Raw genomic sequence first — 72,089 nt, 5'->3', positions numbered from 1 at the left:
TTTAGTGATATTGTGCTATGATATTAAGGGCTACAAAATCCAGCTTCCAAAATGTTCATAAACTCAATTATATTTTAAAAACTCAGATCATAGCCCATGTACGTTATTTTAAGATTTTCATTGGCCCTATATTTTCATGAAGCAGGAAAACGAATTTTTAGAAAAAAGCTTTTTGTTAAGTGTTCATATCAATGTCTACTGTTAATATTACGATTACAGTGAGGATTGTTTACAAAATTCCAAGCCTCGTTTTCTAAAAAATAAACAAAGAAAAACGTAATTGAACGGTGATTATCCTTGATAAAAATTTAATTTTTTGGTGGAGCGCATTGGTAAGGTTTGTCTGTCTCTGTATGTGTTTGTGTGTGTGTGTTTTTGTGCGTGCCGTATGTGCAAAGATTTTAAATTGTACTATAGGTATCTTTGTAGAGTGTGTAAAAAAGTTATCTTTTTCGTCTGCAGAAAAAAGATTTTGTGTGATTTTCGTGAAAGCAATTTTTTGGAAAGTAATTTTATGAAATTTATCAAAGCTTACAAGTAATCTTCTGCATTTCATTCAAGCTACATTCGGATACCCACCCGCGTTTTTGTTGACGTGTTAATGTAAATTTTTCACCCATGAGAGGCATGTTGTAACATTGTGTAACTTTGTGAGGTATGCGTAGAGACTCGCACGAGCCGTCATGTTCACATTTGTGAAAAGTGACTGTCAAAATATATCACTCTAAAAAATGTAAACCTAAAACTTGCAGCTATTAGATTAAAATCATACAAGACTTTTTGGCATAAACAATCTGAAATGATTTTGGCAGTTTTTGATGAAGACCATCCGAATTGCAATAACATTTGCTGATGTTTGAAAATTGTTGCCTTCATTGATTTCAGGACTGCTCTGAATTTTCTGCAGGCCAAAAAATTAAATCCGTAATGGATAAACAATGATTGGCAATCACAAATTTTAATTTAATCTCGGTGTTTCCTTAAAATATTCTAATTTCTTAAACCTTCAATTAAAGAATTTCGACTGAAGAATTTCTATAATTTCACAGTACTTCGAAACTATTGATTGAACCAAGTGAAAAGATTTATTAACCCCACATGTCAAGAATTTTATACTCATAAAATGTTAAACCTATGTGAAAAAATGGATTCGGAAAATTCTCAACTGAAAAAATGCAAAGTTTACAAACTGCTGATAACTGTTGCAAATTTAATCATCGAAAAGCTCTGAAAAAGTGAAAAAATTATCTTCCATTTTACTTAAACATGTATTATTTTTAAGTGAAATTTAGCTATGGGCCAAAATTGACAGGAAAGTAATAAACCTACCGCTAGGGTGAGAAAATATTCAAACGGATAAAAATTGTAGAACTTATTTTAATGTTTTGTTGCTCGACATAGCTTGCTTAGTTTAAAAGCAGAAAATTTTCTTTAATGTTAAATCCTAAATTTCCTTTACCGAACCTCTAACCTTGATTTGCAGCAGTATCAGAAAATGACATAAACAAATGTCTTTGATCAAAAATAAAATATTGAGCCTTCTGTACAACTTTTCTATTCTCTCCGCGAAAATAAGACTTTGAATGTTTTTTTTTCAAATTGCAGAAAAATGAGACGACCGAAAGGATAAAAGAAGACATAGTTCATATATATAAATAAGCAAATGACAGTAAAAGTAAAGTAGGACACTGTTTCAGTTAAAGCAACACTTTGATAAAGATTGAATGATTAATTAATAGCACTTCACAGAAGTTGTAACACAAATTAAGATCAGGTATAAAATTACAAAACCACTATTATAAAACAGAAAAATTATTTGTACAAACTTTCTAATCTAATCTGATATTAAATAGCTTTTGCACTCAAATACGCTCAAATTTTTAACGTTCAAAACTCTCTGCATTATTTTGACCAAAATGGAACTGAGATGAGCTCAAGTTGGCCTATCGCGTGACTAGAATGTGAACAAAAATATTGCACGATTTTTTATGAAACTGATGCTATTTATTTACATATCTTGAGAAGTTGCCAACATTTCTAACTGTCTGTGTTGGCTTCTTTCAAGTTGAGCTAACTTCAAACTAAGTTCCAATGAGTTCAATTGAGGGTTCAGTAGTCCATGGTTAATAAGATTCCGACTTGCTTCTTGGCTTCTAAGCGGTGATGGTGTCGTATTAAGCTCAGCCGTCGGCACTGGTTCAATTCTGGCCCGCGGACTTTTTTGTAAGAGATTTAACAACTGTTGTTCTTCTTGTTGTAGAGCTCCTAAGAGTTGTTGGGCAGTATTCGGGGAGTTAGCCAGAAGCGATAAATGCTTGTTGAGCATTAACTGGGATTCGGGACTGGAATTCAGGGCTGGGTTTGCGTTTAATGAGGTACTCTCATATTCACTAGGGGTTCCCGTGTTTCGCGATAGTATTCCGGACGACGTTTCGCTTCCTGAGAAAGCAGAGTCGGGTGTTTCCGTTGAGTCCACTCGGGATTCGTCTTTCACTCGGCTTTGTCTTTTGAGCATCTGTTCACGCTGCACCTCTTCTGCCGGTCGTGTGGGAAACTCGGTGGCATTGGTCACCTCTAGTTCCGGATGTACGTTGCGACAATGTAACACGAGAGTGTATTTTCGAGTGAAGGTCCTGAAAAGAAATACATGTTCATTAAGTATTTGCCATCCAAGGTTTTTTTAAGAGAGGCATTTGGTTAGTTACAACGAAGCGTTGTTAATGGATGATAAAAACGTTTATATGTCTTGCACCGTTATCATTGCTAAATTCAGATTGAAAATTTCAGAGAGATGAAAAATCACATTGTTTTTCAGAAAAATGTACCAATTCTTCGGGGGTTGGCCGCATCGCAAAATCGTGTTTAAAAAAACAGTAAAAGTCAGACATATTGAATCTATATAGAAAAGTAACAGTTTGCGGACGCTGATTTGTTTATAACAACTTTGATATATTAAAATCTAAATTCTTCTGTTTTGATTATTCCTACCTGTAGCAAACTGGACATTGTACGTTTTCCCTATTAGCTCCATGCACTTCTTTAATATGTCTGTAGCTGCATTTCTTCTTCATTACTTTACTACACTTCGGACAAGACCAAAGAGAGTCACTGTCAGAGATAACAGAAGACGAGGAACCGGGTGTCGAGGACATCAATGTCCCCGCAACTGCCGACTGCTTCATGGAGGATTCCCCGAGAGTGGACGATGATGGGGATAACGAGGTGTCGCCCGGTTCTCCTCCTTGACTGTCGAGCTCATCTTTGACAAGAGACGAGGTTGTGAAAGATGCTCGTCTGTAACAGTCGCTCTCGGAACTCAAAGAGGCACTTCGTTTCTTGATAGGACCATCTGAAAAATCACAATTCTTACTATTTTCAATTAGAGTTTGTTGAATGAAACAGAGACGAAAAATAGTTGAATAGATACAAAAATGCATTCAAGTATTTCGCAATTTTTCAACAAAAATGTCTGCTACTCTTTATCAAAAGGTTCATTGAAGAAACTCTTTATCGAAGGAACTTCAAAACCCTTCAAACATTAGAATATGCAATAAAAATCGACTATATTTTACTCACGAGTTCTTATGAAATTCTTGAGCTCGTCTCTAGTCCTAGTCGTATTCTGACCATCTACTCCACTGCGTCCAGCAGCACTTATTAGCTCGTCCACGCCTGATTTTGGTAACCGAATTGTATCCAGATCTGGCTTGGACTCCTCGGATTCAACAACTGGGTCTCTAAGACGTTTGAGCTTGTCCGGTGATATCATGTTCTCTTCCTCTTTAATTGAGGCTAATAGACCAAACGCGTCCGAGGGGTTGTCGAATTCTGGCGGTGGTGTCGTGGGGGTGTTGGTAGTCGACAAATCCAAAACTTGTCCGTCACTCAAATCTGGCTGAAGACTGTTTTCGAAAACATTTACATTCGATGATGATAAATCCAGATGTCTGGAACTCGAACTCGGCACTGGATCATTGAAATTTCCGCCCGACGATGACGTAACATGATGTTCACTTGATGACGTCATTGTCGATGCCGTTTCGGATGACTTGGCAGTTTCTGATTGGCTGATAGATGCTCGTCGTCTCTTGGTTGTGGCAGTCATGAGAGAGTTGACGAGGAAGTTTTTGGGTCGTTTTCTGACCGAATGTGAAGAGAGGATCATGTTCTCGTTGGAATCGAGGGACTCTCCGCTTTCGACTGAGGAAGTCGGCGAGACACTCATAGGTCTGACTGGAACTGGTAGAATCAAGCTCACTGATTGGCTCTCATCTTCTGAAGGAAAAAAAACCAATTTAAGACAGCTAGTTGTAATCGGATAGAAGTTATCAAATATTTATCACGAAACTTGAGAGTGCAGCGTACTTGTAGACTAAATGTCTGCTGGCATGGATTCAAAAATCTATTTTATAAGTCACCCAATCAGCAGGGGCCACAAATTTTAACGCCAATTATTAGAGCTCTGACGTTTTGTCACCCAATGAGTGGGGGCATCAAACTAAAATCAAATTGACGATGGTGCTAGCAACTTCAAATGGGCTCAAATTGAAAAGGTCATCAACCCGAAAAACTACATTATGTATCCAGAAGAAAGCCCTCTAGCTAAGTTAATGCCTAAGATCACAAGTTTTCGTTCTTACCTGACCTAAGTGGGGAGAACAAAAGCATGTTGTAGGAGGCCTATTTCTTGTGAAGAAAAGAAACGGACTGCTGATATTAGATTAAATAAATTGGTAATCTGTTGTGTTGATGACAATATCGTGTTAACCAAGTTAATTGTCAATTGATTTTTACGTATTTAAGACAGCTATAATCAATAAAGGCTCCAAACTTATTACAATGACCTGCTCAGATCATTTCCTGAGTCTCGAGAGGGATGAAACGAAATTCATGGAAAAGCCGCAAGATATGAAAGAATCACGATTTATAAAGAATGGTGATATTTGAACAGAAGACTAATGCAACTGAAATTATTCACGCTTTGATCATCTGATTCTACTACTAAACTATTCGCTCATAATTGAAGAAGGTGTCTCAATTTTTCACCCCTAATTGTTATCATTTCCTCTTTTATTTTACCACTTTATCATGAAGAATTAATTTAAACTACACATTAGATAATTGCTTCTTTTTGGAACATTAGGTACTCTATTAAAGGTTCAGAAGCTGTAGTACTTTGGAGTTCTTGTTGTGGAAGAAAAGGTTTAATCCCGACAACTTTCAGCGCTTTAAGTTTGTGATTTCAAAATTGCAACCATGTCTTTCCAAGGCCACTTACATGCCAAATTTATGAATTCATAGATGGGAATTTTTTGGGCTTCTATGTTACCATAAATGGTTCCTAGATATAATTGCAAAAGAGGTCATGAGGCGTTCTTAGAGCCGGCTCTCTTCTGCGGTTTGACATAAAAAGAACTCTTTTAGCCCAATTTGCGACCAAGTGAAAACTTCTCATAGACCATTGTCCCAATTAACTTAGAAATTATTCCTTACCTAAAATGTCTGCTGTCAACCTGGATTTAGTGTCAAACTGTGGTCTATGTAAGAATATAGAATTTGATTACTAAATTATTTAGTTATAATTTAAATCAACGCTGTACATCGTTTGTTGTAGTTTCTATTTTGTATTTCTATCAGTACCAACCAACACCCCCCTCCGCCAGCACTTCTAGAATTTGTGTTCAATATATTTTCCCTATTTTGTTAGATTCCTTCGCTTCACATCCAAAACAAAAGACAAACAACAAGGAATTTATTTAATTGGAGATGACCCCCCTCGCTCCCAATTAATTAAACCCAACACGATGATCTAATTAACTTTGTTTAGACAGCTAATTAGTGGGCGCATTAAAAATGTTATCATAACATAGGCAGACATGTCAACAATGTAGAAAATTTGCACAATTTAAATAAGAGTGGTTATGATGGTGGCGTCCGCTATTTCATTCCCCCCACCAACTAACTATCTAATACCATATTTACACTCACTCACGTTATGAGTCAGTTTTGTGTTATAAAGCCGCATTACTCATACGATGAGTACCAACATTTGTCATAAATATTGTATATACCACGTAAACAATTGAAACATTGCGTTAGAAATCTGTGTTGTTTTTACAAAAAGGAAATAACTTGCATTTTAAATTATGGTCGCATTGCAATAAGCGCGCTTTAATATATTTGAAGATGTTGGCAATAAACATTGCAGACCAAAGCTGTCGCAAAATGACATTGCATCATTAATGAGAGACATTTTGATTGAGAGAGAGGTACAAAAATGAGGTTTTCAAGTAATAATTTCAGTTAAAGCATTATGAACTTCAAATGTAAGAACTAAAAATATAGCTTAAATTGTTTAAAAGAAATTTGCATAAAAGCAAAGATTCCAAGCCCACTGCAAAAAATCTCAAAATGTTTCGACATTGATTGGAAGCAATCAACATAATCCATAATTGTTTTATTTTGCTACAAACAATATACAAAACTCTATGTCGGATGGGAATATGCTACCGTCGGCTACTAGATCAATCAAACCCCCCCCCCCCCCCCCCCCCCCTTAGATACAAATTTCAATTTTTTCGGGGAAAAGTTAGCACAACTTTGCAATAACATGATCAAAAATATTCAATATGTCATTCTTGGCATCATTTTAGTTATTAAGAGACCATAAAAAGTGAATTGAAAAGATCGCTTGAATCATCAAAGAGTAGGCCCGAAAAAGGGGTGGAATATATTCACACTGAGTGGGTATGTGTCATGTTCTACCCACGTGACGGTGGTGATACATACCCAACCATAAAATTAAAAAGAGGAAAGAATTGATCCTCGACCAACTTTGACTCATAAAACCACACAAAATAAATATACCCTCTATTTTATTTCCCTATACCGAGTGATGCCTGGAAAGAGATTTACTATATCTTTTCAACTATATACTACAAGACGGCTGAATAACAATTTTCCATCTTTTATTCTACTACCTTTCCCGCAGTGCAAATGTAGTACTAACTATGATAAGGGCAAACTAATTCCCACACCATAAAATGAGAGGATTAATACGCAATCGTAGGGATGATGCAACAACAAACAAAATAAACAATTCACTGCCGCCGCCAGCCCCCCCCCCCCCTCACTCGTTCTTTCGCTACTAACGCAACTACACTACTAGAATAGTATTCCGGTAGCCTGGTCTTTTTGTTCGCTTTTCCAGACCAGCATATACATAATTGAGAAGCGGCGAACGAGCACACGAGGAATAGGAAAAGAGGGAGAGGGAAGAGGTATGAATAAATTGGGTGTGTAGGTAAGCATCACTATACGTCACTACTACAACTGCCACCTAACACGTGACTAAATTGTACTCTCTGACTCATATCGCAGTTCATTCCCAACTGCTGCTGCTGCTGTTGTTGTTGCTTCCTCATTAGTCTGTTATCCCTTCTTCCAACCGTGTCGATACAAAGCAGCCTGTTTACGTACGAGAATCAATAGATAGACCATGTACAACGAAATACTCGAGCGACAACTGCAGCCTGACAAAATCCGTCTTGAGGGGATAAAAAGTGATAAAGCGGTAACGGCAGGAAATGAGGTGCAGCTCAAAGTGCGGAAGAAAAAAGGGGGAAGAAACCAGGGAAGTAAAGGGGAAAAACCAGGCACCACTCCTAGTAACAAACAGCTCATAAGTGGAAGATGGAAAAACAGATTGCGGAAGTGCTTAGTGTACGATAGAACATATACAACAAACATAAACAATTTGGGTGATGTTTTGCAACCCCACAAAGTGAAATCACAAAGTAATGACAAATACAGCAGACAAAAGGAAATTTGATTAAATGTTTGAACTTGTCCGCCAGGGTATACATTAACCAGATTAGCTCGTTCCTTCGGTTTGAATTAAAAAGGGAGGCAATTATTTTTTGAGAAAATCAACTTTGTCTACAAGAAAAATTCTGAATAATTAATCAATTTGGTAACTCGAGACAGTTAGGTCAATAGGTCGAGACAGTTTATGTCGATTAAGCCAAATTATTGTCAATGTTCCGTTTCTACGAAAAAAGAACTCGATTCATTCTCTCTGTAGATTCGCTCTCTCTGAATTTGAAAGATGATATTGTATCAGTTTTCAACCACCTCACTCATTGGGTGATATAAAAGTGTGTTTTTGTCCGAATCTTAGGTTGCATCTCCCCTCTCATTGGGTGCCAAAAAATTGTATTTTAGCTTTAATTTGGTTTACAAAAAAACCGAAAGTGCATGGGACTCTGCCAAAAGTATCGTGGCTGAACCCCGAATCGCAACAATGGAAACAAAATGAAAGAAACAGTTGAAAGCAAGATGAAGACTTTTTTAAAAAAACGTTTTCAAAATATCACAAAAACAATTACAATGTCCAACGATTTCTCTGGAAGTGACACAAACGCTTACACAAACGGAAGCAGGTTTCAGAATTATGTGTCAATGGCTAACGGACAGAGAAACCTAACTTTCATTCAAACTATTCGTTTCTGTGATTAAAACATTTTAATGAACTTTGTCAAAAATGATAAAATCAGATGAACAAAAACCATGACAAAAAATAAAAGCGTCTGAAAAAAAAATTACAGAATTCTTGATCAGAGGTATATGTTTATTTGAGACGCAGCATCGGGATTTTGAATTAATGGATTTTGGATTTATTCATCTGAAGCCTTCTTGCTTTTCAATTTTATTCAAAGTATTTTATCCACAGAAAAAAAATTATGAATTTGACTCATGAATTATTCTTGACTTCAAGAGTTCATAACTTCAACAATCGTTCACAATCATATTTAGAATACGGAACTAAAATAATGAAATTTTTAACTGGTCATTTTACCTATAGCCGTAGAATGAATGGATCTTTGCTGTGAAACCAAGAAAAACAAGTGAGAAATTTAAGCACACTGAGGCTCCAATTGGCAGTTCTGTTCAAACAACAACTGGACCAAGTTTAATCTTAAACCAGCCAACAAACTAATTGGCTTCATCTTTCGTAAAACCTGAGGTTGAAATTAAGATGAAAACACTAAAACTCAGAACAGTTTTGAACAAACTCACCATAGAATAAATTACTGTAAACATTTTGAGCAAGCATTCTTCAACCACGCATTTTGCATTAAAAATTTTAGAGTATAACATAATATTCAGAGTATAACATAATATGTCAAATTTAGTCCGGGTACAATTTCGTTAGTTTTGATTAAGCGTTGAAGGCTGTTCGTAACAAGCTTGTTTTCAGATCTGATTAGAACGTTTGAAAGTTAGTTTCCTTACGCAAATTGTGAGGAAGCTGATTCCATAACTTTTCACAACAAACAGAAAACGACTTTGAACCATAAGAGCAAATGGTTTGCAAAATTCGAGTTTAAACTTGAGTGACCCTCTTTTAAAATCATTTCGCCAGTTGAAAGTTTCTTTATTTTAATTCCGTATTATAAACATGATTGTGAACTTTGTAGAAGAAGGGAAGCCTTGAAGTCAAAGAAAAAATAGTATAGTTCAACCATAATTCCTTGTTGTGAAAAATTGTATTCTAGGGCTAGAGGACAAAAATAAACCAAAATCTGTCTCCCTCGATATAGCAAAAGCGTTCGACACAATTAGTTTCAAAATAATTATCCACAAAAACCTCAATATGGTTTTGATTTAATGTTCCTCCTATGCTTCAAATGGAATCTTTTAGCCAGGCAACAACAAGTAGATGTTTCAAAGTTTGCGTCGAATTATCTGATCGTAACCATTGTTTGACCACAATGGTCTATTTTTGTCGTCTTTCTGTTCTCGGTTTATATAAATGATAAACACCTGAAGTCCAATTAGTTTCAAAATAATTATCCACAAAAAACCTCAATATGGTTTTGATTTAATGTTCCTCCTATGCTTCAAATGGAATCTTTTAGCCAGGCAACAACAAGTAGATGTTTCAAAGTTTGCGTCGAATTATCTGATCGTAACCATTGTTTGACCACAATGGTCTATTTTTGTCGTCTTTCTGTTCTCGGTTTATATAAATGATAAACACCTGAAGTACTCTTGAATTAAAGTTTATGTATGCGGAAGACCAAAACGTGTTGGCTCTGAAACGTTTCAATCAAATCTACAAACTGATACTGATAGTGCTATCGCCTGGAAAACAAAATGAATTTTAATTTCACGACGATCAAGCTTATGACATTTTCTTTTAGAAATCGCGCTGACCACGAACTGACATTTCAAGCAAAACAACATCAGATTGAACATCAGAAGCGATGTGGGGAATCTTTCTCTTCGTGTCGCGAAGCATAACAATGCACTTTTATTCTACTACAAGCTTTCCTGGTAAACGCCTCTGATGAATCCCAAAACATTCTCAAGAGAAATGACAAAATTCTTTTAGCCAGAAGCAATGTCAAAATTCGGATACTCCTACAATCCTTCAGGATGGGATCCATCTTGAAAACCTAAATCAAAATCGAACCCAATCTAAGTGGGGAAAAACCAAGATGGTGGAAACCATGGTTTTTTTAAATTAATTATTATTTTAAATATATATATATATATATATATATATATATATATATATATATATATATTTATATATATATATATCGATACACATATTATATATATATATATATATATATATATATATATATATGCTCTCCACGCTAATTAATTTGTATAAATACGGATATTACAAATCACATAACATATTGCAAGTAATCTTCTGAGTCTAAATAGATTAAATCAAAAAAATTACTGCAAATGCTGGGTACAATTTTTGAATAGATGAATTGAAACTCAAGACCTGCTAGACGGTTAAGAGAGAACAACTAAATGCAAATTAAGCAGAATATAAGTTTAACAAGAAGCTCCACTTGTTCAGCGTATAGTTTGCTGAAGAGATTTAGCTTTGGGCAATAAGAAACAGCAAGATAGTCGGTTATAGGATATGCCACAGTTTGAAATCTAGTTGGTGTAAGTCCAGTTGGCGCCAACAGAGAAAAAATGCTATAAGAATAGCCTTCGCTCCATTTTTTTTGACGATCTTAAACTGACCACCAAACAGCTCTTTCCTTTGGAATGTTTATTTAAATGAGTAATTGTTGACAAACATCAAAAACGGCATTTCAATCAGTTGGTTTAAAATTATTTATGGGTTACGATGAAAACTGGAGGAAATATGGAACAAGTTTTATCCAATCCCTTTGTTTTTACTGAAAATTATATCGCTATCTATTGATTGCAATTGCTGGTCCAACCTCTTAGAATACTACGTAAATAATTGACAACGCAAAGCGTTCATTAGCATTTCACACCTAATGAAAAGTCAAGTCCTTAAATGGGTCTGGGAGGGGGCGGGTTAAGAGATCCTGATTTGCAGTAGCAATGGAAGTTTGAAAAATCTCAACTAGATTCACCTCTTAGCGATACTCCGGATGACTTGATTGGAAAGTTGGCATTTCCCTGGCAGAACTGGTGCCAACATGAGATGACGTGCTTGCCAGCTGGTGTGTGGAGGAAGTCTGCAGCCACCCCATTAGAGGAGTAGTAGCCAGCTATGGGACTGGCCTCGTTCACGTGCTGAGGGGGAGGAGGGGCGGAGTGGTGGGGGTTGTGTCTGTTGATTATGGAAGAGGGTGTGAACGAAGAGAGGATCACCAAATCCAGCTCGTACTCCGATTTGACAAAATCAATCTGGAAGAACAAAACTACACTTTATAAAAACTAAACAATGTCATGTGTCATATAGTACAAAAAATGATAGATTTTCTTTATTAAATAACGTTTTAAAAATTTCAAATTATTAAACTTTTTGATTTTTAAGTCTCCTCTCTTTGTGTTTTCTTACAAAATTTCAATCTCAATTCACATTTTGAGAGGGCTAATCATGACACAATAATGTACAGAATTGAATCCTTTCAAATGGTCATTACATTCTATTTGAAAAAATACATGGCTATAACACTAATTGACAGTGTTTCTATAACGAAACCCTATTTCACATATAAATGCCAGCAGTACAATTCCCAATGCATCTTTTTAAGCTTCAAAACAGATGTTTCACAACTCTGCAAAATTAAGATTCGAGTTAGAAATCAATTCATCTCATTGAAGCCTCGCTTTATGTAATGATCATGCTCGACCAAAAGTGATATATGAAAACACCATCCTGGCTCGGTCCATGAAAAGACTTTAGGCTTGAGCTCCACAAAAACGCTATGCCTTGTATTTATAGCCAATATTGACCACCCCCTTCCCACAAGATTTTTCAAGTCCTTTTAAAAAGCCGAGGTCTGTAGACGAACGAACCGTTTTGCGGATGAGGCTCATGGCAGTGTCAAGTTTCTGGTCTGTGATTGGCTCAAAATTGTTATTAGTTGATGAAACAGTTCCAGCAATTTCCACCCCATCAGGCATGCCACGCCTATTGCCAGTGACGTCATTAACACCCGATTTCTCACATCCTCCTCGTGCAGGATGCCCGTTTTCTTCATGGAGATAATGACGATATCGCTCGTGTCCATGTCTTTGACTGGATACCACGTACTGGTTACGCTCTGGCTCGGGGTTGCTAATATGAAGGTGGGTTCTCACAAGGCTTTGATGGTGGTCGATTGATGATAAAACAGCGGAATAGTGATTATTGGAACCCGAATTGTAATCTCTATTTTGCTGCTGCTGTTGTTGGGCTAATTCTACTAATCGTTGCTGAAGACTGGCTAACATATTCTTCAAATAATGGACAGCTTTGATTACCTTTGGCAGATTTCAAGGTAGAAATTTGACTAATTTGCATTGAACAAAAAGGAAACAAAAGGAAATAACGGAGGCAAATAAAAGAACAAAAATTGTCCAAGGAAATGAATCTTTAAAGTGAAAGATTTTTAATTTGGTAAAAGTTAGGTCAAATTAGTACACACGTGAGCCTAAAAGCTCTAAATACAAATGTAAAACTATTTGATCTTTGCATAAGGACCTTAGCGCTTATTAAGCTTAAATCCAAATTGTTTAAATAAAGTTGCCTCGAAATGGTGGCAACAATAACAACAAACTATTACTCAAAACAAAGTTTGGAAAGTTGATAGCGTTTTCTTGTGAGTAGGTAAACAGTTTCCTAACTTCAGATTAAAGACGCGAAAATGAACCACACGAAGGGGTCGAAAAGGGTGCGACTGTAATGCGTGTGAACAGATAACTAAACTGAACAAATGAGGGAAAGAATAAACAAAATCCAGGGTAGTCAACACCATATAGATGTATAATGATTGTAAAGCAGAAAAAACGGGGAAGGAATTCGATGTCCCGTTGAACAAATCGCCTACCTGTGAAAACCACACAATAGCTTACTGCTTAAATGAAGGAATAGTTGAAATAAGATTTTTAGGGAGTGAAAGCAAAAAAATTTCAGTTACTTTGTTTTCTGAAAAAAATTGGAAGTCGGTGAGTAATCCACAAAGTACACAAATATACCAGTGGAATAAATAAGGCAATTGTCAACTCTCTCCTATATGAGCGGTATACGCATAAAATGAGTCGCCGCCACAAATTTAAAAAATGGGGAAAGAATTGTTTTGTGAAAAATAATGAAAAGAAAAGTGAGCAAAATATGTTGAAATTTTACTCCCGGTATTAAAGACCGGAGGCGCGTTGTTTACGAATAAATCCGAGAGGGATAAAAGATTTTAGTATACACGGTCTTTCAGGTAGTGTAACTACTACACTCGTATTTTAACATCTTTGAGCGCTGAAATATATTTACAAGTATTTTTTCACTTTGTAGTTATTCTGTTAATTCTGCAGTTATTTTTTGTCGTTCGGTCCCTTTGCTTGGTTGCAGTAAACGCGTTACAAAACGAGTATACGTAGGTAATAAATGAAAAGTATTCCCTCAAAAAATGAGTAACTTGTTAAATAACAAAGGATAAATAATACAATAGCTGCGGGAACAAAATTTATAAGGATGAGTCAAAATTATAGCGTGAGTGTATAGTGTTATTTTGGCATTACATTTCAATGCAGCCTTTTATTGCGCTGAGCATGAGTCAATTTTGCAAATCTAAATGTTACAAAACAGATATGGAAAAAATAATGGCGTAATATTCTCCAAACAGAAAAATATATGGCTCGTGAGAAAAAAAAAATAACACGAATAAATATATGGAGATATACAAAAAATAAAGCTTTAAAATATCGACCAAATTAAATAATTAATGCACAAAATATAATAAGAATCAAAAAGTTAGTTACAGTAACTTATGATCAACATTTCATATAGTAAACGGCAGTAAATAATTCTGTGGACCCGAATTAAAGCAAAACTGAATTAATGCGAGCAACCGAAGAAATTATTTGGGTATATTGGTGTCGGGTTGAATTAAAATGTAGCGACAACACTAACTTGGAATAGACTAGGCAGCCAAAAGAAATTCTTTTCATTTGGTATCATTTTGCAGTGTGTGTGTGCGGCGGGTCATGATTCATATTACTATGTGCCTATTTGTGCTGTTTGTACCTCGAAATCAATAAATAAAGTTGTTTGAACGCCAACTAAAATATTTGAATTTTAATTATTCGCGCGCGCAGCTTTGCTTAGCATATTTTTGCATAAAGGTACAGTGTTATCGTGCACAAGTTGTATATATAAAGGGTGATGAGAGGGGGGGGGGGGGGTAAAGGGTAATAATAATTCGTTCGCTACTCTTTCAGTAGCCTACACTGTCTTTTGTTTACACTGATGGCGCAAAATGTTATTATTTATTACTAATGAGAAAAGAATTTGACTTTGTGAACAAAAGTAAACATTTCTGTTACACTAATAGTACGAGATCGTTATTGTAGCACTAACTGGTCCGATCTAACTTTAAATTAGCAATCATCATTCAATAAACAAAGTGCCACCACGCTTATTGGTTAGTTATGGTTAGACGAGCAGGGAAGGTTATAACTTATAACCGCAATTAGTTATTACAACTGCTAACCAGCCAACTTAACACTAACAGACTACTCGTACACTCACACATGTTTGTTTTTAATCTATCAGCTTGCCTAGATATCTTTCAGCCACCTACAGGTCTTTATTACTATAACCTTTATTCTGATAACATATGTTCTACAATAGAAGTTTGAACGTAATATTCTGTTCGAAGTATGAGCGAGTATTTCGTTAGAAATTTGCAAAAAGTGGAAATGAGCTGAAGTTTGATTTTAGGGATATTTTCTGCTAGCGCCCCCCCCCCCCCCCCAGCCCTCTACAGATCACAAAACGATATTTTTGTATACCAGTCTAATCAGATTTAAAAAAGGAATAGGAGGACACGATAGATGCCTAAGACCTGTTGTATGTCTAGCAAAACTGTGCGTACGTCTGGAAGTTCTAACAGTGATAGTTCCCAATGAATATAGGAGATTTTGAAGATTGAGCATAACAACCAGTAATACATGAAACATATTATGATATTCGAAAAAAGTCAAAAGTCATCCGAAAAAATTGCTGCAATTTATAAAAAAAAATCATTCTAATGGTTTCTTCTGTGATAATTTTTCAGCGGAAAAGTTCACCAATTTTTGAGGTTGAAAATTTCAAAACGCGCATAAGTATTGAAAAAGATGTCTGTCATGCGTACATTGAAACATACGACACGATCCATTGCTTTTCGAAAATCATAACATTCCTCAGAACAATTTCTTCATGCCGCATGTACAGGTGCAGTGCTACAGTATATGAAAATTCACAAAATGTTGGAAAATGTTATCAACGGCCTTCTAGCTATAAGTACGCGGTAGCTCCCGGAAAAAAACAACAAAAAAAATTCAGATATAACCTGAATTCAAAAGTTGAAAACATAGAAGTTCAAATAGGAAAAAAATAAACCATTGTGTTGAAAATGATCAAGTAAATCATGCAAATTGTTTCCTCAGATCCTACTTTTCCAACAAAAAACCTAAAAAATCCTCAATTTTGTTCTATTTTGCACAAGAAGCTTTTATTTCAGACGAATTTGAACTTTATTTGACACCAAAAGCCACAATTTGAGGATGAAATTTTCAGCTCAAACATTTTCTGGTAATAGGTTGCATGTTATAAAACAAAGGTTTCTACAGGTTCAAAATCATCATAATTTGTTGCATTGGCAGTCTTAGGATTACTAATCTTTTTTGTTTAAATGAATTAACAAGGATCCAGACCTTAAAAATTGAGAACTCAGTTTTCAATGTTTATATTTTCAGCTGTTCAAAATCAGTGTGCTTTGATTCTTTTCGATTATAAACTTCCTTTGTTTAGAAAAGAAACAGGAAAACAAAGAAAAAAATTTTTGTTTAAGCATGAAAAGTGACTTTTTATGATGCTGGATTTAAGTAGGAATGAGCCCTGCGGACAAAAATTTGAAAACTGTACCATCTCTGCAAATCTGCCTAACCATTAACTCTGCAAAAACCTAGTGAAACCTTTACCTTAGCCCGAAAGCCTACCCTGTCCCTACAGAAACACCTGTAAAAAAACTATACCATATCAACACCCTGCCCCTACTACTACCAAGAACGTTTCGCTACTTTATACCAAAGCTCAGAATTGCAAAAATCCAAAAAAACAGGAAGTCTTTAATTCGAAAAGCGCAAATTCATTATCATCTTCAAATGAAATTGAACACAAAGAAAAACTCAGACACAATTTAAACACTGTGAAGCTGAGTTCATGAAGTGTCATACACTTTGCTGCTTTTTATAATGTTTACCGCGTTTTTAACGTCTTCTGTTGAGACATCCTCTAGCCGTCCTCTAGTTAGAAATTACGCTCAACGAAGTGTAACATTTGAGGAAAGTTGTACGGATTCAGGTGTGCTAAACGACGAAGAACGTAAAATGTTATGCTTCGGGAATATGTAGCACTGGAAGTTTGGAAATTAAACGTGTGACCTCGCTATCTTCATTTTCCATATGATCAAAGAAAATCCGATGAAAAGCGCGTCAATAGAGAGCAACATTAACTTGCATAAAGATCTGCACAAGGTCGGTTAGATTGCTATTTGTTGTTTTTGCAATCATAATGTAACAAAAAACAGATTGATTACCGAACAATAAGCGTTCATATAGGAGCTTTGATTTTAGAGACTGAACTTGAAATATAATGGCTTCATTAATGACTCTCCGTATCTTCCCGCATTTGTTTTTGCTTCCAACCTGAAGAGAACCAAGTTTTTTTTCTCTAGCTGAATCAACATTACCTAAAAACTGACAACACAGCCAATTCACAGATCTGCTTGGAGCGTCTGCTCCTCTTCAACCCAGAAGTATTTTTTTGTTGAGAGCTTTTCAGCGAATTGCTTTAGTAGTTTCTCTGCTAGCAATCTGTTATAAGACAACTTGGCGTCTTCATTTCACACAATGCCTATAACATTCGGACGATCACATAACTTTGTAGTCAGCTCAAGTTTTTACAGAGCTTTTTCAACAATTTTAGACATTAGTTTTTGTTTAAGCTATATCGTGATTCTCAATTTTCTTCTTATCATAGAACCCCTGAAAAAGTGTGTGTGTGTCCACAGGAAATTGAGAGCTGCATTTTTTCTGAGCACTAGTTTTCCTCCTCTGCAATGACCATATATCCTATTGCATATAACTTTGAAATAGATGTAATACCTATCCTATAGGTCATAATGCAGTCAAAGTCGCAGTTTTGGCGATGTCCTATAAGACAAATGGAGAAAAAACACTGCAGAACATTTTATCTCTTGGTCGTATGTTATTCGCTGACAAGTACCTTACCATCGGCATTCATATCAAAATCCTATTCCAGAGCTGCAGAGTTCATAAGGAAGCGTTGACAACTTTCGTTTTTGTAATATGTATGTTCTTGTCGTTATCCAGAAGTACTGGACTCTTGATGACGGTCAGTTCGCTCAATTTGTTACAACAAAGATTCATGAAACATTGTATGGTGTTTTTGACCGCAGTCTGTCGTGCAACTTTTGGTGTCCACTGCTGTTCATGGTGGTTGCAAAAACACTTCATGCAAAATCTCAATCTTCTCAAAATTCTGTTGTCTTTTTAGATTGCTCAAAACAGTTGGGAGGTGATTTGTGGATTGCTTGAAAGACCAGGTTGTTGTAGAATAATCAAGAGGATCTCTGTAAACCTCAGCATGAAAAGGAAGCCATTCAGGAATATGTTTCAGAGGTGATTGTGAGCCACTTTTTTCCAAAACACTCCTATTCTAGTTTGTGGTACGGTCCTATTGCTTCGATTCTTCTCTGGATTTGCTGGCAAATGTAGCTCAATTAAGATTCTACTTACATTTGTTCGACGATATCTTTAATCTAGTTCTAAACTCATCTGATATTTGTTCGTTTGCCTGTTCATTATTTTACCGCCAATTATTGTTAAATTTTTGTTCAACTAATCAAGCTTGACTCTTGCCTGGCAACCATTCTCTTATTTTTGCATCTTCGAGATGAGACCAGCGACTTAATCCTTTAAACAGCTCTCTTTTCAATACTTCACCATATCAGCGCCGTTCTATAAGCTAATCTGCTACTTCGAACAAAGGTTGCAGTCCCCGTCGGATATTGCAACCGGAAAATTATTCTGAAGAAAGCAGTGCTGGTACAATTTGCCGTCACCACAATGTACAGTCAGCATCGCGCCATTATGGAAATACTTCTCCTTAGAGTAGAACAGTTTTGTGTAGAATTCTGGAGTGCACACTAGAAAGTGGAAATCTGGGCCAAAGAAGAAACCTCCATAGACAGATTTCTGAGAACAATTGCCTATTGATCCAGTACATACAGAAGAAATCAAGAATAAAACAGCTCAAGCAAAATGCAAATGCCAACAATGCAATGCCCAATTAAAAATTTCGTGGAGGAGCAAAAGTAATGGAAACGATACAAAAGACATAATATATGGAGATAAACCCTGAAACATTTGCATGCAGAAAACAAAATCATTGTCAATAATAGTTGCGATGGGACTAAGCGTCCTCAACAAGAAATTTTTAAAGGGAAATATGGATGAAATAATTAATTAAAAAATTTGGGAAGCATGGAATGAGAAATTTATAAAACACCGCTTTTAATTGTCATCAGTTTTTCACTGGAAAATAAATTAAAAGTCAAACAATTGAAAAGTGTTTTGCACACTTAACGAACTGCCAGATATTTGATTTTTGTGAAATCGTGAAGATTCCACAGTACGAGACTTTTTCAAAACTAACATGCTTGATGGTGGAAATCATAAACAACTACGCAAGACACAGCAGAACCAGAGAAAGCATTGACACTGGCAATCAATTACAAAATGAGATCAGAGTCTCTAACACTCAACGTAATTTGAGTATTCAGCAACTGAGCTCATCCAGTTTTCAATGTAAATTGCACCCGCAACGCAAAACAGGCAGTTTCTCAAATAGAAAAAAATAGCAAAAGAGAGTTTTATCAAATATGTCGACAGTGCAGACAACAATGCTATCTTATTCATAAAAAATATGGTCAAGTCGAAGTACAGTCCTGTATGAATTGCTAATTACATAACCATTTTGCGAAAACTTATAAAACGCCCAAAACACAAAGCCCCAAAAAAATCTATTCACAAACGTAAACAAAGTCGATTAAAAACACAAAAAAACAGTGAGATACAGATCAATGAGAGTGATCGGGACTAAACCCCGAAAAACAGACTTCATTCATTCGTCCGATGACAATTTGTAAGCATCTGGTTCTAGTTAAAATCAAACCTTTGAACCCTTAGAACAAAGTGCATTTTTTGTTGGCATTGAAACTGGGGTAATGTTACATTCTGGTTTTGTGTGAACGATTATAAATGGAAGTCTAGCAATTGGAATAAAGCTACGGAGGTCCGCAACACAAATACAAACGAACTACGCACCTACCCAAATGCACTATACAAAAAACGATTGACAAAAAAACCTACTTTTGTATCAACAACCCAGCGCAAATCCTGTTATCGTTGTGGCCATAAAAGAAGACCTGAGCCCTTACACGGGCGTGAGGTCTTTGATAGATTGGGAATTACAATATTTTCTGTAGACACAACTCAATGTTCAGTGAAGAAACGAGAAGAAACTCGAAACGTGAGAGCTGCTCCGACCAAAGTTGCATTTCGGCATTTTTCGTTATAGCCAACGCTGGGCCATTCGAATAGCTAGCTTTGTACGCAAAAATGTTTGAATAAAACTATACGTTAGAACAAATACTAGATGCCGAACCTTGACGATTAAATTGATGCAGTCGTTCAAAATTCAAAAAAATGATCCCTCATTGCATATTTTTCTACACTAGATTTGCAATACACTAACCATTACAAACCATTATAACCATTAGAATCTAGACTTGGAAACCGTCCGCAACTGCAACTGTAAAATTGCTAGCGGAAAATTGACAGGCGCATATAGAAGTAAAACTGATATCTATTGCTTTACTATTTTGCCGGCTGAATTTCAAAAGAGAATGGATTATAAATCGATGGGGCTACTCATTAGTATGTTTTTTCAACTCGAGGTTACAATACAAAAAAAAAGAGAATTTATCTTTCTGTATACACAACTCAAGGCAAACTGAAGACCCAAATACCCAAACACTTTCCAGCAGAGTTCATATCGAAACCTGAAAACTGGTCTGACACAAATTCTATTTCCACAATTGTCGTTTTAGCCAAAATTGGGCATTCTTTAGAGCTAGCTCTAGACCGAAAAATTTGAAAACAAACTATATATGAGAGCAAATACCACATGCCAAACACGGACACTAAATTGATAAAATCACTCAAAATGCAAACAATTTCGATCCCTCTTTAACAACACACTTTTCTACGCCGAAGTTCCAATTTGAGTACGATCTTTATAGTGTACACCCTGTTATCATTCGCTGCTGCAACTGTAAAATTGTCACCGGTGAATCAACAGGCGCATATAGTTTTGAAACTAATTTCTTTGACCTTAATAATTTGCCTGCGGATATTCGAATGAGGATTGATTATACATCAATGGGGTTGAAAATACGAAATAGTCGAACAAAATGTTTTTCAACGAAAGCGAGTTACAATGAATCTCTCTGTAGACACAACTCAATATCCAATGAAGATCCAAATACCCAAGAAGATTCCAGCATAGTTCCTATCGAATCTTAGCAACTGCTCCGATCACAATTGCATTTCCGCAATTGTCGTTGTAATTCATTTCTATCTTCAAATAAACGCGAACACAAAAAAATTGAGACCAAAATTACAATTGTGAGGCTGAGGTCAAGAAATTACATACAATTGTGAGCTTTTTAATAATTTTTACAGCGTTGTAAAAGTCTTCTGTTGAGACATATAGTTTGTTCAGTTAGAAAATACGTTTAACGACCATCACAAAATTTTGTATTCAACTCAAGTATTTATAGTTTTTCATCATTTTTGCCTTTTTAGACATTACTCTTTCTGTTGCAGCTATATCGTGATTTCCATTTTAAATGATAAAATTCCCTGAAAAAATCAATATTCAGAGGAAGTAGAGAGCTGCTTTCTCTCTGGGCACATGTTTTCTTCCTCTGCAAAGACGATATATCCTATTGCATACAGAGCTGAAAAAGAATGTACTACCTATCCTGTAAGATATACTACAGTCAACGGCGCAGTTTCGGGGGCCTTTTTTTAACCTACTCTAATATATAAATTCCAAATTGATTATGCCAAAGATTATTGTGAAACGACTTTTAAAAAAAAATTGTAATTATTTGTCCAAACTTCTTTCAGGGCTTGCTCAGAAGATTCGTTTTTAAACGGATACGAATAAAAATGTAAGCTCTAAAACTGAAGCGTGAAGCGGTGTCTTATAAGACAAATGGAAAACAACACTTCAGATCATTTTTATCTCTTTAGTCGTGTGTTATTCGCTGATAAGTACCTTACCATCAGCATTCATATCAATATCCTAATTCAGAAATGCAGAGTTCATAAGGATGATTTGACAACTTTCGTTTTTGTAATTTGTGTATTTTTTCCGTTAGCCAGGAGTACTGGTGCAAATTTGACTTGAGTGTGCTATCATTTCAAACAAAATTAACCGTTAAAGACGGCCCGGTTGCTTGATCTTTTACAACAAAACTATATGAAGCATTGTGTGGTGTTTTTGACTGCAGTTTTGAGTGCAAAAAATATGCTCCTGGTGGTTGCAAAATTACTTCAAGCAAAGTCTCAATTTTCTCACAAGCTGTTTTCTCTTTGGATTGCTGCAAAACAGTTGAGAGGTGTTTTTGGGATTTCTTGAAGGACCAGATTGATATAGAAAAATCAAGAGGATCCCTGTAAACCTCTGCATGAAAAAAAATTAGATCAGAAACGCGTTTCAGAGATGATTGCAAGCTACTTTTTCCCAAAACAATCCTATTCCAGTTTGTGATACGGTCTTACATTGCTTCTGTTCTCCTCTAGATTTGCTAAAAAAAAGTACCTGAATTAAGTTTCTACGTTTATTCGCTCCACGAACACTTTTATCTAGTGCAATAATCATCTGATATCAGTTCATTAGTCTCTTCACTATTTTACCGCCAATTATTACTTAAAATCTTATTCAGGTCATCATTCCTGATTCCTGTCTGGTAATCATACTCCGATGTTTGAATCTCTTTTCAATACCTCACCATATTAGCGTCATTCGATTACCTAATATGCTACTTCGAATTTAGCTTGTATTCCCATCGCAATTTTCAACAAGAAAATTATAATGACATAAGCGTCGCTAGTTCAAATTACCCTCATGAGGTCACAATATACAATCAGCAGCGCTTCGTCATGGAAAATTATTGCTTAGAATAGAACAGTATTGGGTAGAACCAACGCTAGAACAACCTTAAAGATAAAAATTCTGAAGAGCACACTTGAAAATGGATATCTGAGGCAAAAAAGGAACCTCCCTAGACTCAATTCAGAGACCAATTGCCTATTGATCCAGTATATACAGAAGAAATCGAGAGCAAAGCAGCTTAAGCAGAATTCAAACGCCAACTATGCTACGCCCAAAAAATATTTCATGGAGGAGCTATTGAAATAAAATTGAAGCAAATATTAATTATATTATGTGGAAATAAACCTTCAAAATTTTGCAAGCAGAAAAACAAATCATTATCATTTATGGTTGCAACGAGGCTAAGCGTCTCCAACATGAAAACTTTTGGTGGGAAATGTGAATGAATTAATCACTGAAAAAAGTTGGGAAGCAATGAGACATTTATAGATCATCACTTTCAACTATTATCAGTTTTTCACTAGAAAACAAATTAAAGTTCATAAATTTGAAAAATTTCTTTGCACACTTAACGAACTGGCAGATATTTGATTTTTGTGAAATGGTGAAAATTCCAGAGTACGAGACGTTTTCATAACTAACATGATTGATGGCGGAATTCATAATCAACTATGCAAGACACAGCAAAACCAAAGAAAGCATTGACACTGGCAATCAATTAAAAAATGCTTGCAAAAAATGAGGTCAGAGTCTCTAACATTCAACGTACATGGGGTTGTCAGCAGCTGAGTTTTTCCATTTTTTGTAAATCGCACCCTCAAAACAAAAACAGGCAGTTTCTCAAATATAAAAAATAACAAATAAATTTTTGTTAAATATGTCGACATGGTAGTCGACCATGCTCTCTCGATCATGAAAGATACGGTCAACTCCAAGCACAGTAAAGTATGAATTGTGGATTACATTATCATTTTGTGAAAATTTGTCGAAGAACGCCCAAAATACAAAGCCCCAGTAGAAATCTTCTATTCCCAAACGTATACAATGTTGAAGAAAAAACAGAAGAACAGTGAGATAGAGATCAGGTTGATGAGAGTCACCGGGACTAAGACCCGCAGCATTACTTCAATCATTCTTCCGATGACAACTCGGTATAGCATCTGGTTCTAGTTAAAGTCAAACCATTGAACCCTTAGAAAAAAGTGTAATTTTTATTAGCATTGAAACTGTGGTAATGTTGGATTCTGGTATTGTGTGAACGATAATAAATGCAGGTCTAGCACTTAGAATAAAGCTACGGAGTTCCGCAGCGCAAATACAAAGGAACTACCCACCTAACCGAATGCCCTAATACAAATGATTGGCAAAACCGAACCTACTTTTGTATCAAAGTCAAGTGTCAAATCTTGTTGTCGTTGCGGCCGTAGAAAACGGACATAAGCCACTACAGGGACACGATTTGTTAGATTGATTGAGAACTACAAAACAACTACAAATCAAAAATTATCTTTCTGTAGGCACAACTCAATGACCAGTGAAGACCCAAAATCTTAAGAGGTTTCCAGCAGAGTTCCTATCGAAACTTGACAGCTGCTCCAACCAAAGTTGGATTTCCGCATTTTTCGTTATAGCCAACGCTGGGAAATTCGTATAGCCAGCTCTGTACGCAAAATTTTTTGAATAAAACTATGCATTAGTAGAAATAGCAGATGCCGAACCTTGACACTTAAATTGATACAATCGTTCAAAATGCAAACCAATTTGATCCCTCACTTGCAGCATAACTTTCTACATTGGATTTGCAATACGCGTACAATCATTGTAATCTACAGCTTGATACTGTCCACCAATGCAATGGCAATAATGTTAGCGAAGAATCAACATGCGCATATAAATTTAAAACTGATTTCAATTTCTTTTCTGTTTTGCCGGCTGAACGTCACAAGAGAACGGATTATACATCAATGGAGTTACAAAAACTTCTTGATTCCTTGACGATATTCTCATTGTTAGTCGTGGCTCCTTTGAAGATCATATGAAAACAGTCTATGAATGTGTGCAAACAGTGATCGTTGATAATCGTAGATTTAAATTGGATAATTGTCTTTTGCGAACACTAACATTGAATGTCTTTGTTATTGTTTTTCACACATTTATCCTAAAACATGCTTCCTCTCCCATTGTTGTTGCATAAAGCAACAAATTTCTGTGGACATCTGCGAATGATAAACATATTGAACATAATAAAAACCAGATTGCAGAAACAGCTGCCAGCGTTAGCTGACATCCAGTTTTTTAATCGAAAGGACTGTTATGTAAATAACTGAATACTGGATTCTGATTGGTTAAAACAAATATATTTTCTTTTGACAAATCTGATGTTCTTGTGTCATCACTCGTTGAGCTTATGTTTTACCCAGTCAAACCTGATATAGAAACAAATTAAAATTCTCTATCTCTCTCTCTCTCTCTCTCTCTCTCTCTCTTTACTCTGCTCATGATACAGATTGAGATATACATTAGAATTTAGCGTTAGGGCCCAAGCACTGGCTACTGAAGCTCAGAACAGGGGAGTTCTAGACAAGAGAGTTAGAACTTTAATTAGTAGGTATGCCTTAAGGTTGATGGTGATTACACTTTAGATGCCCATAAGACCTTCTTTAGTTTACTTTAAACGGTAAGCTCTAGATCAAGTCTTGAAATGATTTCAAACTTTCACTACTATCACAAATTGGAAACACTCATCAAATGCAATGCATCTATAGCAGGATTTGGTGATGCATTAAAACAGCAAACAGCCGAGGGCTGGGAGACTATAATAGTTTCGTTGCGCTTCTTTGATGCAAACGAAGAAGGTTACACTAATAATGAATTAGATTTTTTTTGTAGTTGGGTCTGTCGAATACATTTTGTTAGACCATTTACCGTCTTCACTGATCGTACAGCCACTTTTTAAATTTTGAATGGACATCATTGCAATAATTTTTAAAAGACCAGGTTAACAAGATCGATTGATCGACTTCTGCCATTTGATTTTAATATTGATCACAATAATTAAGCGCCATTGAAAAACACACTCTTTTCCCCATTCACGACGAAACTGCAAACATCATTCAAAATGCCAATGATCCCGAACGCAATTCTATTTCTTAAAAAAAGATTGTAACGCAGCCTCTAAAGCTAGTAACAGCAGTAATTCACTCACAATAAATTTCTCTAACAATTAAATTAAATACTTTCAAATAACATTTATCCATCAAGAAATAAACAATTGTTTTCTGCCCCCAATTGCGGCGCAAATCAGTTGTTCTAAACTCTGAAGCGTTTGCACCCCAACTACATCAAAAAAGCTTTAGCAGCATGCCGAATACAAACTATGACAAAATTACCTAGCCAAGAGTAACGTTCCAGTCAACCACCAACGACTTAGGTAACAAAACCATCGAGGACTCTTTATCTTCAGAAGCAACGAATGAGTCGCTAGACATCGAACCATCTGATGAGGAGATATTGCATGCTACTCTAAATAATTTGTTCACAAGGGAGTTCTGAGCATTCTGGACCTCAGAGGATGCTGTGCTGAATGAGATACGGTACGGTGTGCTAAATAAACATGAAGGAAACTGCAAAGCAATCAGTCCATACATCAATAGTTTCCGAAGGTACCTGCATATCGGTGTCTTTATATGATTAGTATACTTGAGGCAGTGTCCAAATCGCTACATACTACACATCATGGAAGTTGAGGAAATATTTCTTCATCACAAAATACCTGGTGGCCTTTGATGCATACGCATTTTTCTTGCTGAACCTCGAATCAGACCGAAGCACAGATACTGATATAAATTTGAAAACAATTATAACTGTTTCAAAGTGGAAACTTAATAAAATATATGTTGAGCCTGATGAGGAGGTGAAATATGTTCCATAGCACTCCTTGGTATCTAATCAAAATATCTTTTAGTAAAAGTCAATGTTCAAGTAAATAGTCGAAATTTAGAAAGATTTATAGAAGATTATATCATCATACATAGATTACTGCGAAACAATCGTCTTGATCAAAATCATTGTTTAATCGGAGATGAAATCACACAAATTGGCACTCGAAATAACATTTTAGTTTATACCGCAGCCGTTAATGAGCATAAAGCAATGGGATTCGCGACATGAATGATACAATTATTTAAAAGCAGATGACGGAAATCTTTCAATGACAATAAGTACGGACGCAGATAGTTAAAAACTTAATAAATAAAAAATGTTTGAGGCATTAATAAGAACAGGAGACTATTTGTGCGGCGGATTATTTGGCGAGGGTGTTGGGATTCTGCGGACGGAAACGACAAAAGCATTGAAAAAGCAATGTGCAACGCGGAAGTTGAAGTTTGGCGACTTCATCACAAAGTTAACGATGGGAAATTGCACTTTATACTGTACCCCAAAATAAACAACCCAATTCCGAGGACAGTACACTCACTTCAACTGGATTTAGCTTGGGAAATAACATCAAAAAAGATCAAAAAATTAACTATATACGAAACTTTAGTCCACAGATCAACCGTAGCGAAAACGTTACGACGACTTCAATTTTAAAACAACCTGACAAACATATTGTGCGTATTCTCAAAACGGAAAATTGGAACTGCTGCTGAAGGTTCTACTCCACTGTGGATGAGGGCTCAGAGACGTATCCTTTCGTTTAACAAGATTACTTAACAGAAACTTGCCAAACTACTGAAAGATTTCAAGAAAGAGCTGGTTGGTTCGGCGTTCACTCCTGGCGCTAAAACAACGCAAACGAGTATGTCTTGATAATCTCCTACAAACATCAAATGAAATACGAGAGCTTTCAAGAGCCTCAACTTCTCAGTCGGAAAATTGTGCTAATGAACCTGTAAACTCATCTAACAACGCCGTATGGCACAAAAATTTCGCGATTTCGACAATTTATCGAAGCAGCCCTCAATAGTATTGAAATTGTACATAATGTGGATTTGCAAGGCGCCTCCATTCTCTAAATTCTAATGTGGATATGCAGGGCAGTTCCAAATCTCCATTTGAATTCCATCCCAACGTCTCTGTAAATCAAACAATTAAGAAAGATCAGACATCACAGTTAACCCGGTTTCTTCACCTGATCCTAGATTCCGCTTTTTGTACAATCAAGACTTCCGGGGAATATGTGATGAAAAGGGACAAACCCTCTTTCAAAATTAAAGAAAAACAAAAGTCAGTTTAAAAATATCATAGTTGTTTTTCGTAATGTCTTTAGCCGCACTTCAAATCTTAAAGTGCAATAACATTTCAGTGCACTCCTTTAAACCATTAACATCACTAACCAGTACCTCCTTGAATGGTCTACTTAAATTTGCTCCCCAAAAACATTTATTTTGCTCAAAACCTTTGTTATATTTGTTTTATAATCTGTACATTTATTACCGCCAATTAAAATGAAATTTTTTCAGCTCTTCATGCCCGGCTCTTGTCTGGCATTCATTTTCTTAGTTTTGGATTTTTGTGATGAGACACGCAATTGAACTCTTTAAACAGCTCTCTTCTCAATTCTTCAATAATTTAGAGTAATTGGACGGATAAGCTTATCTGGTACTTCAAATTCAGGTTGTATTCGTTTGGCGAATTCCAACGAGTAAGTTACTCTGACAAAAGCATCGCTAGTACAGCTTAATAATTTCCCTCGCGACACAATCCAAGCGTAACTGGCGGCGGAAGCTTGAGTGACATTTGACAAGGAATATTTGTCATAGTTGAATAAAGTTGTTAGATTATGTCTACGAGGGTTAGCAGGAATATAGATACTCACAGGTGAGTGACAAATGAAATAAATCTGGGCAATATTGGTTAAATTTCAGTATTATAAAAATGACAAAAATATGACATAAGAAAATGAACTTGAAAACTATTTGAATACAGACACCTATATTAAACCTACCTGATACATATCTGAAAATTACTCAAAACCTGCCTTATTACTGCCTGAAACGGGTTTGAAAACCAGGTCGAGGTTTCACCGCTAAAAATTGCTAAAAGATGTAAGATTTGCGGTGAATTTGAGTAAAAATGTAAGATTTGCGCTCAATGCGATGAATGCGGTGAAAAAAAATTTAAGCGGAGAAAAAATTTTTTTTCACCGCTTAAGCCGTGAAAGAAAATTTTTCACCGCTACCAGTAGAATGCGGTGAAAAATAACTTTTCACCGCTACCAGCAGAATGCGGTGAAAAAAAATGTTCACCGCCAAAATCGTAAACCTTACAAAAATTCACCGCTCTCAGCGCATTCAACGCTAAAAGATGCGGGCGCTTTGCGGTGAAGTTTTTTTTCATCGCTATTCACCGCCAATCCTACATTATTTTTTGACAAAACCCCGACCCGGGGGTTTTTCGATGACACATACGCATAACAAAAAACCTTGCCAAATTCAATCGATGTTTGCAAGGAGCTTTAACGGTGTCTTTGTTTCAAAAGTTGACAAAACAGTTTTTGAACATACTAATCAAGCAGCAACATTTTAAATTTCGCTTGTAGCAAAATTTAAAAAATTGAAAGATTACAAAAATGAAAAATTAGAAAAAAAAACTTGACATTAAAATCTTCAAAATGGGAAAGTAGTTCCTTAATTGTTTTTTTTGTTCTGATTATCCGGTAAAGGTAGTAGAGTGTTGTGGGTTGTTGGAGGCAAGCTGTATTCGTGTTTCAGATCAAAATCCTTTTTTATAAATGAACTATTATATTTTCAACAGCGTGAAAAAAATAGATTTGAAATTATAGAAAAAAACACACATCCTGGAATACATTCTCCCCATTTTCTAATTATAATTTTGGAACACTAGGTCTGAACTTATATATCTAACATCTTCAATATCAATTGATATTAGTTTAAGCTCACAATAATGAAACAACTGCATGATGGAGAAAAAAAAGTGATGAAACACTCGACATCGATAACAACAAAAAACAGAAATCTTAGATTTGCACATTATTTTGCACCAGGAATAATAATTTTTTGGCATATCAGTAATTTCGTTTAGATGAACGTTTTTGGGTCTCTCACAATAAACATATTGTAGAAATTTATTTTGGAAAGATTTTATACCCGACGAGTTTGCCTATTGAGACAAAATTGAGATTTGAATCTGTTTTGTTTAAAATTTTTGTAATTTCAGTACTGAACCATAGAGCAAATGGAATCCCTCCGGTTCAGATTATGTCTCTAATTTTATTAATCAAGGTCTTTTACCAATTGGGTATAACCTAATCTTCTCAGATTTCCCTCTCTCAAATAATATACTTGTTGGAAAGAATATTCTGAGTCCAAACTATTTCTGGAAGATCGTATCACGCAATTTTAATGCAAGATCTATGTATTAAAGTTTTAATTTGCGCTAGAGAGACGAGGCAAAAGCGTTGCAAGGAAAGTTTTCTGTTTTTGCAGCTACGTATAACAAAGCCGCTTTATTCTCCTACAATCTTTCCTGGTGAACACTTCTGATCATTCCGAAGACATCCCTGAAAGAGATAAATTTTTGAGGCAAAAGCAATATCAAATGTAGATACTATTGGTGTTATGAATGGAAATTATTATGAATGGGAATGGATTAGAAAATCTGAATCCTGACTAAATCTCCCCATAGTGAAGTAAATCCAAAAAGGCGGAAACAACGTTTTGTTTGAATTCCTTCCTTACTGTTTTTGTTACGACAGCGAGAAAATGGCCTTTTTGGCTGTAGCTAGCTCAAAGATTGACCTATCAATACAAAAGTCCCTTCACGCCTCAAGTTTACATGCTCGACATCTTCGGTGAACTGTACGCTTAACAACCTGTTTAAGCAGCAGGAGAGCTGTTCAGAAACTTATGGCCCCTCGAGTTACACCACATTGTTTCGTTTTTGAACAACTAAGTTTTTGAAGTTCTAGCTCAAAAGTCAGAACGAGCAGACAAAAAATAAGGAAAAGAATACGTACAATTACACCGAAAATGGTGGAACGACGAAGGCCGATTTGTAATTTTGTCATCGAAAACTTTAATTTATTAGAAAGATGTGAGTTCACAGAAAACAAATCTAAACTTGGAAGTGCTTCACATGGCAAAATTGAGGATTTATATACTTATCAAATTCAATGTAGTCAAAAGTTTTAAGGGTCGCAACTTTTTTTAAGAATTTGTTGAAATAGAGCTTTGATGAAGTCAAACTGATCTTGATCTACCTTGCAGTTTGGTGAGTGAAGAACTGGTTTTAATACTGAACACAGCTTTTAATCGTTACAAATAATAGGCCATCAAAGCTAGGCCAGGATTTTGTTTCTTCCTACTCGGTTTCCTGTTCAAAAACATAAGTCCAATTTTATTGATTCAACGTGCTGAAAACACCATTTCTATCGGATGCTGATAACTGAAATTACATTTTTTTCTCTTCTGACCGTTCATATTCCTTGCGACCCAGCATATCCCTCTGGTCAACGTGATACGCCAAAAAAGATAGAATTATTGAAAGTTACCCAATTAGATTCAGAAAAGACGTTCGTGTTGTGCAATCTGTCAGTATCTGGCTAATTCATAAGAGCGCACGTTCCATGCTCCCCCAGACGCACGTTCCATATGTTTACAGAATGATTAACTATGTAACGTCGTGCTCTGTAAATGGGGGAGCATAACTTGAACAACAAACTTGATTTCGGAGTGAGCAATTGAAATCACTCAAAAATCAAGAAGTGCGTGAAAAAGTCACTTGAGAAGTCAGGGATTATTCTAGAAGAAAAGCGCAAAACGGTCAAGCGAAAAATTTGCATGCATAAAAAAGACACCTTTACAATAATTGCTTCGCATTGGAGAGCAATTAAAAATTTCAAAATGCTCCACAACTCCCCAAATGCAAAATTTTTCCTGTCGTTGAATGAAAAACATTTAACAGGAGCATGATTACATGCTCTAACCAAACTGAGGCCACGTATCTGTGATTAACAATATTCTATCTTTTCAAATTTAGGGTCTCAAGTTTTTGATACTGCTAAAGAACCTGTGGATTTAATTGAATTTATGGAACATTTTTGAGAAACAAGATTAATGTAAAAACAATATCAATCTACCAATCACTCGAAAAGTCAGTTGTTTGATTAGAGTTCATGTCAAAATCTTTCACTCCCTTCGAACTGTTCGTTTTTTGTAGGTAGCCTGACATCATTTCATCAAAGTCTTTTTTCTCGACATGCATTCGCACACTACTAGCACCAACCATGTCGAAATCATCATCAATCTCATCCTTGTTCTCTAATTTCTTCGAATGATCACTCCAAGAATTGAAGTTTTTACTATACGCTTTTGTTGAATTGAAACCCGTCGTGGTAAAACTTGATGACGTGTTAGCTTTTGCAAACCACTTGTTCTCTTTCGCGTCCAGCTCGCTTTGTTTATCGTTAATATTCTCAGAATCCGTACTTTCATGAACAACCTTTTTCTTCTGTTTCAATTTCTGTTTGTTCAGCTGGGCCTGTTCCTCCGAGTATTCTAGTGGCACTTGGACACTTAGGACTGTTGACACCATGTGCGGTTTCAGCCATCCCACAAGTGGTGTCACTCCCAGGTGGTAGTGAGTCTGTCTGTGGAAAAACCACAGCCCGTCCAGCTAAAACCAAACTTTCTATCATTTTCCATCCGCTCATTCAGCTTCGGCAAATTTTCCCCCGATTTTGGGACAGCGAAGCTTGAGTAATTCAGAACTACCTCTCTTAAGAACTTTGCTTTCAATTTATGGATCTTTTCCGTTTGTGCCCCCAGCTTAGTGGGTGCATATTATTTGCACCCCCCCAAACGCACAAGCCATATTTTTGCATAATGATTTACTATGTAATGGCACGTGCTCTAACTGGGGGGTGCATAACGTACTGGGGGTGCACAAATGGAAAAGATCCCAAATTATTAATAGTAGCGGAAATAAATCTTCCGAGATGTGTGATTTACAATTTTTCTTTTTAACCTTTGCAGGACAGAGATTATCTCACAACTAACAATGATTTAACTATCTTCATTTGTACAGCACAAACAACTCAAAAATAGTTATTATAAAACTATTACAATAAAACAATCGCCCAAATGATAGAGCAAAACTCAAAATTGAACTAAAACATAGCTCACAGACTTGCGTGTCGTATAAGAAGGATCAGGCGAGCATCAAACGACAGGCGAGACTTAGTGAGCAGTAAACAAACTTGCCTTCAGGGCGTCGCCTGTTTATCCTCATTTTGAGGACCAAAAGTAAAAAGGGTCAGACAAAAAATCGGTCAAGCAAAAAATTGCATTAAAAAGACTACAGGAATAATATGATTGCTACAAACTTTGTTTGGGTGCAATTAAGAACTCAAACAAAAGCGACTAACGTCAAGCGAATCACTCTAAACGATAGGCAAGCAGTTGGCTCAGTAGCAACCTGCTTGGGATTAGGGAGGCTACCAGTAGAAGGCGCATTAGGAGGGTTTGGAGCGGGAGGTGGATTGCAAAGTGGGGAGAGGGTGAAGACCGCCAAAAATGTCTTTGAACCATGATTTTGTCTTCGGCGAATTGCAACTTTAGATACCCGTGGAGCTCTCAAGGATTTAACTGTTTATACCGTTTTTGAGGACAAAAAGATAAAAGCGTCCGACAAAAATCGCTCCATCGAAAAATTGCATAAAAAGCAATTAAGAAGTAGCCATTCCAAAGCAGCCTTTTTAACAGGCACCATTTTTACAAATGAGTTTCTTTGACCTTATGCCATTCAAAAATTCACTTCAGCATAATCTGCAACAACAAAACACCCGACAGATTGCCGGAAAATATCCGCAATTGATTCCCATTACCCGGATTGAGAGGGGCTAGTATCAATACCAATAAGCATTAGCGACAAAGCGGTAAAACGCAACAAATTTTTATTCGACGAAGTAAAACATAGGAGCGCAATAATAGCCTGCTGAGAAGACTAGGGGAAAGCTATTAATTAAAACATAGACCGACTAAGTTCGGACAAATTGCTCGGCTAAAGGACGCATAGGTTACAGAAACTTTTATGGTGCAAAACTTCCAAATAGGGAGAGGTTCGAACCCGCGCCCTCTAGGATGAGAGTCGGGATATTAAGCTTAAGCTTTAGTTTAGCAACTGGCATAATTTGTGAATAAGCGCAATTCCAATCAACAAAATTATCAAAAAGTCAGCAGAGAAATGATATCGGAAGAATGTTCTAGTAAAGACACACGTTTACAATGATTGAATCCTGAACTGCAATACAGAATTTTTATGGACCGATCAAAAAATAGACCATGTAATTACTAGGAATGACATTTGAAAACTATTTAGAAAACAAACTGACTAAATTCGGTCGAATTCATCTTGAACGACAGATAGGACCTCAATTCAGTTCGCTCTAGCCAGTTTCATCCAGGGAGGAGGCATTGAATTAGCGTATAACTTGAATGCCGGCGGTGGCTAATGGGACGAATTCTGAATAAGAGAAATTTAGATCGAGCAAACAAGTGAAAAAGTAAAATCTCGCAGTGAAAACAAATCTAGAACAGAAAGTTCACGCAAAGATTTTGCACCAACATGTCTTACAATTTGTTCGAAAAAAAGTAAGCATACCCGGCAGATCGCCGGAAAACAGTTGCCATTTATTCCTGCAACCCAGGTTCGGATTGAAAGGGCAGAAAACAAATTGATTTCAGTACAAAAAAAAATATTTTGAAAATACAAGCCACTTTGATCGGACTGCATAGGTAGACACAATCCTGTTTCCAAATGAGAGGCTACAGGGATTGGTATCAACACCAATAAATACCAATAAAGACCAAATTTGACTTTAAATACAGGTATCTAAAACTGGTACACATTGATTTGCTCCGTTTATATTTTTGATTTTGTTGTTCGATACTGACAACTGCTGTTTAAAAGCACTTCCAGAATAAGCAAAGAATGAAACTAAGCTAGAAAATTGAAACATAAACCGACTAATGTCGGAAGAATAGCTCTCGAACGATAGGCGGGTGCAAAAAGATTTTAACCACCGGGATTCGCACCATTGACCTCCCGCTTCTTAACCATATGCACTTCCGACTGTGCCATTTGACCATTATTTCTGCGATGCTGCAACCGAGTTTATATTAGTAACAAGCTTTTCTTCGGAGTGAGAGCAATAAAGATCACTCAAAAATGAAGAACGAAAGCATTAAAAAAACACTTGAGAAGTCAAAGAATGTTCTAGAAGAAAAGCGCAAAATGGTCAAGCAAAAAACTTGCATAAAAAGACCAACACGTTTACAATAATTGCTATGAACTTCGTTCAAGAGCAATTAAAAAGATGCACAAATAAAAAAAAATCTGAAAACAATTCAAGCAAAGCCAGCTGATTGCCGAAATAGCTTCGAAACAGATTTAAGTGATGTAAAATAGATAGAAACAGATACAAAAATGACTTGATGCAGTTACCAATCTTTTCAAAGACAAATGTTTTCAAACTAAAAATTTTTTCAACCTAAATTAGTTTCCGAAATGAAGTCACATACAAAAGTAGCAAAAAAGAGCAATAGAGGTATGAAAAGATCAACACAATTACACAAGTTTGCGGCGAGAAAAAAAAACATAAAAGAGCGTCACACAACGAAACAAAAACAAAAACCAATACCACCCCAATATAGCTACGCTCATCAAAAACTCAACTATAGAACAAAACTATTAGGCACAGCGTAGCTTAAAAGTTGAGATTTAGAAACTTTTCAACTTCCATAAGGAATCAAAAGGACAAAACATCAAATAAAGGCAAGATTCAGAAATTCACTAAACGAATCAAAAACTATTGGTATCTGAGCCATCAAAATAAAAAGCTAAAAACAATAGCTAAAATTAAGCTTAAAATAAAATTGCAAAAAAAATCGGACCTGAAGGATAATAAGAGCTGTTAGCGACTAGACCACAAGATAATTAACAAAAGCTCAAAAATCTATCAATATTCTCTAAAATAACAGTGTCAAGGTCATGAAAACCACTTTTATGAAATCAAGCTTTATGCCTTAGTAGCAACCGGTAAGACGTGTCGTTAATGGAATTAGATAGACATAACCGGCTAAGGTCATGCGATTCACTCGGGGTTCAAATTTGGGAGGGGTTCCCGTTTATTGATTTAAAATTCTCATTTAAAAAATTCATTTAAAAAAACTCATTTTAAAACTCATTTAAAAAAAATTGATCAAAAAATGCACTACAATACCCCTGGATCAATGTAATTGCTACAAACTTCGTTCGAGACCAATAAACAAGACAACAAAAAGCACAACAAATACGGGAAAAACTCAAATATTTTCTACAGTCAAACAGGGTCCTACAGTTAAGATATAAAAGCCACTAACTAAAAACTGGAGCCATTAATTGGGCTAAATAATGGCCGATTAGGCACAGATGAGACCTGCCCTAAATGAGACTGACTGATAGGACAAAATGAAGATCACAAAAACCAGGTTTCAAAAAAATTAAAAACTGCTTTTATTTTTGACAAAAATCTGAGAAACTATAGTCAAAGAAACATTTTGCTATGCACTGAAACGATACATTTATTTCACTTATGCCTCAATAGCAACCGTTGCGCTGCCTCTGATGACAGTTATTTAAACATACCCTGCAGATTGCCGGAAAATAGCCGCCGTTGATTCCAATAAGCATGACTGGGATTGAAATAACAGAAGATATTGAAAAAAAAGATTTTCGTACAAAAACATTTTTTTAAGTCCGATTTATTTTGATGGCATTTCGTAGTTGAACATACTTCTGTTTCTTAGAGAGAGGCTACAGGGGCTACTATCAATAACAATCAGCATTAGAGAGAGGTAACTAATACTTATAGGACCGACGTTCAAATAGCGGCCATCTAAAATTGGGCTTTATGGGTTTATCACGTTCTTTATCCCGTTTCAATTTTTTATACTGACTGTTCATTTTGAATTGCTTTGCTGAGCAACTGATGTTCAAAAGTCAAAAAAAACTGAGCAACTGATGTTCAAAAGTCAAAAAAAAGTCAAAAAGATTTCACGCAAAATGTTGAAAAAGCTGCAAAATGAGGTAAAGCGAAACATTTTTTTGTTCGACAAAAAAAACATAGCAGGACAAGTCCTGACGTACAATTCAAAGAATTTTCATTGACTAAACAGAAAACTAGACCTAGAACGGACTATGAATTGATTGGGAAAACCATTTACGAAAAAAATCCGATCCAAAAAATTGAAAAAAAACAGTAAAAATCAGAGTGAAATTGCCGCATGTGAACAAAAAACCACTAGCGAGAAACCGATTTTTTGTTCAAACACCGTTTTCTCACTCTACTTAAAAATTAGAGCCTAAAAAATTCACCCCGCAAAACCACTTGCTTTTTCGCTCAACTTCCTGTTTCGGCGTGACCAAAATCACAACTCCAATTTGACTTCGAAAATCATGAAAATGTGTGAACAGATCTTAAAAAAAAAGACAGCGCCCCAATACAATTCAAATTCTTTGAAATGTAAAAATAGGAGCGCTATGATAGCCGGCTGAGAAGATGAGGGCGGCTTTTAAAAACAGAAGCAATTGGCTGTCAGTTCCGTGAATCATGCAATGGCAAATAACACTATTAGAACACACGTGTAACTTTTTAATAGCTCTTAGGAGAGAAAAGACTGAAAACAGAAGTCAAACTGTCGGATATGAAAAAAAGTATAGCCACAAACACCGGAAATTTGTTCGAACACCAGATTCTCACTCAAGTTTAAAAGTAGTCACGCTTAGAACCTGATAGCCATTTCGCTCCGTTTACTACTCCAGCTTGACTAAAATCACAACTATAATTTGACTTCTGAGCGCGTTAATCTCTAAAAACCTTCCATGAAATAATGTCTCAAACTTTTTCGGTGAATCGCAAACTAAGAGAATAGCAAGGCCCGAAGAGAACTTGATACCCTCGGAAACACATTGCAAAAAACAAACATGAGACAAAAATTCAGTAGTACAAAAATTGCACATTAAAAACGGACAGCCGGAAAAACACAATTGCTAAATTTATTTGCGATCAACTGAAAAACCATATCAAAAACGGTCAAACCATATCAAAATTAGAAGTCAAAATGCCACACGCGATCAAGCAAACCACTATCGAGAAAACGCAATCTCCTGGAAATACCACTTCTCAGCATACGCATCCAACTCTTAAAGAACCACCCTTGACACCGTGAAATTATGCCTCTAATACAATTTCGCTGAATCGCATGCTTTGAGACTATTAAAGCTCTCAGAGAACTTAACAACCTCCGGAATCAAACAACAGAAAAGCGATAAACGAAAAGTCAGTACCCCGAAAAACTGAATTGAAAAAGAACAGCAGGACTAATAGAGTTGCGAGCAATTAAAAACAAACCGACAAATGTCGGAAGAATTGCTCTCGAACGACAGGCGGGTGCAAAAATTTTGACCCCAAAGGGATTCGAACCATTGACCTCCCGCTTCATAACCTTATGCACTTCCGACTTCGCTATTTGTCCCTTACTGTGCTACGCTGCAACCGATTTTATATTAGCAACAAGCTTTACTTCGGAGTGAGAGCAATAGAGATCACTCAAAAATGAAGAAAAGCGTGAAAAAAACGCAAGCGTGAAAATTTGCATAAAAAGACCAACACGTTTACAATAATTGCTATGAATTTCGTTCAAGAGCAATTAAAAGCGATCAACACAATTCATTGCGATGGAAAGAGAAAATATGGAAAAAAATGATTTTTGTAGACAAACAATTTTAAAGTGCGAACTATTTTGATGTCATTTTGTAATTGAACATACTCCTGTTTCATAGTGAGCCGATACAGGAGCTAGTATCAAAACGAATAAGCATTAGAAATGGTAACTAGGACTTCGAAGAACCAAGTTTGAGAAATGGGCATCTAAAACTGGGCTCTATCTATGCGTTTATCCCGTTTCTATTTCTGATTTCGTTTCTTGATACTGACTCTTCATTTTGAATGGATTCGCAGCGCAACTGATGTCTAAAAGCACTTTTAGCAGAATGAGAGAAGAGTGAAACTAGCCTAGAAAAGTCAAAGATTTCACGCAAAATGTTGAACAAGCTGTGAACTAAGGTAAAGCAAAAAATTTTATTCGACGAAATAAAAAACATAGCAGGACAATTCTTGACGTACAATTCAAAAAAATTTCATTGACTAAACAAAAAACTAGACCTAGAACGGACTACGAGTGAATTGGGAAAACCATTTCCAAAATATAACATCAAAAATTTAAAAAAAAACAGAAAAACAATGTCAAAATGCCGCATGTGAACACAAAATGCGAAAAATGGAAATTTTGGTTCAAACAAAAAACTAGGCCTAGAATGAACTACAAACGTATTGAGAAAACCCTTCAGAAAAAACAGCAAAAAATCAAAGTGAAATTGCCGCATGTGAACAAAAAACCACCAACGAGAAAGCGAATTTTTGTTCAAACACCGTTTTCTCACTCTGCTTAAAAATTAGAGCCTAAAAAATTCACCCCGCAAAACCACTTGCTTTTTCTCTCAACTTCCTGTTTCGGCGTGACCAAAATCACAACTCCAATTTGACTTCAAAAATCATGAAAATGTGTGAACAGATCTTAAAAAAAGTTAGCGCCCTAATACAATTCAAATTCTATGAATTGTAAAAAAATAGATGCGCTGAGGCGGCTATCAAAAACCACCATAGAGAAAACGAATTCCTTTTCAGACAAATTCTCATTATAACTATCAAACCCTAAGAACCGCCCTTTGGACCATGACTTTATGTCTCTTAAACAACTTCGGTAAATCGCATAGTTAGAGACTGGTAGGGCTCTAAGAGAACTTAATACCCCCGGAACCACACTCCGACAAAGAAAAGGATAAGACAAAAATTCGGTACTACGAAAAATTGTATTGAAAAAAAAAACAGCAGGACTAACATAATTGCTACAAAACTGAATCTTTGAGCAACGGAAAAACCCGATCAGAAACAGCAGAATTAGAAGTCAAAATGCCGCAAACGATTAGGAAAACCTCTAACGAGAAAACAAATTCCTGTTCACACATAACTGGTGCGTTTCCGGAGGGTATTAGGTTCTTTTAGAGCCTTACTATTCTTTAAGTATGCGATTCACCGAAATTGTTTCAGAGACAAATTCATGTTTGAAAGGCATGTTCTTAGACTTTGATAAGTATACATAGTTATGTGTGAACAGGAATTTATCCTCAATATATAACCTCAATTCAGTCAATCGGCAAAAGAGCAATTCTAAAGCAAAACATCCGACTAAAGCGAACGACACTCAAATTGCTCTTGAACGGCACAAAACTAGTGGGGGATTTGTTTTTCGAGAGTTCCATTCGAGGTCTTCACTAAGAGGCTTACTAAAAACCTATAGTAAAAAATAGAACTACTCTGGCCCAATTGTCAATAAAAAAGACGGCAACAATAGTTGCTTCAAACATCATTCGAGAGCAATTAATTAATAGCTTCAAAGAGCAGAAAAGCAGAAACACACCTTTTCAGGAGGAAAATGTCTGATAGCTGACACGATGCCTTCCTCGGTACAAGGGAAGTAGGGCAACACCTCAAATGGAGACTAAAACATAAATCACCTCATTAGAACAACAGAGCTTTTCACATTTGTCAACAAGTTGAAAGAAATCCTTACCCGGTTGAACTTTGACTTCTTCGTGATTTCAGGGTGCTCTTGAAACTTCGTTTGCAACCAGAAGAAACGGAACTCCGTCTAAACACAGAAAAACCTAAATTGGTCAAGTTCTAAAGATCGTGCTTTAAATTCTGACTTCAATGTGCCTTTTCCTTGAATAAAGTGTCCTGTACTAAAAACGTGCATTTATATTATATAAATCTTGAACGACAAGTTAATTTGCCGACATTTTATAGCGCTAGGGGGGTGATTGGGTTGACTCAGTGGGTCAAACAATTAGGATTAAGAACCCCCCTTTACACCATGAAATTGTCTCCTCAAAACAAATTTGGTGATACGCATTCTTAGAATCTAGTAAGCCAAAAGTCTCTAAGAGAACTTAATGCCCTCAAAGCGCTACCAGTTTATACCGTTTTTGAGGACAAAAAGACAGACGAAAAATCTCATAAAAAAGACCACAGGAGTAATATAATTACTACAAGCATCGTTTGAGAGCAATTAGAGAACATAGACCGACTAACATCGGAAAAATTTCTCTCGAATGACAGGCGCGATATAATTCAGGGGCTGTAGCCTCGATAAATGTTTCGTTATGGGTGCAAAAACATCAGCCGATTCCTTCACCTCGACGGAGGTATTAACCACTCGGCTATCAGGGACTTGTCATCGCGTCTCTAACAATCAGTTTTGTTCGAACAAACTATTTCGGAGTGAGAGCAATTGAAACCACTCAAAAATCAAGAAGTGCGTGAAAACGTCACTCAAGAATTCAAAAATTATTCCAGAAGAAAAGCGCGAATTGGTCAAGCAAAAATTTGAATAAAATTGAATAAAAAGCGAAAGTGAAGTCAATATTAAAAGACAAAAGTCCAAGTCATGAACAAATTTGTTTCCCCCAAAAACAAACCTGTAGAACACCAATACTCCTTTTCGAGTCGTAAAAAGACCACAGGACTAATGTTATTGTCGACTACTTCGTTTGAGACAAATTAAAAATGTATGTTAATGCACAGGATATTAAAGAGAAATTTAATCACGAGCTCTATTATTAAAACTAAATTGACGAGAACATCAACTAGTTATTATGATAACTCACTTCACAATCTAGAAAAGGATGTCCATTCCAGCAGAGAAGATCCAAACAGTAGTACTTGTTTTCGGGAGGACTGTACACACAATCCAGAATCGTGTAGGCTGAAAACACATTAAACATCAATTTTAGCTATGCCTCCATCTACTCGGCACTATCTTTATCAAGAGAACTTTATTATAATTAGACATATAATTGGGAGAGTGAAAAGATTAATGCTTAACGTAACAAGGAGTGGCCAGTTTATTTGTGTACCATATTTTTGATATTTTGTGCAGTTACGGCGGTTACCGTTGGGCAGCTCTGATTCGAACTCGTATTGCACCTTCACGCCAAATTTAGTCCACGCGGTACAGTAACCCTAAACACAAGTAAACCATTGATTACATAAACCTGGAAAATGCAACTCTGGCTTTAATTCGTTAACAAAACGGACTAACAACATCAGGCGACTTGCTCTCAAACTACCTGTGACGCCTACTACTGTAACTACTGGCTAGGTGAGACGTTTTGCGTGTGTGTGTGTGTATGTGTGAGAGAGGGAGAGAGAGAGAGAGAGAGAGAGAGAGAGAGAGAGAGAGAGATGGGGGAGCGTCCAAATTGCCAAGTGGAAGAGGGTGGACGGAGGAGTGGCGGGGAGGGAGGGGGGATCAAACTCATAAGCGCGTTACCTGTTATTCCCGTTTTTGAGAAATTGGTCCAGTCAAATATGGAATAAAAAGTACCGCAGCAGTATTAAAATTGCTACAAACTTCGTTTGAGACCAATTAAGAAGTAAATAATGCATGCATGATCATTTTAATCAAAAATGAGAAATAAAGTTCCAAATATTGGACCTGCTCCATCCATCCGGAAAAGGAAATAGTTACAGAGAACTTACTTTGCTCATCCTAGTTGATATGTTCGGAAAATTTTTGTTAGAATAGTGATTGAAAATTAGGCAGACCCTGCTGCATTCAAAACATACGGTTTTATGTAACCAGTAACAATGAAATATCAAACGGTAGATGTCAAAATGATCTTACCTGAGAAGCGGTGACCAGATTTCTCTTTCCCACCGGACATGGCATTACGTAACAACTGGTCTCGAAATCCTCTGGAACGTCAACCAGCCACTCTGACAGCATCAACTGAAATAAGCTGAATTCTTCAATGAAATAAAATGCCATAATCAAACTTTTTGCCACAAACCATGATTACAGCCAACAGATTGCGGTACCATAGCCTTGAAATAGAACGCTGTTTGTAAATAATTAAGAGCCAGCAAAAATACATTTAAGAAAACATAGCTCGATGGATTCCGAACGGCCCGCTGAAAATTTGTTTTCAAATTGGCCAAATAACAAACAAGTCACAAGTCTTCTAAAAACACGAAAAGCAATTGCGCTGCTAAAAGTAAGCGCTTATGACAACAAATTAGGGAGGTAAAATTAATATCGGTACGCTATCAAAAGATTTGTAGGCTATATAGAGTCCCGTCTTTAGACTTTGCAATGTGAAACCCTCGCAACTAGAAGCCACTACTGATGACGATGCCCGACTAGATTTCAAAGCTAATGGCTTCGTCGATTCACGTTTCAGAAGAACGTTCTTTGATGTAAAAGTGTTTAATCCGTATGCTAAGGGTTGCCCAAGAAGCAAACCGGATTCCTACAAATATCAACAGTCCATCAAGAAGCTGAAATACGAGCAAAGGATAATCGAAGTCGAGAAAGCCACCATCTGTCCGTTAATATTCTCGTGTACAGGGGGAGCTGGTCCGTCAGCATCAAAAGCCATACAGAGGTCAGCTTCCAGGATCCGCAATAAGAAAGAATATTCTTATTCGGACGTGATCACGTACATAAGGACAAAAATAAGTTTCGCGCTTTTGCGTAGCTCCATACTCTGCCTCCGTGGCGCACGCTCCATGTGTAAAGTGGGGAGGAGGGGATTTCAAATCGAAGGAACGTTCCGTCTCCAGAGCAGAGTGAATTTACGTCTCCAGAGCAGGTTCGGTAAATCGGATACTTAGTCATGACCTTAGAAGCTGTGGTCGAACTGTGATTAGTAAAAAACGAAATGTGATGCGTCAATTTGATTTAAAAACAGTTTCCAGAAATCTCGTTTCTAGAAGCCGCCCAGCCGCAAAATAACCTTTCAGATTGAGACATCTTCAATCGACTTTACCATTTCAAACTTATGCAGCCATAGTTATCTTGAGGGTGAAGAAAAACATTCTGTGGGTTAAGTCATTGTGTCCCAAAATTATTTGCTCGCATGACCAAAAGACTCACGCCAATGAGTGTAAAAAATGACATCACGCGCACAACTAAGTTAAGATATTACATGAAAGAATTAACAATAGCTGAAATAAAGCGAGCTTGAGGTCAGATATTACAAAAATCTTGACAATAAAACCAAGAGAAGGTCAATTATAGCGCCGCTCAGCTACTAATAAGATTATAAACAAAAACAGTTAGAATTCAAAAACAACCAAGTAACGTCGGACAAACTGGTTTTGATCAACTCGGGAGGGCTCAATTCTATCTTAACCCGCATGATTAGGGTGGAGGACAAAAAGTTTGTGAAACAGAGTCCAACGATAGCGAGTTTTTCATTAGACTTTTACCAAGAAAATGCCGCGAAGTGAGCTCAGCTGCTGCAAATCGCGAACGAAAGACCAATTTGGACCACTCAAAACTCAAAAGTCAAGGACGAGAAGTAAATTTTGCATAAAAAATATTAAATTGTTTTACACATCGTTCGTTCCATATCAATTATATATCAAATTAACTGATGTTCAAATCAACAGAGAAAAAAATTAAAACTAATTTTTAAAGAAAGAAAGAATTAATTTCTCCAAGTACTCAATATAAACAAACTATAACAAACATCAATCTATAAAGAGACTCGGAGGGGACAGACAACGGGACAAATTGTACTCAACACTCTGCCCTTCATAAAGGAAATACTTTAAGGAAATACATTAAGAAGTAAATGTTTCCCAATTTCCAGTTCCATTACGAAAATTTGTGCGAGAAAATTGAATCATGGTACCCAAAGTTTCTGTTTCCTTCGAAAGAATCCAGGCTTATTCTGATAGTGCTGTAGCATGCACGTAAATGGTATTAAAGAAATAACCCTTACAGAGAAAAAATGTGTTTTAGAAGCTCTCTGTTGTTAAGTATGTACGAGTCTTTCAATTTGTGATAAAGATTACTTATGTCATTAACAGTGCAGTTAATAATCCAAAGTAACTCCTGCATTTGATGATATACCACGACTATATTAAGTACAAAAGCCATATTAGCACCATTCCACTACTTGTTTTCACATATGTTATTAATTTGCAAAATTGGCCTGAAATTTGGGAATGTGGCACTTTAAATACACCCGAAGTTGATGATATCTTTAATTATAGAAATTTTCTGTTTATATACCCAGAGACCAAAGATCGACTGAATGCCAGAGAACATTGATTTTGCCAGAAGCGTTCCACAATTACACAATTGCTCACATTTCTGCATGAGTTATATTTTAAGTATGACAAAAACGCCGGGGAAGTCGTTCACTTAGATTTCATCAAAGTTTTGCTGCGGATCACGCGTCATTGCTTTCGAAAATTAGGTTTTTAAAAAAAGATTTTGTGAAACTCACTGATTTGGGTGGTCCAGTAGGGGTCAAACCAAAAAAGTTTCTTTATTGCATTCATAGAGTCTGATAAGCTGAAAGGTTCCAAGAGCCCTTGATGCCCTTCGAGCGTTACCTTTTTATCTAGTTTTTGAGAACGAAAAGTGAAATGAGTCAGACGCAAAATCAGTCATGCAAAAAATCGATCATTAACCCAAAGACTAATATAAGTACAACGACATTCGTTTGAGTGCAATTAAACAGCGTTCCCTTCAACCTGCCATCAGGAGATAAATTTAGACTATTCATTTCAAGCATTTTGTCGGTTCTTCTATGCGAATGTCCGTACTGGTTTCCTGATATGTCTGATCTACGAAGATTAGCACAACGCAATATTCATAGACTGCTGTGCTTATTCGGCTCCAATGACTACTTCTCCATGCTAAAACTATCAAACTCTTTGCCGATATGCTTTCAACTTACCGATGGTGACATTCGTGTTTTACGGCACTCTTTAACTTTGGACAGGTTTTTCAAGTTTAAAGCAGAGGCTTCAAGCCAGCCAACTATTGATCGTGATCGTCTGGAGATCACACGAGCCAGAAAAAGGAAACAAAAACAAAACCGGGGATTGGCTCAATTTCAGCATCAACTTCCTCCGGGATGGTTAAAAATCAAAAATTGCAACACAAAATCTGCTAAAGGCCATGAAAAACGACAAATATGATTGACCTATCTTGCACATGGTACCTTAAACCAATATTTAGTTTTTTTTGTATAGCATGTTTTCCTGTTCAATTGTTTCTTGTATTTTTCTAATTCTTTAACCTAATTTGCGTCATATTATCTTTGTTCTACCATTTTTTCGACATTGTTTAAACCCTCAGAAGGTAATTACAGTCTTTTACTACTATTTATACTATTAATTAGGGCAGTCAAAAAGTTTAAATGCACCAACAAAATTTGAGCCAAAGCAACGAACAAATTTGAGACCTTCAATTGGTTACAACATATAGCGGAGATAATCAATAGAGAACACCACAGCTAAACAAGGGGGAGGGGGTTGAACAGGAACTGGCTTAATCAGGTGGAAGGCTTGCTCTCCGCTCATTATAGACCAGCAGTTGAGTAGGAATAAAGATAGTGTTTGTAATTGACCAATTTTATATTTTAAAAAAAACTTGGGTAGAAAGACTATTCTGGTAGTTTTGATTTGATTTCTTGCAGTGCTTTCATCAGCTTTCAAAAACTGTATGAAACTGATTCCGGTCACGCAATCCAACAATTAACCACTAAAAACAAACATACCCGGCAGATTGCCGGAAAATAGCCGCCGTTGATTCCAATAAGATGTTGAAAAAGCGGCAAAATGAGGTAAAGCGAAACATTTTTTTGTTCGAAGAAGTAAAAAAATATAGCAGGACAAGTCCTGACGTACAATTCAAAGAACTTTCATTGACTTAACAAAAAACTAGACCTAGAACGGACTATGAGTGAATTGGGAAAACTATTTCTAAAAAAAAACAGATACAAAAAATAAAAAAAAAACAGACAATGTAAAAAACTGCATGTGAACAAAAAACCATCAGCGAGAAATGGACATTTGTTTCAAACAAAAAATTAGGCCTAAAATGAACTATGAATGGATTGGGAAAACCAATTAGAAGAAAAATCCGATCCAAAAAAACGAAAAAACAGCAAAAATTACAGTGAAATTGCCGCATGTGAACAAAAAACCACTAGCGAGAAAGCGAATTTTTGTTCAAACACCGTTTTCTCACTCTACTTTAAAATTAGAGCAAAGCAATTTCACGCTGCAAACCGCTCGCTTTTTCGCTCCATTTCTTGTTTCGGCGTGACCGAAATCACTACTCCAATTTGACTTCAAAAATCATGAAAAATGTGTGAACAGATCTTAAAGACATAGCCGGAAGAATTCCGTAAACGACTCCAAGGAGAAAATTGCCCATACTTTTGACTACACAACTAGAACAACTATTGTGAACCCTGAACCTCCACAAACGCCATAAAAAATTTAAGGAAGAATAGAAACGGCATTCAAAAACATTGAAAAAAAAAACAAAAAAACTAGAAAAACTTCATGAGTTTTTTTTTAATAGTACAAGGAAACCTAAAGCCGAGAAAAATTCCTTTCCAATTAGGGCAATGGAAAGCTCGCAAAACAATGGGCAAGTCATAATAGGCTAAGAAACTTGTCTAAGACTAAGAAAGAAAAACTGCAAAAAAAATATGAAAAATGTTTTAAAATTTCTCAATTTTTCTGTCAATTTTCCGAAGAAAAAAATGATTTACATCAATAAAACTTTAGTCAATTGGTAGCTGAATATTCCTTAAATAACAAGCTTCCATTCAAATCCCACTTAAAGCATCAATACAAAGAAACGGGCCGAAAATCATTAAATTTCGTGTAAAAATCAGCAAAACTGATCAAAATCCTCCAAATTAGCATTTAACTCAGAATTAACTACTTAAAACCTTCAATTCCTATCAAAACAAGCCTAAAACTAATACAATATCATAATCAAACCTCATAACCATCAAAAGTTGCAAAAAAACTCCTTTTAAAAGCCGCACGTGAACAAAAAAATTTCGCTCGCTTAGAGAAAATTTTTTCACACATCAATTTTTCGCTCTCTCAAAAACAGCGGTATGAACAAAAACCACTCTTTTCGCTCCGCTCTTCACTTTTGTTTAGCCCCAAAATCACTCCAAATTTTTTCACGCGTTTCATTTACGGCTTCAAAAATCACTCCAATAAAATTGATTAAAAAAGGACTTCTCCAATACTCTTCGAGTCGTAAAAAGACAGCGCCCCAATACAATTCAAATCCTTTGAATTTTAAAAAGTTAGGAGCGCTATAATAGCCGGCTGAGATGAGGGCGGCTATTAAACAAACTGACTAAAGTCAGATAAATTGATCTCGAACGACAGGCGAGGACATTTAGTCCACGCAAATAGAGCAGTCAAATCAGTCAGGCAAAAATTTTGCATTAAAACACAGACGACTGCAATAATGGCGGCAATCTTAGTTCGAGAAGAATTAATTACTCGAGAATTAAATCAGTCTGTTGAAAATTGCGTTAGGACATCGAAAGGACCGATATAATTGCCACAAAGTTTGTTTAAGAGCGATTAAACAGCTCAACACCTTTGACTTTTCTCTGAAAGTAAAAGCATTATCCTTATCCGCCTCGCTAGAGCTTTGCGTCTCAAAAATATTGTGCACCAAAGTATACAACTTACTCTAGGTGTTTTGTGTTGTTTCCGCGGTCGAGAAGAGTAGCTACAGAGCCCCGAGGTGGTGAAGGCATTGGAAGGGGAGGAGTAATCATCCTGTACAATACTCCCATCGTCTTCAAAATCTTCATTTTCTCGTTCGATGTCACTCAAGTTGTCTTCAGCTATCTTTCGGGCGAGTAATTGCGCATCGCATCGTTTTCTAAAATATATTTCTATATCAATCTGCTGATTCCTGCCAGTTTTAAAATTTGATTGTAAAATCAGTTGCTCTCATGGTTTAATCTTCAAAAATGTTTCACGATTTAAGCTTTTTAGTAAACGATTTAGGCTTTTGCAAGTTATTGTTACTCCAGACAGCCAAGTACATTTTAACCAGGAGTACAACAGGAGAACTTCTTGTTCTCATTAGCCACGTGACCACTCACTGGTGCAATCGACGACGAACTACCACGCCTTTCACAGTATTGTTGGTACCTTGAAGATGGAACTATTCCCTGCTACGGAAGACTAACTCTGCAAAACTTTGGAAATTTGGCCTCGATGGGGAAAAATTATAGTCTAGAGCTCAGAAAAGATAAGTACGAACCTTTATCTGTCAGCCATAGATTTAACTGCAATTGATAACATCATTAAAAGGAACATTAAACAACGAAATATTAGCTACAATAGGTTCCCCAATTTATACACCATGCTGTTTAAGGAAACGCGTTGACTAAATTGAGTCTCTGTTTTAACTTAGTTCATTTTGATGACCCACAATAAGCGCTGGACATATTGCTAAACCGTCTGTGCGCTCAGTCGACAAAAAACCTTAAATCCCAAAGTGGAATCAGTGCGCTATGCAACACCGCCAATATTATAATCGAGGTCAATTGAAGCTGAAGAAACCACAATTTATTGCTTCAATTCAATCATTGACGGCAGATAATTAGGATTAACTGCGGAATACCAGAATGCGAAATTTAACCTGTTGATGACAATTCACTAAAAAACGAAGAGAAATAAGGAGGCTTGCTAGGCACATAGCTCTGTGATGAAAATAGAAAATCACCTCCGGGATTGGGAACTAAAATCTATTCGCATGTCAATCATTAAAATATTTTCAGCTAATCTAAATTTTCTCCGTATATTTTAAAACGAACATTGTTAATTTCCTCTGGTACACATAAGTATAAAAAGCAAATGGTAAAAGAGGCAATGTAAAGTTAAGAATATAACATTATGTAAAATTATAAAATCATTAAATTACTGAATTAAAAATTTGACCTTACATTATTAAAAAAACGGCCTAAAATGCGAGCATAAAATGTTCTCACAATTTTATATGTACATCGTGAAGATTAAAAATTAAAATTAAAATCTAATGCTCTCAATCTCATCTTTTATATCTGTTACTTTTGGGTCCTTCAAAAATTCTTTCCAAAAATATTCTTTAAGTTCTTTTTTTAATGAAGCTTTCGATGTTGTTTTCAGTCTAATATTAGAAGGTAGACTATTATAAATTGAAATGGCTTGTGCAATAAAAGAATCAGTTAAAAACTTATTGTTCTTTCTTATATCGAACGTTACTTTTTTGACCTGTCATGTTGTTTTATTCTCATGGTAGAGAGAGGTTCAATTTTATATGCTGGAAGAACGTTGTTGAGTAAGCGAATAAAATATTTTGAGCAACGATATTTCAAGAGAAAAGAAACTGGTAGTATTTTGTTGCGAAGTTTGAGATCTGTAGACCGATCGTGTTTTCTATTAAAAATGGATTTTATTCCCCAATTCAATTGTTTTTCTAAAGTTGTGAGTAATGACTTTTGCAACCCTATTAGAATTAGCGCGGAATAATGTAGATGACTTATTACTATTGCATTAAGTAATAAGACTTTCGTTTTCTCTGGTAAACTTTTACTTAGTGTATTCAAAACTTTTATTCCACAAGCCATTCTCTGAAGAATCTTTTTCACTTTTCCATCAAATTTTAGTTTGCTGTCTATAATTACGCCAAGATACTTCACACTATTTGATTCTGCTATTCTTTCATTGTCAACATTCAGAACAGTATTTGTTAACCTCTTCCTGGTGCTGAACACAATATATTCTGTTTTTTGTTTGTTCACTACTAACTGGGACTTGGCAAAAAAATCAATAATTTTTGAGATGTTATGTTCAAGTTTTGTTTTTGCCAATATTTCATCAGTGTCGGATGTAAAAAGAAAAGTATCGTCTGCGTACTGGACAACCGTGCAATCCTCTTCAACAATCTTTGCTAAATCGTTGACGTAAATGTTAAATAATAGAGGTCCTAAAATAGTACCTTGTGGAACTCCCCTCTTCAAATTTATCCAGTCCGATTCAATTCCATTCAGAACTCTTTGCGTTCTTTTACTCAAATAATTCTCTATTAAATTGGTAGCATGTTCATCGAAACCTATATTTTCAAGTCTCCGTAACAGTATTTTGTGGTTTATAGAATCAAAAGCCTTTGAAAGATCTAAAAACGCCCCTGTAATTTTTTTTTCTTGTTGAGTTCTAATCTTATTTGTTGTCGATTTCAGGATAGCATCAATTGTTGAAATTTGTTTTCTATAACCAAATTGACTGGCCGACAATAATTGCTCCCTTTCTAGGAAACTTGTGATTTGTGAACTGAACGCCTTTTCAAAAATTTTTGACAAAGCAGAAGTGACAGAAATAGGTCTATAATTGAGTGGGTCTTCGGGATTCCCTTTTTTGAAGAGTGGAGTTACACAAGCTTTTTTAAGATCTTCTGGAAATTTTCCTTCTGTAATGAATTGATTAATGAGATAACATAGTGGCTCCGCTAGCGCTGCTTTAGCATCTTTTATTGCCCAAGCTGGTATTTTTTAAGGACCGACTGGTTTACTTGTATTCAATGAATCTATGAGCACGTTTGTTTCCTTGTTTGTTATATATCGGAAATTGAAACACTTTCTCGGAGCAGTTTTAGGAGGAATGTTAGTTTGTTGCAAGCCAATGAACTCTCCTAGAGTCGAAAATCTGTAATTTAGAAGATTTGCGATTTCCATGGGCTTTGTTATCTTATCACCAAAACTGTTTAATAAAGATTGAATTCTTGCTTGAGTCTTTTCTTTATTACGAAGATCTTGAATGAATTTCCATCTGGCTTTTTCACTGTTTAACTCTATAAAACTTGAAAGAAATTGTTTTTCTTTTTGACGGATTAAATCGTTTTTAGTTTCATCTTCGCTAATTCTTGAAAACTGTCTTTTTGTTTCCTCACATAACCATTTTTCTTGAAGCAAGAATTTTGGTTTATCCGTTCTAATATAACAGGCTTTAATTGGATCATGTAGTGCTAATGCTCTTTCAATAATTCTTTGAAATTCTAATAACATCATATCTCCTGTCACTGCACCGTAAAAGTGTCTCCAGTCTGAATTTTCAATAAAATTTTGGAATGCTATGGCTGAAGTTTTTTTTTGTCAAAAAATTTTTTCTTTGATGTTTTTGATTTTAGCATCACAGATTTAAGAACTGTGATTTTTGCAAAATTATCAGTTTTCAAAATCGTATCCGCAACTATGCCAGTTCCGTAATCGTCTGTTATGATATAATCGATAAGTGTTGAAGAAGAGGTAGTCATTCTTGTAGCTGTATTATTATTCGTTGGTTTAAGATCATATGGAGAAATTACAGATTGCAGCAGACTTCTGTCGCGCTTTGCAAAATAGTTTAAGTTGTAGTCTCCAGCAAGTATGACAGATTTTCCTTCAGCCATAGCAAGATCAATTCCCAGGACCAATTTTTCCAAAAACATCTTAACAAGTTTTTTTTTTCAGGACAGTATGATAAATTCAAAACGCATTTCTTTTTTTGTATGCACAATTGTTTTTCTTTTTGACGGATTAAATCGTTTTTAGTTTCATCTTCGCTAATTCTTGAAAACTGTCTTTTTGTTTCCTCACATAACCATTTTTCTTGAAGCAAGAATTTTGGTTTATCCGTTCTAATATAACAGGCTTTAATTGGATCATGTAGTGCTAATGCTCTTTCAATAATTCTTTGAAATTCTAATAACATCATATCTCCTGTCACTGCACCGTAAAAGTGTCTCCAGTCTGAATTTTCAATAAAATTTTGGAATGCTATGGCTGAAGTTTTTTTTTGTCAAAAAATTTTTTCTTTGATGTTTTTGATTTTAGCATCACAGATTTAAGAACTGTGATTGTTGCAAAATTATCAGTTTTGAAAATCGTATCCGCAACTATGCCAGTTCCGTAATCGTCTGTTATGATATAATCGATAAGTGTTGAAGAAGGGGTAGTCATTCTTGTAGCTGTATTATTATTCGTTGGTTTAAGATCATATGGAGAAATTACAGATTGCAGCAGACTTCTGTCGCGCTTTGCAAAATAGTTTAAGTTGTAGTCTCCAGCAAGTATGACAGATTTTCCTTCAGCCATAGCAAGATCAATTCCCAGGACCAATTTTTCCAAAAACATCTTAACAAGTTTTTTTTTCAGGACAGTATGATAAATTCAAAACGCATTTCTTTTTTTGTATGCACAACTCAACCCATAAACTTTCAACATTTGTATCCGGAAAGCAGTTGAGATCATCGCGGAGACGAGGTTTTAATGATTTCGGAATGTACATGATAATACCACCACCTTTTGTTTTTGTTGTTTGGATGCGATCTTTTCGAAAACAGTCAAAGTTTTGCTTATCTACATGCCAAAATTCTTCCGGATGATTTTGTGACAACCATGTTTCACTAAACGCATATATGCAGTTGTAACCAATGTCTTGAATGAGTTCTTTCAACAGCAGATGTTGTCCTGCTAAACTTCTGGCGTTTTGATGTAGAATTTTTATTCTGGAATCAAATAATTTTTTTTTCATCATAAGTGCATATGGTAAAACTGGTCCAGGGTTTATTTCGATGTTACCACTTTTTAGTAGAAGATACCATATAACAACCAAGAAAAAGGAAAGGTCGAATTTGGAGGGTAAAGCACATTGTTTGAGGTTACAGATTGCTTTGAATGAAGGTATTCGAGATGCATAAGGAAAACTGTAAAAAAAAACATTCTGAAATACTATCGGAGGATATGAGTAGTACACATAGTATAACTATGAGTCGAATACTTGCCATTTTTGGTTATATCTGATTATAAATCATTACAAGTTGCAAAATAGCTTAAAAACAGCCGAAACTGCAGCTAAAATCCATTTGTATAACGATATGTTGGTCTCCATGGTTTGTAAGTGTTAGCCCTACTCACGTATGCGCTTTGAGAATATTGCAAAGGTTGTAAACGAACAAGATTACAAGAAGTTAAAAGAAAATGACTTAAAACTGCATTTTTAATGAACGGAATTCCCTGCTGAAAGTTAAAATGTATGTCATCGTAAAAGAGAGCATTGTAATTTGCCATTTGACTCAACATGTTGCACACAGGAAGTATTTTGATTTTTTCAGTGTTTTCTTGTGTAATATACTCTCGCAGTTTTTCATTGAATTCGTAAATTTTGTTGTTTGTCTGTTCGTTTTTCGGCATTTTTTTAAGGGAGGCACTTCCATCAATACTAATGTTTCTGGGCTGAACTTTTCCTTTATTGCAGAGACAAGATCTTTGTAATCTGAGAATAATGTTTCTAAATGATCACTTTTTTGTTTTAGAATAGCATTGGTCCCATCCTGTAAAATGACTGTTTTCATCTTTTTTTGATCGTAACCCTGTAATAATTGCAGTTTTTCCCTTGTCGTCGAGCCTGGTTAAGCATGTATACTGCAGTCCTGAGGAAATGTCCGATCTCTTGCCAGGTGTTTGATGATACTACTACCAATTAAAAAATTTTCTGTTTTTTCCTCGATCTACAATTAGAACTTTGTTACAGAATCTGTTGCTTAAAAAGAACTATTGTGCTAACGTTTAAAACTAGCAATGCATAAGAAAGTGTTTAAAAAATGAAGGTCAAGAAGCAACTGTACAGAATGAAAGAATTGTGTTGTGAAAAAGAATTGTGTTGTGATGAAAGAATTGTGTTGATAAGTACTATAAATACGAGCTTATTTTTGTATATTTTCAGTTCCAACTTTAATTTAAAATTCAATTTATTGAAATTTTTGACCAGTGTTATCGACCACGACAAGGGTGTCCAGAAGAGCTACAGACAGACAAATTTTAGATCTACAGAATGCAGAATCAGCGACTGCATGGATTATGTCTTTTGTGGCGAAAAGTCGCGCAGAGAAGAGAGAGGACAAGATCAACACCGATGGTACTGTACAGGACTAACAGGTTACCAATCTTTCTTAATATGTGCGGGTGAGATGCTATTATTAAACTTAGGAGCCTAATTAGTCCTAGGAATTTGATAGACACTCCGTATAAAGACTTCAGATTGGCTATTCAAAATTATATTTCTCCTGAAGAGTAGTAACGGCAGAAAGTGCTAAATTTCTGACCGTAATACAAGAGAGGAAGCACGCTGCTGTGACTTCGGAAAACTCAAAAAAGCGGCCAACCCTGAAAAGTTGGTAAAAATACACTTTATTTCAGGTTTGAGGGACACTGAAGCAAAACGGTATTAAAGCAGACTAGTAGACGGTATTAAAGAAAAACCAGCAAGGTCGGTTAATGAAATGACCGCGACTGAGAGCATAAAGTTCAGAAGTCAAGCAATGGCTTTTGCAAGTTCTTCATCAGGTATTAAGCCTTTTACTGTGAAAGAAGAAGTTTGGTTCAACTTCAGAAAGACCTTTCGAAACCAAATGAAAAATTTCAAGCAAATAAAAGCAACAACATGTGCACTAGGTATGGAGGTAAGCAACACTCTAGTAGACCCAGTCCAGCGCTGAGTAAAATATGCAACACCTTTTAAAAGAAAGTGGAAGCAAATCCCAACCAAATTCAAGTAAGTACAATAAACAGCACAACTTCTGCGAAGAAAATATTTCTTCAGAGCAAGCATCTCCACAATCGATAGGAATGTCTTATACTAAAGGACAAATCTTTAGCATGTCTGCGACATGGGAGTATATCTCAATAAGTAATTGAAAAGTAAAAATGCAGGTAGACACAGGTGCAGAAAGCACTGTGATATCATCAAAAATATGGACTGAGCTTGGTAAACCTCAGTTGGATGGTAGTATAAGACATCTCGAAGCTTATGATGGTCATCAATTAACGCTTCAGGAAACACTTACTTGTGACGTTGAGTGGAACGGAAGCAGGCTCACACAAACACAACTAGCAATTGTGCAGTCTGATATAGAATTTGGACTACTTGATAGAGACCTTCTACCCAAGCAAGTTGTGAACAACATCACAACCGAGCACCTAACTGCTGTGAAGGGTTACACAGCTCATGTGAACTTGATACCAGGATCACAGCCAATGTTCTGCAAAGCCAGAAAAATACCTCTAACTCTTCAAGACAAGGTCACAGAGAAGCTGGAACAGATGGTTGGACAGCGCATCCTTGAACCGGTACAGCCGGGAGGAGTCACTAATGCATCTCCAGTGGTTTGGCAGAGAAAGAAAAGTGGAGAACAGAGACTTTGTTTGGACCTGAAATCGAATATCAATGGCACGGTCATGGATGAGGACTACCCAATACCAGACATGAAGATGATCTTCCACTACCTGCATGGTGCCTCATATTTTGGCAAAATTGATCTCTCAGATGCCTACTATCAAATTGAACATGACGAAGAGGCAAACGATATATATGCACAATCAATACATCTAAGGGACTGTTTAAGATAAGCCGACTACCTCGGGGATTGAAGAGCTCGTCTTCCATCTTCCAGAATTGCATCGAATCAACACTCAAAGGAACCAAAGGTGTGTGATCTTTCGAGACGATGTGCTCGTCTATGGAACTACCAAGGAGCAGTTCAACAAGAGAATGCTTGCAGTCAAGAGTCGACTACGCGAGAGAAACTTTACTATTAATGAGAAAAAATCCAACTCAACCAGTCGAAAGTGTTAGTTTTTTGGGATACTCCTTTTCAAAGGAAGGAATAGCACCAGATTTCAAACATGTTGAAAAATTAAAAAATGCAAAAGCACCAACTAAAAACAAACAACACGAATGGTTTGTTGGGATAGCTAATTTTTAAGGAAGAATGATTCCTGATTTTGCATCATAAATGCTACCATTAAATAACATGAGAAATAACCATTTCTCGTGGAGCAAAGAGCAACAAAAAGCCTTTGAAGACATAAAAAAAGAATTATGTGCTAACCCACTTGTACAGCCATATAGCTTACAAAAAGAAGCAACACTTCCTACTGACGCCTCTGGAAAAACCATTGGCGGTGTTCTTTCGCAAGAAGGACATCCAGTCATATATGCATCGAGAAAGTTGACTCCAACGGAGCAAAACTACTCGAACATAGAGCGGGAATCACTGGCACTTGTAATTGTGGTCACAAGATTGAAGCAATTCCTTCTTGGAAGACTCCCTACCTTACAAACGGACTACAAATCACTCAAAAATCTTTTTGCACCAGACGAGGAGATCCCGAAGACAGCATCAGTTAGAATCACAAGATGGGCAATAGCTCTAATGGGCATCGACTATGAGTTAGAGTACACACCAGGAAAGCAGATACCCCACGCAGATGCAATGAGTAGAACGGAGTCTGACGAAGACGAATCCGAAAACGATCGAACGTGCTTCTCAATCAAAAACATCTTCGCTCAGTGATTTGGTGACCTAAGCAGAAATCAAAACCGAACTTGGAACAAACAGAATATTCCAGGACATAATGAAACGAATCAAAAGCGGCAATTGGAAACAATGTTCACATACGGGAAAAGGATTCGAACAACACAAAGATACACTGACCATACACAATGGAATCATCTTCCGAGGTATTGTTCCTTTCATTCCACCCAAACTACACTTGGTTTTGGAAAAAGCGACGTAGACACGTCCTGGGAAGAATGCAACTGAGGCATCAATTCGAATGATAGCATGGTGGCCTGGCATTACCCAAGACATTCAACATTTTGTTAGCAAAAGTAAGAAGTCAAATGAACAGGCCTAGCCTTGGAAAAACAGCCTCTACGTGGCCAGAAGCCGACGTTTGCGAACGGCTCCACATGGACTGGGGTTATGTTAAGGATCAAGGCAAAATCTTAGTAATTGTTGACGCCGTTTCTGGTTGAATAGAAGCTTTCCCTGCGGGAAATAGAACATCAGAAATAGTTGAAATATATCTTAGTCAAATCCTTGCAAGATTCGGAATACCAAAAACTTTAGTATCTGCTAATGGTGCTGAATTTGTAACCGGTGACCTTAAACAGTGGTGTGAATCACTGGGAATTAAGAAAATGGAATCACCCGTCTATCATCCAAGAGCTAATGGACTCGCTGAAAGAGCAGTTCAGACAGTGTAGCGGGCACTTGAAGCATGGAGTCCCAACCTTAATGTGCCATTTGGAGCATATCTGCAAAGAGCACTGATGACACATCGCAACACTTCAAAGACGAGGGGCGAAACTTTATCATCAGGAAGGGCTTGAACACCTCTTTCATAGAGCCGGAAAACTCAACACGGACTATTCTAGTGAGCGACAACCAAATTGCGAGACTAGACGAGGACAATGTGAAAACTGAACCATCAGTGGAGGAGACCATATCTCAATCAGAACAACTTCAGAACACAGATGTGGGACCTTCACATCAAAATGAAGCTTCTGCAGCCACATCATCTGCAGAGCATCAACAACCTGAACCACTAGAGCCTTCACGAACATCAACAAGAAACAGAAAACAGCCGGACAGATTTGGAGAACCTTTGTCAATAACTAATGGCCACAGAACTAAACTCAATTCTAATTCAGTCTTGGCGCTGTCATTAACTTATTGACATATCAATCATGTCAGAAGTAAATTCTCCCACCAAAAAAAACCTGATTCTAACATGCACCAACTTCCAACTAATGAACCCGATTGTACCTAGCCCATATATGATTCTCATGAAATGTTGATGAAAATAGAAAATGACCTCCAGGATTTGGAACTAAAATCTATTCCCATGTCAATCATGTAAAATCTAATCCAAATTTTCTCCGTATATTTTCGCATAGATAAGTACTATAAATACGAGCTAATTTTTGTATATTTTCAGTTCCAATTTTAATTTAAAATTCAACTCATTGAATTCTTTGACCCGTGTTATCGACCACGACAAGTTCTTCGGTCCCCTCTTATTCGCAATTTCTTTGCTCAAAACGCTTTAAGAAAAATGAAGGCTAATAAACAGCTCAGTTAAAAAAATGAATTACACCCTACTAAGTCCCATTTAAAAAGCTTTCAATTTAACAGACCATCAAAACCAGAAATGTTCAATAGTTGATGGCTAAAAATTTTTCCCAATTTCAAAATTTTGAAAATACTTGAAATTCTGCTCAACCAACAAAACTTTCTTAAAAGAAAAAGATTATAAAAACAAACTAATGCAAAACGAAAAGGTTAATAGTTCTTTAAAACGCCATCACTTCCAAACAAGAACACAGTGATTTTAAGGATCGGATTCTTAAACCGCGGAAAGATTCCACATTTCATTATCATTGTCAGTCTTTATAAGTAATTCAATATTTCCGTATATGTGAATATTTGTGGCTATGTTATTGAAAGTGGACGCCATAAAATGAACACTAATTCATGAGTTGGTCTAAATTCGATCATTCACACTGACTATTGTTGGATAGTTTTCCCAACAATTGTCAGTTTATTGAATGATCGAATTTAAACCAACTCATGAATTAGTGTTCACTGTACCGCACAAAGTAGAAACTCTTCACGACAGAGAAATGCAAAAATTTATAGAAAGCCAAGCTAAACACATGGTGGATTTGATTTGATTGACGAGCTGACATGTAGAAACAGAAAAATTGCCGTATAACCCAAAAACAAAACAATTCAAAACGCTCAAAAATTAAAGATATAGAGCAGTCCTCTTCAATGGAAATGTCTCCTCTACTCGAGTTTCTCCTTATCTAAAGTCACCCCTTGAGTCCAATCGTGTCTCGCGATGATCGATGACAAGCTGATGTTTGCATTTGTTTCTCATTAAGGATATGAATAGCAAAAGATTGTGTAATTCGGGAACGCAGTCAAATCATTTTAAGGGTTAAGGGAAAATAAGGAAATTAACTGAATATCAATTTTTCTAACGTGTTTTCATGGTAGCCATTAACTTTGGCAAGATCACTAAAGCTTATAGTCCTATTACAGAGATGCGATGTGTTTTTCCTAGTGGGCGTTAATACACCTGGTATTGACTTGGCAACTTTAAGATTTACTCAACACTTCTAGAAACAAGTTTCTCGATTGGGTCAATGGGTATAGACTCAACCAGTTTATTAATCGCTCCAGGCGCACAGCTAAATCGAACGCTTAATCAGTATCTTTTGAAACAAATGATATTATTTCAGACCATAAAGTCAATATCTTTTCAGCTTTTGGGTACTGTTTAGTTACCCAAAGTTAGCTTCGGATATTTTTTTAATAAGGTTTCTCTTAATCTAAACTGTTCATAGTTGTATACTTTAATCATCAAAAATGAAAACCGCAGAACACCTAAATCATCAATATTCAATGATTTCACATTTTCAACGGGCACCAATCCATGTGATTTTCAGGTCCTTGCAGTAATATACTAATTTATTGCAATTGTTGATGTTTTCACTAGTTATATAAATTGACAAAAATGGCTCACTGACCATCATTCAAATTAATAGTCCCATCGGTATCTTGACCAAATTGTTGGTAATTTTAAAAACAACAGTTTAATTGTATGTATCCAGGAGACAGGTACTCGATCCGCCACGAGAAAAAAAGTACAATACAGATGCTGCTTAAATATTTGGAAAATACTTAGTACGCTTAATGCTTATGATTTTCGAAATCAAAAACAGATTTTCAAAGCGAACGGTGTTCTCTCTTTGTCAAATTTTACGTCTGATGAGCCACCAGGTGGTATCTCTGGAACCTTACTTTTCATTTCATGACAATGATCTACACAAATAAACGCCTAGAGTGACTTCCATCTTGATAGCTAAGACTTAAAAATCTTACAACGAACAAAACCTCAAATGTTTAGATTGATATTGGTAAATTGAGGCTGTCGGGGCAAATTGCGGTCTTGCCTTCAACAATAGAAAATGAAAACCATAATTCCATTGCACTCCTTCGAAATATTCGTATACATCTCTTGGGGATAGTAGCGCGAAGAGTCTTGACTAAGAGAGAAATTTCCATCCAGTTGAATGCAGCATGTTGCCTAGTTTGGTCGCCTTTACCACACAGTCTGATGAAAATGAATACATTCTTCTGCAATCTCAACGGGTAAAAATTCATTATATACGAAGAACTGTCACAGATTTACCATAGTGCTCAAAAAAATTCGCCAACATCGAGTGAAATTTTGAATACTGATAGTATTTGAAATAACTCGTGTAAATTAAGTGGAGGTGATTTAGAGTACTTTTCATCTGAGATCCAGTTCAGACTAGAACTGAAATTTCAAGCGGAGTAAGTGCAGCATTTAGAGGACGGAAACCGACAACTTCGCGAAGTCGACAATACACATTTCAAGCACAATCCCAATAGATGTTATTTATCTATCCGAAAGGACGGCGCTGCAGAACCACTAGTAATCGGGGACTCAATCACCACATGTGGTACCAACAATCTTCGGCGGTCAAAGGATCTCAGGAGTGCAAAAACTAAAGCGAAAAAAGGGAAACAGGTAACAATTCTAATTCGAATTTATGATTGTCGGCTGATAATGACATTGGAGAATCAATTGAGGCATACGAAAACTTTGATTACACCTGTGCTTATAGATTTACACCAAAAGCAAAGTCAATCTGCACTTCATTGCCACTAGCTGCGTTCAGAAAAAGATTAACCTAAGCGTCAATAAATTCAAAAAGCCACTTCTTCAAAAGAAAACGAAGGACCTATCGCACTAAAAATTTAGCCCGATTTATTTGAATGCGGAGTTTAAAAAACATGATTATTATAACACAGAAGTCCTCCCTCCTGCTGGCGTTGTAACAGCTATCGTAAAATTTCTTCGCAACAATTAGACAAATTTCTATTGAAATCAGCAATTGTGCTCTACCTATGCGGCCAAACAGAATCGACAGACACCTAAATCTAGCGAAAAAGATGTATTTCAATTCTTTAAAAAATATATGTCCAATAAGGTAAAAACTTCTGCAAGTGTTAATTTTCTTAGCAACATGCCGGATGCTCCTATAAACTTTTTCTCCATCGCTGCAAGAGGAAGGAAAACGACAACTTACGCGTAGTCGACAATACACATTTCAAGCACAATCCCAATAGATGTTATTTATCTATCCGAAAGGACGGCGCTGCAGAACCACTAGTAATCGGGGACTCAATCACCACATGTGGTACCAACAATCTTCGGCGGTCAAAGGATCTCAGGAGTGCAAAAACTAAAGCGAAAAAAGGGAAACAGGTAACAATTCTAATTCGAATTTATGATTGTCTGTCGGCTGATAATGACTTTGGAGATTCAATTGAGGCATACGAAAACTTTGATTACACCTGTGCTTATAGATTTACACCAAAAGCAAAGTCAATCTGCACTTCATTGCCACTAGTTGCGTTCAGAAAAAGAGTAACCTAAGCGTCAATAAATTCAAAAAGCCACTTCTTCAAAAGAAAACGAAGGACCTATCGCACTCAAAATTTAGCCCGATTTATTTGAATGCGGAGTTTAAAAAACATGATTATTATAACACAGAAGTCCTCCCTCCTGCTGGCGTTGTAACAGCTATCGTAAAATTTCTTCGCAACAATTAGACAAATTTATATTGAAATCAGCAATTGTGCTCTACCTATGCGGCCAAACAGAATCGACAGACACCTAAATCTAGCGAAAAAGATGTATTTCAATTCTTCAAAAAATATATGTCCAATAAGGTAAAAACTTCTGCAAGTGTTAATTTTCTTAGCAACATGCCGGATGCTCCTATAAACTTTTCCTCCATCGCTGCAAGAGGACGGAAAACGACAACTTACGCGTAGTCGACAATACACATTTCAAGCACAATCCCAATAGATGTTATTTATCTATCCGAAAGGACGGCGCTGCAGAACCACTAGTAATCGGGGACTCAATCACCACATGTGGTACCAACAATCTTCGGCGGTCAAAGGATCTCAGGAGTGCAAAAACTAAAGCGAAAAAAGGGAAACAGGTAACAATTCTAATTCGAATTTATGATTGTCTGTCGGCTGATAATGACTTTGGAGATTCAATTGAGGCATACGAAAACTTTGATTACACCTGTGCTTATAGATTTACACCAAAAGCAAAGTCAATCTGCACTTCATTGCCACTAGCTGCGTTCAGAAAAAGATTAACCTAAGCGTCAATAAATTCAAAAAGCCACTTCTTCAAAAGAAAACGAAGGACCTATCGCACTAAAAATTTAGCCCGATTTATTTGAATGCGGAGTTTAAAAAACATGATTATTATAACACAGAAGTCCTCCCTCCTGCTGGCGTTGTAACAGCTATCGTAAAATTTCTTCGCAACAATTAGACAAATTTCTATTGAAATCAGCAATTGTGCTCTACCTATGCGGCCAAACAGAATCGACAGACACCTAAATCTAGCGAAAAAGATGTATTTCAATTCTTTAAAAAATATATGTCCAATAAGGTAAAAACTTCTGCAAGTGTTAATTTTCTTAGCAACATGCCGGATGCTCCTATAAACTTTTCTTCCATCGCTGCAACGCAAAGAACAAAACTAATCTTGATTTTAACGTCATGTGTAAATCTTGAATCAACTCGGGTTATCATACTCGCATGCAAATCTTTTTCTGATTTTTCTCCAAGTGGTGATGTGGAGTCAAATCCTGGACCAACAGTTTAAGAAATAATTTTAGCCAGAAAAACACTTCTGTAATTGTAAAGTTTTCCACGTGAACGCTCAAAGTGTTATTATTAGGAAACAAATCACATTTAAAAGCCTCCTCCAAGATATTAAAGAAAACGCAACTATCTTGCCTAGTGAAACGAGGTTAACTGAACTGATTGCTCTAAGCTACGAAACGCTGCAAATGATGCTCATATTTTCTTCCGAGAGGACCGTATTCAGAAAATTAAAAGAAAGCTGAAGGTCCTGATTTTTTTGTTCCAAAGATACTAGAACCTAAAGAAATACATGGATTATTCATGCCTGACCGAAATCTGCTGAAGCTTGGGTTGAATGTAAAAAACAAAACGCAGAAAAATGACTCATCCTAGTTTACAATCCAGAATGACACCAAAAATCTCCCGCACTTTCTGTTACATGAGGTTCAGCAGTAGATTTTTCAGTCCAGACTGATCCAGAAAGTTGATATCTATCGGTTAGTTGTTCACAATTCATTTTCTAAAAAAGAAACTGGTGCGCGACTTCTGATACCTTGGGGCTCTTAGGACAAAAAGCTCCAACTTATTACGTTGCTTTTCCAAATCACAGAATTCTATGAATGCACTATAGTCACAGTCGTATGCCTCATTGCAAATTTTTGATAAATGCAACAGATCCAATAGCTGAAGAAACAGTCGCACAGGAATTTATCTTTGTGGCACAGTTTGGAGGGCATTGATCATTCTGACTTGAAGTTTCTGAAGAACTTGAAGAGCTTGTTTGTATCTCGTGTTTGACTCAATTGCTCTAGACAAGAAGAACGGTCATACTCAAGAGCCAGAGTAAGCTTTCGTTGAACTTGCTGCATACAGAACTTGCAATATTCAGAGGGAAGAGAAATGTATTACCTTTTTCTTGTCTCAAGGATCTTCATAAGATGCGAGGTGGACGACTTCTCTAGAAACCTATGACGACTTTTCTAGAAAAGCTGTTGAACTGGGGTCTTAATGAAGCTTTCTTTCGCTCGAAATATATATCATCGCACCAATTAAGAGTTAAAAAACGAGTGATAGAGAATGAAAAGAGAATTGATGAATTCTCAATTTTGTACCTAAAATGTATCCAGCGAGAAAAAATGCATTCAATACGACACTGATTTTAATAAGAGCAAAATTATCGATCCGTGAACGTCAAAAATTATTTTTCATGATCTCAGATCAATTTGCTTTCTACACTACTCTTTTTCCATGCCACATCAAAAAAATGGAATCCTCTGACAAATCAACTGAAGAGATTTCAAAATTAGCAACAGTGTTCAAAAAATGTTTATAAAGGACTACAAATATCAAATTCGTGATATTGTGAGTTGTTCTTTATATTGTTGTGGCGTGAGTTTCGACGGGTTAAATCTTTATATAAGTGTAAATAAAGGACTACAAAGAACAAATTCGTGATATTGTGAGTTGTTCTTGATTTTTTTCTGGTGTGTTTCGACTCGTTTAATCTTTATAAAGTGGAATTCAAACATTTTTATATGATTTTGATTATATTGTTTTGATTTTTTATATTTTGTTAATATTGTTTATTGATGTTTCTCTTGCATACTTTAGCATTGATACCTTTTTTTTGCAGTTAACGTTTACAGTGCTAAAATGAAGTGTCGGCTTATTCTATGCTTTATACCTGGCCATATTTGACTACTGTCAAAATATATGCATGTATATAAGAGTTGACTTGATGCCCTCGCGTAAATCGAATACCATTTTAGGGGAGTGGCTTTCTTTCGTTTCACTGTAGAAATATCTATCGTATCAATCAGCTAGACATAATCTGAATGCACAAACAAACCAATCAGATCATGCTGAAACGTCATTGTTCTCTATCTGAACCTTGGCAATCTGTTCACATTACAAATTTACCGCTATACAGAAGGGAACAAATTTACCTGGAGCATGATATGCAGAGAATGGGTGCTAAACCCTGAAGAACGAACTTCACGTCCTATTCTACTACTACTAATTTTACTATTAAGTCAGAGGTCGAAACACTTCAAATAAGAATTGAAGATTCATCCAAAACGTTTTGCTGCAACTACCTGGAGTGATTTGCGGTGCAATTAGTTTTTAGGCAGCTTTTCGAAGCTCAATCATATGTTATAACTTCTCGTTGTTAATTTTAAGGTTTGTTTTTAAATAAAACTTTCACATAGTCAATTGATTTAATTGAGTCTCTTCTTCAGCTCGGGCATATTCCAACAAGCCAGAAAACCAGGTCGCGTACAATTTTTTCAGTTTTTTGAGTAAAGAAAACTTACGATTTTTGCCGTTCCAGAAACTGCTTCCTTCGGGAATTTTGAGAGTTACTCTCTTCGCCTCTGCATTTGTACTGATCGAATCGAGGATGCTTTTTGTCCGTTGAATGGGAACCACTATTGTCTTTTGTCACAGCAAAAGATGATTGCAGGGAGTCCACCAAGGAATCCATGCCAGGTATTAATCTCCGTCAATCTACCTTTAACTATCTCGAATACAACCAAACTTGTCGTATTAATCTCCGTCAATCTACCTTTAACTATCTCGAATACAACCAAACTTGTCAAACTATCAACTTTTCGAAATTCAAGACGCTCTGCCAAATCAGTTAGCCGCACGCTAGATTTGATCAACATAATACCTAAATAACACTTTCATTTTAACTGAAACTTTGCAACTCTTTAACCTGAAAAAAATTTTAAGCTTTTAGCCCAAATGTTGAATGTTTCGGTATAAAAATAACTACTACAGCATTACAACCAAAAAGTCACGACACAATTTAATAATTAAAATAAGAAATTCGAAATTTTGAAAACTATTTCATAACTTTTCTGGAAATTGAATTCACTTTTGTAGGGCGCAATTGAACTTGGGTACAGTATCGTCATAAATAAATCGAAATTATCAGTTCCCAAGGCGCAAATGCCGGCGAATAAAGGTTATCAGAACAGTCGTACAGAACAGTCGTACAGAACAGTCGGTTCTGTGATCATAAAAAAAAGTTTAGAATCTTTAAATAGATTAAACTGATTAATACTTTGTCTCAGCAATTGTGTTAATTACAAACGTAACACACTGGGTCATTGCACCGTAAATAACAGTGTTTTTCCATTATTTGAGAAAAGCAGTGCATTCGAAAATTTGTTATCACCATTTCGTTAAAATTTGTGCTTTATTACCTGAACTCAAGCTTTATTATCTGTCATGTGACATGCTAATAATTTGAAAACAGATCACTTAATCCGAAACATTGTTCAATCTTATTGGCCGAAATTGAACTCGGGTACAGTAACGTCATAACTCGGGTACAGTAACGTCAGTAACGTACAGTAAGTTTATTCATAGCTGACTTATATTTTGAGTTGAAATGCAAGGGTCTAGATGTTATATTTTACGCTGATGACTTAGTACTTGGGAGCCATAGCCAAGGCCAACTACAACAAAGTTTGAATAATCTGAACACGTATTGTAGCAGGAATTATTTGAAAATTAATGTGAACAAGACAAAATGCATGAAATTCAGAAGAGGTGGCCGTTTAGCTGTCAATGACAAATTCTATATATCGAAAAAAGAAGTTGAATTTGCTAACACCTTCTGTTATCTAGGTGTAATTTTTTCGAGCACGTTATCTCCCAGTCATCATCTAAGGCATCTAATGAACAAAGCCTATCAATCAGTAGCTTCAATAAACCAGAAACTAAATCTGCAGAAAGTCAACTTCAACTCAGCACAACAACTCTTCAATTCAATCGTTTTTCCAGCCTCAACTTACGGATTAGAGACGTACATCGATGAACTTTTTGAAATAGATATAAAACAACATTATCGGAAAACAGAAGCCGTTTTTTGGAAAAGTTGGTGCGGAGTAAGCAAGTACACCTCAACCACAACGCTTTTAAACAAATTGATGTTCCATGATATACACGGACTGAAAGACTGCCCGCCAAAACACAGGAGAATAATTGCAAAGTTCTATGCCAATGGACTGCACAATAATTTTTGTTGTATGGAAGGTTGTTATCAATGGGAGAAAAACCTATGTGTGTGCAGATTTTGCGAAAGAACTCTTTTATCAACAGACCATATTCTTTATTGTAGTCACTTTTTAAACTTGACACCTTTACAAAAGTTCTATAAACTCTTAAACAATTAAATTTAACGCTTATTTCGGAATCTGTAAATAATTTGGACAATTTGTCAGTGTGATCTGATGTTTAATTCAATCTTCTTCTTCTTCTTCTTCTTAGTAACGTCATAAACTATTCGAAATTATCAGTCCTCAAGGCGCAAATGCCGGCGAATAAAGGCTGTCAAGTAACGGTAGAATGTCAAAATGACTGCGGAATGTGGACTGATATTCGCGTGTACACTCTTGAAATGAAAGCAAAAACGGAACTGCTAGATTTCACATGCGGTTTCTGTGCAGCCAAAGAAATAAAGAAGCTGAAGAAGCAAATAGAAAGTTACGAGAAGGCCTCGGAAAAACTAGAAGAAGTAACCCAGTCATTAGATAAGATAAAAGAAACAAACCAGTCCAGCTCTAATGCAGTCCCATCGAAGCTGAGCTTCGCCCAAGTTGTCAGCGGCGTAAACCAAGAACAGTTTGAACAGAAAAAGCGCTCAAAGAACCTGGTTCTCCTCGGGACTAAGCCAGACAGCGAGAACACTGAAGCATCTGACAATCGTCTTGTTTCTGAAATTGCAGAGTCCCTGAAAGTAAACGTGAAATTTGAATGTCAAAGCATTGGCAAACAAAATACAGAAGGCAAACAGCTGCTTCGAATAAAGTGCGAGACAGAAAAAATGAAATGGGACCTTCTAAAGAAAGCGAAGAGCTTAAAAGAAAATGAACGATTCAAGTACGTATTTATACAACCCGATCTAACAAAAACCGAACAAGAAAATAGAAAGAAAATGGTGGCAGATTTAAAAGAGAAAAGACAGCTGAATCCTTCCACCAAGTACAAAATTAAAGGCAATCAAATCGTTGAAAACAGAGGATCGTGACTAACAATTTGTTTATGGAACGTGGAAGGTGCTAAAGGAACACTATCAACGTGTACAAGTGAAGCAATCGCATACGATATCTTGCTATTAACAGAAACTCTCAGTGTAAATTCAGTCGAAATACCTGGTTTTACATGCTTCTGCACAAAGGCAATAAAAAGCGGGAAGGGGCGGCCGCAGAGCGGCTTAGCAATTGCACTGAGTAAACAATTAAGAATTACATGCAATGTTCTCCACCAGAACAATAAATTATTAGCATTGCAGATCAAAGAATTCAGCCTAATTATAATTGTAGCATATTTTCCGCCAAAAACAGATCTAGAGACAATATATCAAGCACTTACCGAAGCTTTTCAATGCTGTCAAGGCAAAGCACGTATGATCCTGGGCGGCGACTTCAATTGCAGACTTGACTCATCCGAAAGAGGCAACTCACCTTGCGAATTTTTAATTAATTGGAATCTTCATTGTGTTAACGATAATAAAGAGGTAACATACGAATTTCAGTACGGTAAAAGCGTTATCGATTTATTTTTCGTAAGCAATGAACTCCTAGAACATTTTAACGAGATAAAGATCAACAATTCATTGTTAACAAAGCACAAACCGGTTTCTTGCTGCTTAGATCTAAAAGGCAGACAAGATATAGCTGAAAGCAGAAAGAAGCAAATGCGCAAATTTGATGTTGAACAATTCAACAAACGAATGAAAAGTGTTCAAAATCCACACGATAGCAACGCATTGGACACATCTTATGACGAATTCGCCAAGGCTATTAAAGAATCGGCAACCGTTATGCATGAAAGAAAATCACCGAAATGGTTCAAAGGGAACTGTACATAATGCATAAGCAGCTGAAAGCTGGATACAGTCAGAGACATAAAGCGGATTCTGATTATTTTGAAATGAAAAGAGCCTTCAAGAAACTTTGCAGAAAACACAAAATGACGCATGAAATAGATCGCGAAAGTTTCATAATCAGAAAAGCGGAATCGGAAAGGCGAGAATTTTGGAAAATTCTGAAATCAAAGAAAGTTTTAACAAAAGTATCTGGAATTACAATTCCAGTTTGGGAATCATATTTTGAAGGTCTATTTAAAGCTGAGGGCGAAATATCGGATAAACTCCTAGACGAGCAAACCTTAGGAAACCATGATTATTGTTTTTCAAACTGGAAATATACCGGATTTTTGAATGATCCAATAACACTGGAAGAAATTACCGAGGAAGCTTCAAAGTTAAAAGCTGGTAAGGCTGCGGGACCACATGGAATAACCAACACTAGTATTAAATTAGGTTTTCAGCCAATGCAAAGATACGTATTCCATTTATTTAACCTCTGCTTTGTGGAGCATAATGTACCCCGAATTTGGAAGTTATCATATATTAAACCACTGTACAAAGGCAAAGGGAGCAAAGCAGAACCAAGTTCCTACAGAGGAATTAGCCTATTATGCTGCATGTACAACTTGTTCACGGGTATCATTTACCAGCGTTTGCGAACATGGGTCGAGAAAAATCAAATTTTACCACCAAGCCAATATGGTTTCAGACGCAAACTGTCAACAATCGACGCAGTTTTGCACTTGAAAAGAGCAATCAAACATAACATCAGCTGGAGTGGCAAATACTATGCCTGCTTCATTGACTACGAAAAAGCTTTCGACTTCGTGAATAGGAACCTGCTGCTTACAAAACTGATTAAAATGGGGCTTCATGGGAACATTCTACACACAAAACAATCAGTGCTAAAATGCAACTTCCAGCAGATCCTTGATGGAGAATTCTTGTCAAACGAGATTGAACAGAAAACAGGAGTAGCACAAGGAGACAAACTCTCACCACTCTTGTTTAGTTTATTCATAGCTGATTTATATTTTGAGTTGAAATGCAAGGGTCTAGATGTTATATTTTACGCTGATGACTTAGTACTTGGGAGCCATAGCCAAGGCCAACTACAACAAAGTTTGAATAATCTGAACACGTATTGTAGCAGGAATCATTTGAAAATTAATGTGAACAAGACAAAATGCATGAAATTCAGAAGAGGTGGCCGTTTAGCTGTCGATGACAAATTCTATATATCGAAAAAAGAAGTTGAATTTGCTAACACCTTCTGTTATCTAGGTGTAATTTTTTCGAGCACGTTATCTCCCAGTCATCATCTAAGGCATCTAATGAACAAAGCCTATCAATCAGTAGCTTCAATAAACCAGAAACTAAATCTGCAGAAAGTCAACTTCAACTCAGCACAACAACTCTTCAATTCAATCGTTTTTCCAGCCTCAACCCTACGGATTAGAGACGTACATCGATGAACTTTTTGAAATAGATATAAAAAAACATTATCGGAAAACAGAAGCCGTTTTTTGGAAAAGTTGGTGCGGAGTAAGCAAGTACACCTCAACCACAACGCTTTTAAACAAATTGATGTTTCATGATATACACGGACTGAAAGACTGCCCGCCAAAACACAGGAGAATAATTGCAAAGTTCTATGCCAATGGACTGCACAATAATTTTTGTTGTATGGAAGGTTGTTATCAATGGGAGAAAAACCTATGTGTGTGCAGATTTTGCGAAAGAACTCTTTTATCAACAGACCATATTCTTTATTGTAGTCACTTTTTAAACTTGACACCTTTACAAAAGTTCTATAAACTCTTAAACAATTAAATTTAACGCTTATTTCTGAATCTGTAAATAATTTGGACAATTTGTCAGTGTGATCTGATGTTTAATTCAATCTTCTTCTTCTCTTCAGTAAATGTAGAATGTCAAAATGACTGCGGATTGTGGACTGATATCCGCGTGTAAACTCTTGAAATGAAAGCACAAACGGAATTGTTAGATTTTACTTGAGGTTTCTGTGCCGCCAAAGAAATTAAGAAGCTGAAGAAGCAAATATAAAGCTACGAGAAGGCCTCGGAAAAACTAGAAGAAGTAACTTAGTCACTAGATAAGATGAAAAAGACAAACCATTCCTAATCTAATGCAATCCCATCGAAGCTGAGCTTCGCCGAAGTTGTCAGCGGCGTAAACCAAGAACAGTTTGAACAGAAAAAGCGCTCAAAGAACCTGGTTCTTCATGGGATAAAGTCTGACAGCGAGAACACTGAAGCATCTGACAATCGTCTTGTTTCCGAAATTGCAGAATCCCTGGAAGTAAACATGGAATTTGAATGTCAAAGAATTGGCAAACAAAATACAGAAGGCATACAGCTGCTTCGAATAAAGTGCGAGGAAGAAAAAATAAAATGGCACCTTCTAAAGAAAGCGAAGAGCTTAAAAGAAAACGAACGATTCAAGTACGTATTTAAACAACCTGATCTAACAAAAACCGAGCGAGAAAATAGAAAGAAAATGGTGGCAGAATTAAAAGAGAAAAGACTGCTGAATCCTTCCACCAAGTACAAAATTAAAGGGAATCAAATCGTTGAAAACAGAGAATCGTGACTAACAGTTTGTTTATGGAACGTGGAAGGTGCTAAAGGAACATTATCAACGTGCACAAGTGAAGCAATCGCATACGATATCTTACTATTAATAGAAACATTCAGCTTAAATTCAGTTGAAATACTTGGTTTCACATGCTACTGCACAAAGGCAATAAAAAGCGGGAAGGGGTGGCCGCAAAGCGGCTTAGCAATTGCACTGAGTAAACAATTAGGAATTACGTCCAATATTCTTCATCAGAACAAAAAAATATTAGCACTGCAGATCAAAGAATTCAGCCTAATTATAA

General features: G+C 36.2%; 2 protein-coding genes across 3 annotated transcripts; both read right to left on the bottom strand.

The window, feature by feature from the left end:
• Positions 1-1,578: 1,578 nt before the first annotated feature.
• Positions 1,579-14,570, bottom strand: LOC142352195 (uncharacterized). Its single transcript, XM_075404610.1, has 5 exons — positions 12,313-14,570; positions 11,421-11,697; positions 3,577-4,275; positions 2,989-3,349; positions 1,579-2,633 (listed from the first exon to the last, which is right to left on the bottom strand). Exons 1-5 carry the CDS (start codon positions 12,727-12,729, stop codon positions 2,009-2,011), a joined length of 2,379 nt encoding a protein of 792 aa, XP_075260725.1. The 5' UTR covers positions 12,730-14,570; the 3' UTR covers positions 1,579-2,008.
• Positions 14,571-31,778: 17,208 nt separating this feature from the next.
• On the bottom strand, positions 31,779-66,178 carry LOC142352176 (snurportin-1-like). Of its 2 annotated transcripts, none has more exons than XM_075404584.1 (8): positions 65,619-66,178; positions 48,408-48,603; positions 42,556-42,660; positions 41,786-41,891; positions 41,537-41,634; positions 40,441-40,518; positions 40,288-40,368; positions 31,779-32,383 (listed from the first exon to the last, which is right to left on the bottom strand). In XM_075404584.1, exons 1-8 carry the CDS (start codon positions 65,786-65,788, stop codon positions 31,844-31,846), a joined length of 1,374 nt encoding a protein of 457 aa, XP_075260699.1. In that variant the 5' UTR covers positions 65,789-66,178; the 3' UTR covers positions 31,779-31,843. The 2 variants fall into 2 exon arrangements, with proteins under 2 accessions (XP_075260699.1, XP_075260700.1); XM_075404585.1 differs by having other exon boundaries at positions 41,822-41,891.
• Between the last annotated feature and the right edge of the window lie 5,911 nt (positions 66,179-72,089).

The sequence above is a fragment of the Convolutriloba macropyga genome, chromosome 13, assembly GCF_964194025.1.
Source record: "Convolutriloba macropyga chromosome 13, txConMacr16.3, whole genome shotgun sequence".
Classification (NCBI taxonomy): domain Eukaryota; kingdom Metazoa; phylum Xenacoelomorpha; order Acoela; family Convolutidae; genus Convolutriloba; species Convolutriloba macropyga.
The sequence above is the reverse complement of the archived record's forward strand: the minus strand, read 5'-3'. Positions and strand labels throughout refer to the sequence as shown.

Bases quoted from the DNA above. Each gene is read 5' to 3' on its own strand.
- LOC142352195 (XM_075404610.1), bottom strand. From the start codon at position 12,729: ATGTTAGCCAGTCTTCAGCAACGATTAGTAGAATTAGCCCAACAACAG. The intron at 11,698-12,312 runs GTTCGTTCGTCT...TTGTTCTTCCAG, and splicing joins TGAGCCTCATCCGCAAAACG to ATTGATTTTGTCAAATCGGA. The intron at 3,350-3,576 runs GTGAGTAAAATA...GTGATTTTTCAG, and splicing joins CAAGAATTTCATAAGAACTC to ATGGTCCTATCAAGAAACGA.
- LOC142352176 (XM_075404584.1), bottom strand. From the start codon at position 65,788: ATGGATTCCTTGGTGGACTCCCTGCAATCATCTTTTGCTGTGACAAAA. The intron at 41,892-42,555 runs GTAAGATCATTT...ACTTGTGTTTAG, and splicing joins ATCTGGTCACCGCTTCTCAG to GGTTACTGTACCGCGTGGAC. The intron at 40,519-41,536 runs GTGAGTTATCAT...TTCTGTGTTTAG, and splicing joins ATCCTTTTCTAGATTGTGAA to ACGGAGTTCCGTTTCTTCTG.